This window comes from Pinus tabuliformis, chromosome Q (assembly GCF_031772625.1).
Source record: "Pinus tabuliformis cultivar Carrire ecotype Pingquan chromosome Q, CPIR1, whole genome shotgun sequence".
In the NCBI taxonomy this organism is placed as follows: domain Eukaryota; kingdom Viridiplantae; phylum Streptophyta; class Pinopsida; order Pinales; family Pinaceae; genus Pinus; species Pinus tabuliformis.
Genome location: NC_142296.1, coordinates 404,891,448 through 404,963,536, shown reverse-complemented (window position 1 = coordinate 404,963,536; position 72,089 = coordinate 404,891,448).

Genomic DNA, 72,089 nt, shown 5'->3' with positions numbered 1-72,089 from the left:
TTTTCAACTGATTGGACACATTTATGGCTTCCGTATAAGGGTGTAAATACCCATATTAAAGTAGAAAGTGAGCCTTATATGAAACATATTGTGACACAACTTGAGGGGCACAATGAGCCGGTAGGCTTTGCAAATGTAATTTTTAGAAATGGTTTTCCGGAAGTCACTCACGGATGTTATCTAGCACAACGTTGACCCATCCCATGAGATACACAGTTGGAACTCCTTCCTCGAAATCTAACTGGCGCAAATGACTTATATACAATAGATGTAAATAGTAGTAGTATAGGACATAGCTCTAGTATTTCTAACATTTGGATATTTTATTTCGATGGTTCGAAAACACAAGAGGGATTTGGATTTGGTTGAATTTTAATAGATCCGTGACAAAACAAACATCTAATCTCTTGCCGCTTGGAATTTGAGTGCACCAACAAAGTTGTTGAATATGAAGTACTCATTCTAGGTTTGAAGAAAGCCATCAACATTAAAGTTGAAGTGCTCAAAGAAATAGGTGACTCCAATACATTGTGTGTCACCTAACCTTAGAAATTATCAACAAGAGGTATGACATTTAATTTCACATTTCCAAGGTTTTAATATTATTTTTGTTCCTCGAATTCACAATGTCGTCACTGATACATTAGCAAATGTTGTTTCTAGGTTATCACCTTTAAGGGATAGTTTTTTCAATTGAGATTATTTATAGGCCATCCGTTCGTGATGACATTACTAAATTTCACATTTTCAATGACTGTTAATCAATGTTGTCATTGATGTCAATATGGAATTAGCCGAGGTGGCAAATATTCTTGAGATTCCTAATGAATATCATGAAACCCTAGAATCAGATGATAAGGTTGAAGACAATAGATGCCTGGTTCCATTTGATGATGTCATACTCTTGATGAATGACCACAATTGATGATGGCACTTGATGAGGTCTTGATAACATGGTTGGAGATCATTTGATGGCTGGAAGATTATTTTGAAGTTCTCCTAACGATGTTGCCCTATGAATGCACTAATATATGATGACAATGTTGATGTGTCATGCTACATGGATGTTGCAATCCTACATAATGACTCTATGATCCTATGATTGACATTAATAACAATGAAGAAGCCACGTTGTCCCTCCTCATGCTGTCCCAAACTTTTTATGCATAAAATTTAAGGATAGTCACAAAGAAAAATTATTTTGGACACCTTGGAGGAATCCTTTCAAAATGTATCCTAGACCATCTTAAAGTGTATTTTTTCCTCTTTCTAACGAACCTTTATTTTCCCCGAAACTCCCAATAGTTTGTGAGATATTGAATTTTTAAGTTAAGGAAATTATTCCTAGCAGATATCCGACCTACACTCTGTCATACAAGTCGAACTCACTTTAAATAGACATGTCCCTTTAGTTATAAATGAAATCTCTATAAATAGACGTCTAAACACTTCATTTTGATCAGCAATTCGGGCAATAATTTAGAGATACGAAGTATAGAAGAAGATAGAAGGCTGAGGACAACAAGAATACTATTGTTTAGGAGGGAAAAAAGGATAATTCTATTTTGGCATAAAATCTTGGTCGAAGTTGTCATAGTTTCCATGGTCGAAGTTGTTGTAGTTGTCATGGTCGAAGCTGCCATAGTTGTCGTAGTCAAAGCTGCTGTAGTTTCTGTGGTCGAAGTTGCCGTAGTTGTCATGGTCAAAACTACCGTAGTTGATGTGGTCAAAGCTACCGTAGTTGTTGTGGATGAAGCTGCCGTAGTTGTCATGGTCAAAGTTGTCGTAGTTTCTATGGTCGAAGATTTTGTAGTTGCCGTGGTCGAAGCTGTCATAGTTTCCATGGTTGAACATGTCATAGTTTCCTTGGTTGAAACTGTCATGGTCGAAGTTGTCATAGTTGTCGTGGTCGAAGCGTTAATTTATTGGGATTGGGAAAATAGAGCTTGTTGAAGCCTTCTATTGAGAACATAATAGGGTAGAGTTGGAGAACTTTGTGAAGCAACATATTGAATATTTGTGGAGATCATTGAATACCATGATGCATTGAAGCCATCATGAGGTGACCTTGGAGAATTTTGTTTGGGTGACATGAAGAGCAGTGGTGACACCTTCATGTGAAGAACAAGGTAGTCATTGATAATGTGATGTGGAGACTAAGTGAAGGCATAGTTGAAGATTAACAGGGCTCATTCAAGAAGAAAGTGGGAGACGTGAAGTTTAACCAAACATATCTTGATGAAGTAAAGCTAAGGGTTGGAGCCCAAGAGTTTGGAGCCTCAAAAGAGACAAGGTTGGTGCCTTGGAAGATAGGGTTGGATCCCTAGAGGTTGGAGACTCAAAGAGACAAGGTTGGTGCCTTGGAAGATAGGGTTAGAGCCCTAGAGGATAGGATTCCTCAAGAGACCAGGTTGGTGCCTGTACCAGAGACAAGGTTGGAGCCCTAGAGGTTGGTGCCTCAAAGTGACAAGGTTGGAGCCTTGGGAAGTCCAAGTCGATGCTTGGAAAAATATAGGTTTGAACCTGGGAGATTGAATATTGGTGTCTTTATCTAGGGTTGGAGCCCTACAGAAATATTGTACTTGATTTTTTGAGATTAATAAAATTATTTATTCTTATTGTTCATTTTGTGTTCTAATTGAAGAGGAATACTGATTCACCTCCCCTCTTAGTATTTCCAACAATTGGTATCAGAGCCAATACCTTCACTCAAAGCCTAACAACATGAAGGTTAATCACTTGGAACACAAATGGGGAAGTCAAGGAAGAAAGCCTCCAATCCTCCTAAAGATGTGTCCTCATCAACCATCAAAACTGAAGACAATCAATTTGAGAAGATTCCAGTATTCAATGGAAATTTTGAGATATGGAAGATAAGAATGAGGAATTTCCTAGTAACTCAAGGCATTGATGTATGGAAATCAGTGATTACTGATGACCTAGTGAATTAAGAATCCAAGGAGTACGATGCAAGAGCTATGAAGACAATCTTGAATGGGATACCAAATATAATCAAGGCTAATTTGGAAAAATGTTCATCAGCAAAAGGTTTATGGGACAAGCTTCATGATCTTCACTCCAAAGGAGCATTGATCACTAATAAAGAAGTTGATGTATTGCAAGAAGGAAATCCAAAGACCATCACGATAGTTGAAGATAAGAATGATGACCATAATACTAAGGGAGATCTAGTAGATGAAGAGGACGAAGATGATTTTGAAGAAAATATCCTTACCAAACTTATGTCTTCCATGGGAGATATTATCAATTTGAAAAAGGAAAACGAGGAACTTAAGAAGAAAGTTCTAGCTAGTAACCAAGACCAAACAAGAAAGGAAGTTGACCTTGTCAAGCTTGAAGTACAAGAAAGAGATGAAGAGCTTGCCAAGCTCAAGAAGGAATTGCATCAAAACAAAAGAAAGCATCATGAAGAAGTCATATCCATGAAAAATAATTTTGATAAGGCAAAGAAACGGGAAAACACTTTGTCAAGCCACCTTGAACAAAGGCACAAGAGCTTGAACAAACTTGAAGCAGAGATTGATCAATACAAGGTAGAGGTCTCCTCTCTTAAATCTCAACTAGAGGAAGCAAGAAAGCTGTCACAAGGAGCTAAGAAGACAATGGAAGCTTTGGAATTCATAGAAGGACACATTGATGAAGCAGAAAAGGAGAGAAATACCATGATATGCCAAGTAAAAGAAAAGGATGAAGAGATCCTCAAACTAAAATCAAACATCAAACTTCTCAAGCCCGAAACATGTAAAGCTACAAGGATCAAGGAAGAAATGGAAAGTAGTCTAGCAAAGGAAAATGAAGAAATCTTCAAAATGAAGTCATATATCATCTCCCTTAAAATAGAAGCAAATGAAGCAATACATATCAAGGAAGAGATTGAGAAACAATTATCCAAGAAGAATAATGACCATGAACAATTAGAAGAAGGGATTATCTCCCTCAAGAAAAAGGTTAAAGGAATGGACAAAATCTTGAAGAGGTCTCAAGCATTGGGTGACATGATCAATCATCAAAGGTCTCCATTTGATAAATCAGGTCTTGGCTATGAAGGTGAATCCTCAAGCAAGGGTGAACATACTTCAAAAAACAAGGACATGAGGAAGTCTGATGGAAATAATGATGCTCCCTGTTCCAGTAAAAGAAATGAGAAGAGTCAAGACAACAATGGAAGAAATCCAGCTCTGAGAAAACTTGCAGATGGTGTCAAGAATACAAAAGGCAATGAATATCATCAAATAATCCCAAGGAAAAAAGACTTCAGAAGTACATCAAGGAAATCTTCATCTCCTAGGCACCAAATTATATTTCTTGGTTATTGCTATTCTTGTACAAACTTTGGGCACATGGCAAGAGATTATAGGGCATATCACAAAGACATGTATAATGGTCCCCGTCAATCTCCTAGAAACAATTTTGCAAGAAGAAGTCATGATTTCTCATTCATGAACAAGATGGAGTGCTTCAATTGCCATAACATTGGTCATATGGAACATGATTGTAACTTAACTTGGGCCCCTACACAAGCTAGAACCATGCCAGAGAAGAAAGTTACACAAGTATGGAGAAGGAAGCAAATTGAATCCGAAAGTCTCTTAAACACTCCAACCAACAACACATGTTGTTGATTTGATGAAGTCATCCTTGATATTTCAAATATTTGATGGTGAGACTCTGCCAAAAGGAGACCATACAGTTAGGGGGAGTTTGTGATTCTTGAGCATTCTTGCAGAAGTTATCCATGAAAGGGCCCTATGAAATCCTTGATGAGTCACACATGGACAATCATTTTTTTGATAGATCATCTCTCGGAAGCAACTCCATTGAAGAACATGATCCCTTACTCATCTGATGGACTATTTTTGAGGATCTCTTCCATTTGATCACTAAGCAAGTAATATTTCTTGAGGTAGAGGAGTTCATGCAGACAGGAGGAGTTGGTTTATCACATGAAGAAATGTAGACACATCTATATTGGACCACATTGCCAGAAGGAAGAGCACCATGATAGGGTGAGTAACATACTTGTGAAGATCTACTATTCATGAAAAGAAGCAACTTGATAGTGGGAGTACTTGGGCACCCCATTTTCCATTGATGTTAAAGGGGGAGAGAATGTTGAAAGACAAGAATATTGCCATCAATGACAAAGGGGGAGATTGTTAATCAAAGTTGTCATTGATGTCAATATGGAATTGGCCGAGATGGGAAATATTCTTGAGATGCCTAATGAATATCATGAAACCCTAGAATGAGATGATAAGGTTGAAGACAATAGATTCCTGGTTCCATTTGATGATGTCATACTCTTCATGAATGACCACAATTGATGATGTAACTTGATGAGGTCTTGATAACATGGTTGAAGATCATTTGATGGTTGGAAGATTATTTTGGAGTTCTCCTAATGATGTTGCATTATGACTGCACTAGTATATGATGAAAATGTTGATGTGTCATGCTACATGGATGTTTCACTCCTACATAATGACTCTATGATCCTATGATGGGATTGATAACAATGAAGAAGCCAAAGAATGAAGAAGCCACACTGCCCCAAACATTCCTCATGCTATCCCAAAGTTTTTATGCATAAAATTTAAGGATATTTACAAAGAAAAATTACTTTGGACACCTTGGAGGCATCCTTTCAAAATGGATCCTAGACCATCATAAGGAGGATTTTTTCCTCTTTCTATCGAGCCTTTATTTTCCCCGAAACTCCCTATAGTTTGTGAGATATTGAATTTTTAATTTAAGGAAATTATTCTTAGTAGTGAGCCGACCTACACTCAGTCATACAAGTCAGACTCACTTTAAATATACATGTGCCTTCAGTTATAAATGAAATATCTATAAATAGGCATCTAAACACTTCATTTTGATCAGCAATTTGGGAAAGAATTCAGAGATATGAAGTACAGAAGAAGACAGAAGGCCAAGGAGAAAAAGCAGACTATTATTTAGGAAGAAAAAAAGGATAATTATGTTTGGGTATAAAATCTTGGCCAAAGCTACCATAGTTTCCATGGTCGAAGCTGCCGTAGTTGCCATGGTTGAAGCTACCATAGTTTCCGTGGTCGAAGCTGCCGTAGTTGCCATGGTTGAAGCTGCCATAGTTTCCGTGGTCGAAGTTGCTGTAGTTGTCATGATCGAAGCTGCCATGGTTTCCGTGGTCAAATATGTCGTAGTTGTCATGGTCGAAACTATTGTAGATGTCGTGGTCGAAGTTGTCGTAGTTGTCATGGTCGAAGTTGTCATGGTTGAAGATACCATAGTTTCTGTGGTCGACGCTGTTGTAGTTGTTGTGGTCGAATCTGTCGTAGTTGCCATAGTTTCTGTAGTTGAAGTTTTCGTAGTTGCCGTGGTCAAAGTTGTCGTAGTTGTCGTGGTCAAAGCTGCCATAGTTGTCGTGGTTGAACCTGTCATGGTTGAAGTTGTCATAGTTGTCGTGGTCGAAGTTTTGATTTATTGGGATTGGACAAATAGAGCTTGTTGAATCCCCCTCTTGAGAACAAAATAGGGTAGAGTTGGAGAACTTTGTGAAGCAACATATTGAATATTTGTGGAGCTCATTGAAGATCATGACGCATTGAAGCCATCATGAGGTGACCTTGGAGAATTTTGTTTGGGTGACATGAAGAGAAATGGTGACACCTTCATGTGAAGAAAAATGTAGTCATTGGTAATGTGACGTGGAGACTAAGTGAAGGAATAGTTGAATATTGACAAGGCTCGTTCAAGAAGACATTGGGAGACGTGAAGTATAACCAAACATATCTTCACGAAGTAAAGCTAAGGGTTAGAGCCCAAGAGGTTCGAGCCTCAAAAGAGACAAGGTTGGTGCCTTGGAAGATAGGGTTGGAGCCTCAAAGAGACAAGGTTGGTTGCCTTGGAAGATAGGGTTGGAGCCCTAGAGGATAGGAGTCCTCAAGAGACCAGGTTGGTGCATGTACCAGAGATAGGGTTGGAGCCCTGAAGGTTGGTGCCTAAAAGTGATAAGGTTGGAGCCGTGGAAAGTCCAAGTCGATGCTTGGAAAAATACAAGTTGGAGCCTAGGAGATTGAAGATTGGTGTCTTCATCTAGGGTTGGAGCCCTACAGAAATATTGTACTTGATTTATTGAGATTAATAAAAGTATTTATTCTTATTGTTCATTTTTTGTTCTAATTATAAGTGATCTAACTGGTAAAAGTAACAATTGAAAAGGAATACTGATTCACCCCACCCCCCCCCCCCCCCAGCTCCCCCCGAGTATTTCCAACAATGACGACCTGTAGATATTGGACTTTAAAGAAAACATTGATGTATTCAAGGATGCAGTTATCGATGAAGACGAGCATGAAAAAGCATTACAGGGGTCAGCACAAGAAATTAAAGGAAACCCCATGCCCAAGGGTGTGGTATCACTAGAAAAGTTGTATGACCTGTAAAATCAGTTTAGGGGGCTAGTCAATGCAAAGACTCATAGCTCCACACTTTTGCATGAACAAGTAAATCTTAGAATAGAAAAATATTTGAAGTATGTAAATCTCAGTGCTTGTTTCACACCTCAAGAGAGGCAAACTTTTATCCACCTCTTTAAGCAATATTGAGATGTATTCATGTGAATGTACAATGATCTTAAAAATTACGATACATGAATAATCCAGCATGTAATTCCCATAAAGGAAGGGGTTAAGCCTTTCCAACAGAAACTAAGAAAATTTCATCCTATGCTTGAACCCCTCATTTAGAAAGAATTAAGAAAATTATTGGATGCTCAGATCATATTTAAATTTCATCATTCAACATGGGTCTCTAATCTAGTTCCCATAATGAAGAAGTATGGGAAGATACACTTGTGAATTTATTTTCGCAATTTGAACCGCACCTCAGACAAGGATAATGTAACCACCTCCTCCCACATTTACCCACCTTCACTAGTTTACCCGTGGCAAATATGAGTTTAGGATCACTATGATAATACTCAAAATCCTATATTTCCTTAGGGAAATAGAGTAAACAACTTAAGACCTTACTGACTTCCCTCAGGTGTTACAGGACCTCCAAGAGCTATCCAACCCCTCCAAGTGTCCAACCCCTAAGCTAACTCTTGTTTTCACTGACATGGGATCTCAGTATCTCCCTTAACAAGGCCTCCAAGTGAATGTAAGCCTCTAGTCACTCTCATAATCCTTCTTCCCAGTGACTAAGGACTTTTCGAGTCATTTCTATGCCAGTGACCCTGAATTTTGAGCCACTTTTTCAGGGTTAGGACTCAGGCCTCTACCCAGAACTCAATGAAACTTCCAGAAATGATGATTAACATAGAAATAAAGCTTCTAAACCAAAAACTTGAGCAAGTAATTGACTTGACCCCTCCAAACCAGGACATACATTCCCTCCAACACATGGTAAACATGCAATCTACAGGTCATGAATGTATATCTAAACATAGGGATCTAAAACTTATATGAGGTTTAGCAAGAAGGACCAATGCATTCTCACAATAGCTGCCATAATGCCATTTAGGTCATGCATTCATTAACCAAACATTCATTACTTAAAATGTGATAAGAGGCATGCTTAGATTTGTCATATAACCATGCTTATAACTAGATAGATAACAATGATAGAACAACCATTAAAGCCACAAAATAAAAAGTATAATTGCTCATCAAAGATAAGATAAAACTAGCCCTCATTAACCATATGCAAAATCCAACCAAGTCAGGGACTTCCACGTACCACCCGACCATAGATTGGGCTGCACTGAATCTTTCTTTCAACCAATCACCCCTGTGCCATATTTTAAGCATGAATGTGGGATCTCATGGGATAAAACAATCCATAAAAAACCAAGGGAATCTAGAGGTTAAACCACCTCCACCCTCACCATAATGTGATCTCACCTAAATCGGTCCCAAGATTTCCTGTCTCCACCCACATGTTGAGGGATTCTTGGAGCAACCATCTCCACCGCTAACCCTTGGGATTTTCTTGAGACCACCTTACATGGATCCAAATCCTTATGGAAATCCAAAGCTCAACCAAGAAATAATCCCATCACACCATAACTATCTGGAAATGGCAAGCCAACGCTTAAACCATTGTTGAAACCTAACAAAACCCATGTCAATGACAACAAATGATCCAAATACACTCATGCACATACCATGCATGCCAAAACCAACTAGGAAATCATATGTGCAACCTATTACCTAAAAGTATTCATGTTGAAGTTGCTTGATCTAGCCTTTCCTTCCTTGATCCTTACTTTCCTTTTATTTCCTTGTCCTTCCTTTGCTTGCTTGGTTTCCTTCTCCTCTTGGTGCTCTTATCCTCTCTCAGACTAATTCCAAAACAAAATTGACAAAAAGGCTCGAAACTGATACACTAATGTCTTTTATTATTGATTCCTCTATTTTTTTCATTTTCCTTAATTTTCCTTCAATTTCCTCCTCACATGCAACTCGTGACCTTTCACCTCTGTTTCCTCCTATTTTCCTTTATTTTCGTAAATTAAGTACCAATAATGCTCTTTTCCTTTTCAAATCCTTTGCCATTGCCTTTGCTAATTTTCCCTTAGCCATAATACACAATAAGTGATGCCCACTAGGATGTTTTTCCCAACATTCAGCTTGGAATAAGTGTCCCATGAACTTGGTCTTATTTTGAATATATCAAATTTATTACAGAACATTTAACCCAGGGCTATTACAGACTCCTCCCCCTTATGGGAACACTATCCTCAGTGTTCTATAACACCTAATACCAACAAAATTGTTGAAAACCAAAACATATTTCCCATGAAGTTTTATAACCCAGCTCATTGTAGCATTTACAATGAACAAACAGCTCAAAAGAAAAACCATCATGACAAACATGACAACCTGACAACCGTACCGCTTATTAGAGCTTTATAACACAACTCATTATGGTATTTACAATAGAAACCATACATAAATATGTACAAATGCCAAAAAATCATTTACCTCCACCAAGAAAAAATGAAGGTTACATAACCCACATATAATTAGCCATCTCTCATCTAGCTTCATCGGGCCCAAAGTGCTTCCACTGCACTTTAACCTGCTCAATTGCTCTGTTCGGGAGCATGAGCTATTTCTGCTACAATATGCACTGAGGTTCTGGCTAGAATTATCCTGCTAGTGTTGGAAATAATACTGAGAGGGGGGTGAAGCAGTATTTACAAATCAATAACTTTTTCATTTCCATAATCTGATTTATATACACTACTTCAATGAAGGTAGCTCGCGTGTACATGCAACTGTATTTAAGGCAGCCAATGTATATGCAAAAAACTTATGATTTAGTTAATTCATCATATGTTGATCTTTAATCAATGCATCAGTACTTCATTAACCAAATAAAAAGTAACCATGTGCAGTAATAACATAACAAACCATGATACATAAGAAACACACATGAACACCAAGATTTAAGGTGGAAACCCAATGCGGGACAAAAACCACCTGCTGATGTCTTCTTTTAATATAAGAAAAACCTGTTTACAATCTTGTACTAGTGCAGACTCATACTAGTACGTAGGCACCCACCTGCAGAAGGCTACAACCTTCTCTCATTCTCAAGCTTCTACTGGAAGGGAGCTCCAACCCCCTGGCTCTTTTACTAGCCAATCCATTTACTATTACGTAGGCATTGGCCTATAGAAGGCTCCAACCTTCACTCGTTTTCCAGCTACTATTGGAAGGGAGCTCTAACCCCCTGGCTCTTATATAACCCAATATGTTTACCAGTATGTAGGAACTGGCCTACAGAAGGCTACGACCTTCTCTCTTCCTCCAGGGACCACGTTTCATAAATTTTCAGACTAGATACTCCTGGAACACAACACCACAATCTGAAGGCCTCGTTTCATCAAATTTTCATACTGGAACCATCAGCAACATTGAAGCTCAAAGTAAATCACTATTGTAATACAACCATCAAATACATCTGCATCAACCAATCACTTAAACTCAATCAATCTGAACATTCAGAACACTGTCACGCGAACACAATGCAGAACCCAGAACTCTGCATCAATCACCAGAACCAAATGCAACTTCAAACATCATTTTTCATACTGTATATGCTACTTCAATGTGCCGAACGTACATGTATACATGCTTTTATCGAAGCGAACCAGTATATAGATATGCAAATACTAACTTAAAAACTTCACAGCTATTCCAGACTTTAGTCATACCCAGATCAGAAGATTTACAGTGTAAATCACATGTTAGCATTCAGATCTAGACTATCCATGATCAAACCATATAGTAATAATTCATTTTAGGTCTCATGATCCTAATCCATCATTAGATCTCATCCCCCATCAACCGCTAAGGTTCATCCTTAGTTCAGATCAAGCAAAGCACCATAAACCCATAACATGCATGTTTTCTTTTTGATATCACTCTTCATAAGATATTCATTCTTGCACACATTGGCCTAATGATCTTCTCCTCCTTATACAGATTTAGGCCTTTCTCAATACCTTGGACCAAAACCACTTAGGACTAATACCTTGGACCAAATACCTTGGACCAATACCTCAGACCAAATACCTCGGACCAATAACTCAGACCAAATACCTTCGACAAAATACATCGGACCAATATCTTGGACCAAAACCTTGATTTTCCATCCTATACACGCTTTTCCTCTTGTGAGAGTGCGTGTATATGTATACGCTCTTTTTGTTTTGTTAACCTGCATGTATACGCTATTTGGAAAAAGTGAACCAGTGTATACTTCTTAAACCACTCTCTTTCTTCAATCTCTGGAGTTTGATCTGTAATCCTTTGCTGTTAAAATGTTGCACTGTGATTTATCATCTGTGTGAGTTTCCATCAAGGACAACACATGTATCATATTGTCAACAATCTCTCCCTTTGGACTTGATGGCAACAACAACACCAAGACACTATTCCCCTTTGACATCAAGGGAAAAGGGCAGACCAAGATATTCTCCCTCTTTGATATTCATTATGTTTTCCATGCTCCCCCTGAGTAAATGCTGAATTCTCTAATTAAGCTCCCTCTTTGTACATGTTGAGATGCACTAAACTATCCATGCTCCCCCTGAGCACATGCAGAGTCTGCAAAAATATTTTCTAAAAGAAAATCATGACTCTATAACTCAATTATGTGAGTATGACCTTCCTATCACCAATGACTCATACATACATTAATCTCCCAACCAGGTGGGGATACACGAGTTTTGACTCATCCACCCAACCAAGTGGGGATATACCAAATGTTTATACATGACTGAAATAGAAATTATTACATCATCCTTCCCATGCATAGTGGGGTTACAAATTAGGTCTTTTCATGACCTTTACATCAAATGATATACATGACATTTATAACAAGGACCAACAATCTAAACAAGACCATGATAGTCATCAACAACTATCATACACCATATATTATCTGCACCATCAGCATCTATCAATAGCATCAAGATCAACAACCTGTATATGTACATCATCAAAAGAGTCATCTGAATCAAAACACCTATGTGGATCAAGAAATATAAGCATCTTCATGTACCAAGGTCTTCTAATATAATGCCAACAATGAATTATTAGAAACATATGCTCCCCCTGAACCTGTGCCAACTGTTCATTGTCAGATCTGATCATTGCAAATATCAGTAAGAATCATCAAGGAATCATCATCAATCAGATATACATCAAGTTTTTAACAACTTATGAGCACCAACACATTTCCACATATCATCAGCAGATTGTAACCATCATCAAACATAGCACATAATTGAATCAACCATATCATACCCCTTTTCTTGAGTCTGTCCCATTGCTTTTTCCTCAAACCAACATATACGCGACTGTGCAACTTCGAACTCATGTATATACGTAACTTGTCTTCATGAAACTTGCGTATGAGATTTAGAACACTGAAGTTTCACACTTTCAGCTCCCCTTGAGTCTGTTATGTCTGTACACTGTGCTATGCCACATCTTTCTGACTGTACTTCCTTCTTCTTCCATATCTTCAAGTGTGATTATGTTTTATCCTTTTGGTATGCTGCCCAAAATTTTCTCCTGCATTCCTTTGCTATATGTCCAAACTTGTTACATGCATAACATCTTACATGTTTCATATTCCTTTTATAACAGTTAATGGATTTGTGACCAAACATATTGCAAGAAAAAAAATATCCCTTAAAGTACCTAGGAGTTGATGATCTTTCTATGTGATGGTCTTGAATCATTCTACTTCTGCATCTCGCTGCAACGTGTCCAAAATTGTGACATATAAAACATTAAACATTATTCATCATAGAAAATAACCAACTATCACTTCCATAGTTAGGAGTAAAATATTTTCTTTGAAGACTTTCTTTCCTTGTTTGTTGATGGGGTTGACCTCTCATCTCCTTGTTGAGCATTTCAGATTTTTCATTGGAGTTCCTTGCCTCATCTTGTGAGCTAGATTCACTTTCAACAGATTCATGAAAACCAAGACCAATTTTGATGGTAGGAGACCTTTGACTACTAATAATATTATCCAAAATCTTAGTACTGTCTTGAAATCGTAACAGTTTATACTTTTCTTCTAATTTACCTTTTAAGATATTTATCTCAACTTGATATTGCTGTTCCTTTTCTAGATATTGCTTCTTCAAGATTTCTTCAGCCTTTCTTCCTTCTTCCACCTGTTGCCTTAATTTGAGAATCTCATTTTCTTGTTCTTCATCTACTTGAGGTAGTTCCTCATTCTGGTTATTTGATTTTTCAATATCTTCTTTTATAGAGAGGATCTTAGCTTCAAGACTTTCATAGTAATTGGATCTATCTTTAAGTCTCTTGATTGTTGTACTCTTTTCATTTACTTCATTTCTTAATGATGTCACTTCATCCTGCAACTTTTGACATTGATATTCCTTTTCCTTGTACTGCTTCCTTACTTTATTTCCTTCCTCCAGCTGAGCTTTTAATCTAGTAACTTCTTCTTTGAAGGCACACTCCCTTTTGTTAAATAGATCTTGTTGATCTCTGATTTTATCTGCGAGTCTTTTAACTTCTGCCTCTATGTTTCTTTCATGATCACTTCCAATATCTTCAATATTGCATGAACAAAGAAAAGTATCACTAGAAGACCAAAAATCTATACCTGATACTTCATTTGCTTGTTCATCTTCAATCTAAGGTGATTATGAATCTGAATACTTGTTTCGACCTAACGGCCAATTGTCTCTCTTGTTGTCACTGTTCCTTTGAGATGTCTTCTTTTTCTAAGGCGCTTTTTTATTTAGTTTCTTTCCCATTGTTTATACGGATCTCCTTCAAGTAATCAAGCTTCTGCCAAAGAACCTGATTTGATACCAATTGTTGGAAATATTACTAGGGGGGGGGTAAATCAGTATTTACAAATCAATAAATTTTTCGTTTCCATAATTTGATTTATATATGCTACTTCTGAAGATAACCCGCGTGTACATGCAACTGTATTTAAGGCAACCAACGTATATCCAACAAACTTATGATTTAGTTAATTCATCATATGCTGATCTTTAAGCAGCACATCAGTACTTCATTAACCATATAAACAATAACCATGTGCAGTAATAACAGAACAAACAATGATACATAAGAAACACACATGAACACCAAGATTTAAGGTGGAAACCCAATGCGGGACAGAAATCACCTGCTGATGTCTTTTTTTAATATAAGAAAAACCTGTTTACAATCTTGTACTAGTGTAGACTCATAACAGTACGCAGGCACCCACTTGTAGAAGGCTACAACCTTCTCTCATTCTCTAGCTTCTACTGGAAGGGAGCTACAACCCCCTAGCTCTCGTACTAGTTAATATGTTTACTAGTCGGTAGGCGCCAACCTATAGAAGGCTCCAACCTTCACTCATTTTCCAACTGCTACTGTAAGGGAGCTCCAACCCCTTGGCTCTTGTACTATCCAATCCATTTACTAGTACGTAGGCGCCAGCCTATAGAAGGCTCCAACCTTCACTCATTTTCCAATTGCTACTGGAAAGGAGCTCTAACCCCCTGGCTCTTATACTGGCCGATATGTTTACCAATACATAGGTGCCAGCCTACAGAAGGATATGACCTTCTCTCTTCCTCCAGGGACCACGTTTCATAAATTTTCAGACTGGATACTCCTGGAACAAACACCACAATCTGAAGGCCTCGTTTCATCAAATTTTCATACTAGACCCATTAGCAACATTGAATCTCAAAATAAATCACTACTACAATACAACCATCAAATACATCTTCATCAACCAATCACTTAAACTCAATCATCAATATATGAATCAACTACAAATCAATGAATCACTGAAGAACCCATCATCACTAAAGCAAATCACAATCAATCAATCTGAACATTCATAACACTGTCACCAGAACACAATGCAGAACCCAGAACTCTGCATCAATCACCAGAACCAACTACAACTTCAAACATCATTTTTCATACTTTATATGCTACTTCGATGTGCTGAACCTGGATGTATAAGTGCTTTTATCAAAGCGAACCAGCGTATAGATATGCAAATACTAACTTAAAAACTTCACAGCTATTCCAGACTTCAATCATACCCATATCAGAACATTTAGAGTGTAAATCATGCGTTAGCATTCAGATCTAGACTATCCATGATCAAAACATATAATAATAATTCATTTTAGGTCTCATGATCTTGATCCATCATTAGATCTCATCCCCCATCAACCGCTAAGGTTCATCCTTAGTTCAGATCAAACAAAGCACCATAAACCCATAACATGCATATTTGCTTTTTGATCTCACTCTTCATAAGATATTCATTTCTTGCACACATTGGCCTAATGATCTTCTCCTCCTTATATAGATTTAGTCCTTTCTTAATACCTTGGACCAAAACCACTTAGGACCAATACCTTGGACCTAATACCTCGAAACAAATACCTCAGACCAATAACTCAGACCAAATACCTTGGACAAAATAGCTCGGACCAATACCTTGGACCAAAACCTTGATTTTCCATCTTGTACGCCCTTTTCCTCTTGCGAGAGTGCGTGTATACGTATACGCTCTTTTTGTTTTGTTAAACCGCATGTATATGCTGTTTGGACAAAGTGAACCAACGTATACTTCTTAAACCACTCTCTTTCTTCAATCTCTGGAGTCTGATCTGCAATCCTTTGCTGTTAACCTATTGCACTGTGAGTTGTCATCTGTGTGAGTTGCCATCAAGGACAACACCTGTATCATAATGCCAACAACTGGTTCTGCCTACAATGCCGACCAATCAATAACATGATTAACATCCTTTAAATATCTCTTAAGAAATGAAACATGGAAAAAATCATGTACTTTCACTGTTGAAGGCAATGCAAGTCTGTAGGCCACTGGTCTAATCCTTTCAAGGATCTCGAGAGGCATGCAATACTGTGGTGCCAACTTGGCACATGATCCAATCCTAAAAGAGATCTTATTGGGCTTGATGCGTAAATACACATGCTCCCCATCGTGAAACTCCTTAAATGCCTTGTGATGGTCTGCATAACTCTTCTGTCGATCCTGTGCTGCCTCTAGATTCTTCCTTATAACCTGCATTTTATGTTCCATTTATGCCAACATATCCGGTCCAATAAGTACCCTATTCACTGGATCACTTCAGTTGATGGGAGTATTACAACTCCACCCATAAAGTTCCCTAAATGGACTCATCCTCAATGACTCTTGATAACCATTGTTGTAAGAAAACTCGACCAATGGAAGGTACTCCTCCCATCTCCTCTACTGGTGCATGGAATACATCCTCAACATATCCTCCAAAATCCTGTTGACCCTCTCTATCTATCCATCTATTTGTAGATGATAAGATGTACTGAAAGCCAAATCTATTCCCGAACCTGCAAAAATCTCCTTCCAAAACTTGGAAGTGTACTTAGCATCCTTGTCTGACACAATATTCTTCAAAAAACCATGCAATCTCACGATTTCCCTGATGAAGACTTGTGCCACCTCACTAGTTGAATAAGTAGTCTTCACTGGAATGAAGTGACCTACCTTGCTCAACCTATCGACCACAACCATGATAGAATCATGTTGCCTCGATGTACTTGGAAGACCTATAATGAATTCCATGGAAATGACTTCCTATTTCCATTCTGGAATTGGAATAGGCTGAATTAACCCAACTGGATGCTTATATTATGATTTCACCTGCTGACAATCAAAACATCTAGCCACAAAATCTACCACTTCCTTCTTCAGATTTGACCAATAGTAGAACTTCTTCACTGTTTCCAACGTCTTCTAATATCTTGGGTGACCTAAATATGGCTTGACATGAAATTCCCTCAATATAAACTTCTTGAGGCCACTGTCATCTGGCACATAGATCTTGTCTCTAAATATCACCAAACCATTTGTCATGAGATGATAGTCCACATCATAATCAATTGTACCCTTTGTAACCTGTGCCTAAGCTCCCTATACCTCTCATCCTGTTGTCCTACATGTAAGATCTGATCCTGTAAATTTGTCCCATACGAGCTCACAGTTGCAACATGGTTCATCTTCACTCCCCTAATGAAAGCATATGCAACCCTATTCTCCTTACCCTTAATGTATCTCAGCTCGAAGTCAACTCACTGATCGTGGTCAACCACCTAGCCTGCCTGGCATTTAGATTCAGTTGTTCAAACAAATATCTCAAACCACTATGATCACTCATCAACACAAAACTCCTACAAGGAAGATAATGCCTCCACATATTCAAGGCATGAATAATAGCTGCCAACTCAAGATCATGTGTAATATAATTATGCTCGTGCTCATTCAGTTTCCTGGACTCATAACACACCAATTGTCCCTCCCGCATTAGGACTCCACCAAGTCCTCTTTTGAAAGTATCTGTGCACACCACAAATTCCTTATCCAAATCTTTAATCTTAAGAACTGTAGCACTTTCCGACAAGTATTTCAACTGCTCAAAACCGGTTTCACATTCCTCTATCCATTCAAATTTATTACCTTTTCTTTGCAATGATGTAATAGGATATGCAATGTGTGAGAAGTTCCTGATGAACCTCCTATAGTAACTTGCTAACCCCATGAATGATCTGACTTCATCCACATTTCTAGGAGCTTCCCACTCCATGATAGCTCTTATCTTTTCTGGATCCACTGCTATTGCTTCCTTGGAAACAACATGTCCCAAGTAATGTACCTTTGTTTGAAAAAGGTGACACTTGTTAAGCTTGGAATACAACTGATGCTCTCTTAGGAACCTCAACACTACTGCTAAATGTTCGACATGCTCTTCCTCATTCTTAGAATATATCAATATATCATCAATGAATAAAATAACAAACTTGTCTAGATAAGGATGCAATACACTATTCATCAAGCACATAAAAGTAGTTGGGGCATTAGTCAAACCAAAAGGAACCACAAAAAACTCATAATGCCCATACCTAGTCCTGAAAGCAGTCTTGTAGATGTCCTCTTCTTTGATGCGTACTTGATGGTATCTTGATATCAGGTCAATCTTCAAGAACATTGTTGCTCCCTTAAACTAATCCAAGGGATCAGTAACGTGCTCAAAATTCAAAGTGTTCAAAAGTGCTCAAAACTGGTGCCAAAGCATAGAGCTCGTTGACCTGAATCCAACACAACTTGAATCTCTCAAAACTGATATCGTATGCTCCCAGTATAGCATTTTGGTCGTTTTCCCAAATAGGTAAAATTTTTGCGGGTTGGGTATAGGACTGCTCACTGGGCATTCCATACGCTGACTGGGCAGGTTGATTGGAAAAATTGACTGTGTACCTTGAGCCAATGGTAGGTTGCCAAGTGGCCTCACCTTATTTGTCTGAATTGGTAGGCTTTTGATTGGTTGTGGAATTTTTAGGTGGACCAATGGATGGGTGCCACATGGCACCCTGGTATAGTGTAAAATTTGGGTTAAGGGCCAAACTGGCTTCCACAGGATTCAAATGGGTGACCTCATGAACACAATTCAAGCACCTTAACAGTCATAATAGTGAATAGATATATAAACTTTCAATGGAATGATGTTTGGGGAAGGGGCTGAAGCTAAGCCCCTGGCACCTGGTCACTACACAACGCATGAGACTGTCGGTGGAGCGACCAAGGGCTCGGGGCTTAGTCCCAACTCAAGTTCTAACCATTTGACATGACCAAAGGTGGGTTAGAGTGGAGCTTTGGGCAGACATGTGCAAAGAATTGGGGGCTGGCCCCAAGATTTATGATGCAGCAGAACCGTGGCCCGACGAACTAGGGGGCTATACCTATGGGGGCGGGTGGTTAGCCCCATCCCCCGAGCGCATGGCCCCATGTGGCCCTAATTTTCCTACAAAAGGTGTCATTGTGCATTTAAATGAACCAACAAATTGCACCTGAACCAACAGGAATCTTGCCGGCGCGAGGCGAAAATGGTGCTCGATGGTCCCTAGAATTACGAATTCATAGAACACTTAGCAGAGGAGTCTAGTTTGTAGAGAAGTTAGGAGCAAAACTTCTCTAGAGCATAACTTCTTCAGTTTTTGGCCAAATTGAGCCCAACAAGAGCCCAATTTAGGGGGTTTTATTGTTATGGAGCCATTGGAGACATTATTTTTACATTCTAAGCACTGTAAATCCATGCAAACACAAATTTGAGCAGAAATAGGCCCAACATTGGAAGCTAGACCAGGAGATGTAGCCCAGGAGCGGTGAACTCCTTTATCATTTTGATGTCTTGTGTTACTGTATATGGTATATTTCTCTCTGTTTTTATGCTTCAAATTGAGTTTTATGACCATTATTTTATGTGCTTTTGAAAAGTGATCCATTTCCTAAAAGACATAAAATTTTACTTGCATATTTTCTATCACCTTAAAATTTTTAAAACAAATCAATTTGGTATTGGAGCTCAAGGTTATTTTGAATGTTTGATTTTTTTTGTAAGTGTTTTCTGATGCTTACAAGGTTGAAGCTCAAAAGAGGAGAAGGAGAGCTTGTGGAGCCAAGGTCTCAAATTGTTTCAAGGAGAACACACATATCTCAAGCTTCACCAGTCAAGGCACATGAAGAAGGTCATGAAGGGATGTCTGAAGATGAGATAAATTTTAGAAAGCTTTCTTTGAAATGTTTGAAATGGTGAAAGTTCTTTATGAGGAGAGGAACTCAAGGTTGCAAGGAGAGAGATCAAAACCTCCAAAAGAAAATGGAGGAAATGGAGACTAACCTCCAAAAGAGTATGGAGGGGATGGTGAGAAACCACCACCTTCACCTCCATCCGCATCCTCATCCTCATCTTCTTCTACATCTACCCCTTCACAAACACATCCACATTCTCCAAAGGAACATGGTAAAACTCCTTTGTTAAATCTTGACATAAAGTTTGAATTGCATATGTACAATGGAGAGGTAAATTCTGAGAAATTAGACAATTAGGTTCGTCAGGTTGAAGTGTATTGCAAGATACAAAGACTCAAGGCTGATGCATCCAAACTTCATCTTGCTTCTCTTAGGTTGGAAAGTTCAGCACTCATTTTGTGGGAGGCCAAAACTCAAGAGGACATGAATAAAAGTGGTAAGGTTTTATCCTCTTGAAATGATTTTGTTGTTGCAATAAGAAGACAATTGTATCCATTAGCATACATGCAAAAAGCTATAATGGATTGGAAAAAATTTAGGCAAGCTAAGGGTCAAAGTGTGCAAAGCTATACTCAAGAATTTAGGAAAATAACTTTGATTTTGGGTATAGATTTATCCTCTCAAGGCACTCTACTAAAATACATTGGAGGTTTACATAGTTATTTGAGACACACAATTCTCATGTTTAACCCTACAAAGCTAGATGAAGTTTGCGTATAGACAACTCATTTAGAAGCAAGAGGGAAGAATGTTGCCTAAGGGGACAACACGAAGCCATTCAAGAGTGGAGACAAAGGAAAGGGGAAATTCAAAGGCAAAGGGAATAAGAATGCTTTAGTTAAGAAGGAGGGAGAAAAACTCACATGTAAAAATTGTTCAAAAGAAGGTCATGATGAAGACCACTATTGGAAACTTCATCCTGAGATGAGACCCAAAATGTTTAACAAAAAAGGGAAACAAAATACTGCTACAACTACACAACATGATTTAGGATTCGATTCCGGGGATGAAACAAATATCACAACCATGGGATTTAAAGGTAAGGACTCTATTGCAAGTACTAGATCTTATAGTAACCTTAATGAAATTCAACATGAAAAACAAAGAATAGAGCTTTTCCACATTAGAGTCGTTTTAAAACATACCAAGATAGATACTCTCTTTGATAGTGGATCACAAGAAAGCCTTATTTTAGAAGCAATTGTTAAGAAATTATACTTGGAAACCATTCCTCATCCTAAACCTTATCCTTTAGGATGGATATGTGACAATGCAAAATTGCATGTGACAAAAAGATGTAAATTGAAATTTTCCATCACTGCAAACTTTATAGATGAGGTAGAGCTTGATGTAATTCCACTTGACATTTGTGGTATTGTTTTGGGAATCCCATATCTATATGATAGGAGAGCCATATTTCATCGCCATGAGAACAAATATCATTTGTTTAAAAAGTGCATTGAATACATTTTTAGAGTAGATAGAAAGAAGTTGAATTTATCTCTTGTGAATGCTGGACAAATGAAGAGGCTTGTTAATGCTAGTTTGAATTTTTTACTCTTGAGGATAAAACCCAAAGAGAATTTTGAAAATGAAGCCTTCCAAGGATGTGATGCAAAATTAAAAATTGATTTGATTGAGGTTGTTAACACCTATAATAAGATGTTTCAGGAACCTGAAGGATTTCCTCCTAAAAGAGGAATCTAACATGAGATCCATATGCAGAAAGATTGTCCTCTTCCAAACATTGGCATGTACAAGATGTCAGTCATGGAGAATGCATAAATCAAGAAACAAATCCAAGTTTTTCTTGATAAAGGGTTCATCAAACCAAGAACATTGCCATGCTGGTCTCCAATTTTTTTAGTACCAAAGAAAGATGGTACATGGTGCATGTGTGTGGATTTCAGAGCCTTGAACAAGATCATAGTAAATAATTGTTACCCTCTTCCTCGAATTGATGATTTACTTGATTAGTTGAAAGATGTTTTCTATTTCACTAAGTTGAACTTGAGAAGTGGCTCTCATCAGATTAGGATTGTTGAAGGAGACATATGGAAGACAACCTTCAAAATAAATCAATATTTGTTTGAATGGTTGGTTATGCCATTTGGGCTTTGTAATGCTCCTGCAACATTCATGAGAGTTATGAATGATGTCTTAAGACCTTTTCTTGATGATTTTGTCATTGTCTACTTAGATGACATATCGATTTTTAGAAAGACTCGTGAAGAGCATGTCAAGCATGTTAGGCAAATATTAGATGTCTTAAAGAAATAAAATTTGTTTTTAAAGATGTCTAAATGTGAATTTGGAAAAACCTCGTTAGTATATTTGGGACATATTGTTGGAGGGGGTGAATTGAAGATAAATCCATCAAATGTTAAAGTAATTATGGATTGGCCTAAATCCAACAATGTAACAAAGGTTAGGAGATTTTTAGGAGCAACCCATTATTGGAGAGAGTTCATTTCTAACTTCTCATCAATTACAACTCCATTACATGCCTTGATAAGTGTGAAACAAGTTTTTTAGTGGGGAAGAAAGTAGCAAAAATCCTTCGATGCATTGAAAGAGAGAATCAATACAACACCAATACTTTCACTTCTTTATTTAAGAAAACCATTTGAGATACAAATTGATGCAAATGACTATGCTATGGGAGCAATATTGATGCAACACGGTAAGCCTATTTGTTACCATTCTGAAACTTTTAATGGTACAGTAGTTAACTATCCAACATATGACAAAGAATAGTGTGCTTTGGTGAAAAGTGTGAAAACATGGAAACATTATTTTACAGGAAAGGAAACTATCATTCACACTAATCATCAACCATTGCAATACTTGCAATCACAAACCAAGCTACAACAAACGATACATTTCAGATGGATGGGTTTCTTACAACAATTCCACTTGGTGATAAGGTATAAGAAAGGTATCTATAACAAAGTTGTTGATATGCTAAGACTAGACCAATTACTAGTGCATCAGTTATTCTTAAGCATAATTCTATCATGCATGAGAGCTATGTTGAACAATATTCTTTAGATGAATATTTTAAGGATGTATATGCAACTTTGTGTCAAGGCAACCAAGTAGAGGAATTAGATTACCATGTTCATGATAAACTGTTGTATCATCTTGGAAAGTTATGCATTCCATGAGGTGAAAGAGTCAACATCATAAGGGAAGCACATACTTCTCTTATTGTTGGCCATTTTGGTGTAGGCAAGATGATGGTACAATTACAGAGGCATTGTTATTGGCCTCGTATGAATGAAAGTGTGTCATGATATGTAAGAGGATGTTGTTTGTGTGCTACTAGTAAGCATAGAAATAGAAATTTAGGAATGTATACTCCACTTCCAGTTCCTTCCCATCCTTGGGAAAGTGTTTTTGTGGACTTTGTAGGAGGGCTACCTATGTATAGGAAAAATCATGATTATCTTTATGTTGTGGTGGATCATTTCAGCAAAATGTGTATTTTGATGCCTTGTAAGAAGCAGGTTACAGCTGAACATACTACATAAATGTTCTTTCAAAATGTATGGGTGCATTTTAGGTTGCTCACATCTATTATTTCTGATCGAGATTCTCAATTTGTCGGGAAATTTTGGTCAAGCTTATGGGGACTCATGGACACCAAGTTGAAAAAGAGCACAACATTCCATCCACAAACTGATGGTCAAACAGAAGTGGTGAACAAAACAGTAGTACATCTTCTTCGTGGTTATTGCAGCAAACATCCTAAGCTTTGGGATGAACACTTACACTACATTCAACATGCTTACAACCAGGCCAAGAATTCATCGACTCAAACATCTCCATTTGAGGCATGCTTTGGATACTTACCAAAATCTCCTTTAGATTTTATCTTTGGGAAAGATGTTTCTATTGATGGACATAGTGACATAGATAAGGCCAAGTGATTCATTGAACAAGTTCAATTGGTGCATCAGATGGTTCAAGAACAGTTGGAAAATAGTCAAGCCAAGTATAAGACAAGGCATGATAAACATTGTGTTGACCACAGGTTTCAGGTTGGAGAGGAAGTTTGGCTTTACATTAGCAAGGAGAAGCTTCAAGGTGAAGGTAAAATCTGAAACCAATCAAGTATGGACCTTTTAAGATTTTAGAAAATATTGGTAATAATGCCTTCCAGTTGGATTTTCCTCCATATATGCAAATTTATGTAATTGTTAATGTTAAGAATTTGAGATTATATGAGCCTCCTTTGATTGAGGATCAAGGACGCTGGATCAAGAGATGTAGCCCAGGAGAGGTGAACTCCTTTATCATTTTGATGTCTTGTGTTATTATATATGGTATATTTGTCTCCATTTTTATGATGCAAACTGAGTTTTAAAACCATTGTTTTATGTGATTTTGCAAAGTGTTCCATTTCCTAAAAGAAATACAATTTTACTTGCATATTTTATATCACCTTAAAAACTGTAAAACAGATCATAAATTGATCAAACAAGTCGTCAATCCTCGACATTGGGTACCTGTTCTTGATCGTCACCTCGTTAAGTTGCTTGTAATCAATTCACAACCTGATACTACCATCCTTCTTCTTCTTCACGCATTTCCTTCAGTTGCAACTTCAACTCTACTAACTCTAGTGTGCTCATCCTGTAAGGTGCCTTTGATGTTGGTATTGTTCCTGGTACCAACACAATAGAAAATTCCACTTCATTGTAGGGAGGAAACTATGAAATCTCTACTAGGAACACATCCTGAAACTATCGTAATACAGGGTGCCTCATGAAAATTTCTACATCCTTACCTTGTCACTAGAAATTTGAACTGTAAACATTAAACACTCTTTCCTGCAACTATGTTGTTGGGTGTATGTTATTTTATTTCCATGACTAATCACATGCATGGGGGGGTCACAGGGGGGCGATAGCCCCCCCTGTTAATTCCGATGGGCGCAGCGGGGGTGTCATAGGGGGGGTTTCAGGGGGGCGCAACACCCTGGGATTTTTTTTTTTGGACCCTGTATTAAGTGGCGGACTTACCTATGGTTTTGTGCATGAATTTCACACATGGTTTTGGGCATGATGGTTCTCTTCCCATGGTATTTTGTAGATCCGGTCAAGGGAACTACGACTATGTTCTAATCTAGGGTTAATGGATTGGGGTTTATGAATGCTTCAACATATATATATCTATATATATATATATATATATATATATATATATATATATATATCTATATCTATATCTATATATATATATATATATATATATATATATATATATATATATATATATATTGTAACATTGAAAGGAATATAATGAAAAATCAATCTGGTAGTCTCGGTTTTGGGATCCAGGGGAAATCTCTGTGTATCTATTGTATATTCTCATCATTGTTTATTTTCTATTTTTAGAATTTGTCTGCAGGTAATTTATGTACAGGGTTAAAACCTACATTTGGTATTAGAGTTGTTTCGGCTTCAAGGGGAAGCCTTTGTTGTTGAGGGGTTTTACTTGGGCCTATGGTAGACCTTGCTTAGTGGGAGATCGCGGGATCGATTCTTGCAATGAATGAAGATGGCGAGCATTGGAAAGATAGAGATCGATAAATTTAATGGTCAGAGTTTTGAGTTGTGGAAACTCAATATGGTGGATTTGCTAGTGGATAAAGATCAATGGATCGCAGTAGATCCGGGTGAAGATGGATCGAAAGGGAAAGAGAAAAATACGGTTGTGTATCTCAGATTCAGTATTGTTGAATGTATTAGGGGAAGCTACAATGAAGGATTTTTGGGACAAGTAAGGGACTTTTTACCAATCTAAGTCTCTGGTGAACAAACTGTTCCTACGAAAAAAGATGTATAACTTGAGGATGAAGGATGGAGACTTGGTGATATATCATTTGAACACCTTTAATACTGTGGTAAGCTAGTTGTTATTTGTTGATGTTAAAATTTCAGATGAATATAAGTGCATCAGTTTGTCATGTTCTCTACCAGATTTGTGGGATAGTCTATTTGTTGCAATAGGTAGCAATAAAACTATGTTGAAGTTTGATGAAAGAGTCTCATCCTTGTTGTCAGAGGAGATGAGACAAAAAAATATGGAGGGCAAGAATGGAGATGCCTTGTCTATATGTTGACGGTCCTTGAACATAAACAAAAATAAGTCCTTGAGTGGAAGATCCAAATCTAAAGGGAGATCTAAATCTCCAAGAAAACTTATAAAGGTGTGTTGGAAATGTGGAAAGGAAGGGCACTTCAAAATGGACTGTAGATCTAAACCTCATGAGAAAGGAAAGTGATCTTATAATGCTCCTTATTCAAAGGTAAAAACCACCTCAGATGAAGGTGGGGATGTGTACTTGGCTTCTCCTTCAAGTACACAAGTAGATCATGAGGCATGGTTGATAGACTCAGGTGCATCCTTTCACTTCACTCCCCATATGGAGTGGTTCTACGAGTATGAGAAATATGATGGTGGTGATTTCTACTTAGGCGATTATAGGAAGGCTAGAATCGTCAGATGTGGAAAATTCAAGGTGAAGTTGCAATGTGGAAGGATCGGAACACTTCTTGGTGTTCTACATATTCCTGCATTGTCTAGAAATCTGATCTATGTAAGCAAGATGAATGATGCATGTGTAAAAATAGTGTTCGAGAAATATATCTACAAGATGGTTCGGGGAGCACTGAAATTGATGCGGGAAGTTTGGATTGGAACTCTATACAAGCTTCTGGGTAGTATTGTTATTGATGGGTGCAATAGTTCTGTTGTCCCTAAAAGTGGAGCATAAAATCTAGTGGTCTCTGGAGAAAACACCATGCTATAATATCAAAGGCTTGGACATATTGGGGAGAAGGGCCTTCGAATACTTCATGGTAATGCTATTGTATAAGGTATGTCTAATTGTTCTTTTGATTTCAATTTATGTGAACATTGTGTATATGGGAAGTAGAATCGGGTGAGTTTCTCCTCTGGTGCTAAGAGTGTGAAAGGGATATTAGAGCTTGTGCACAGTGATGTGTTTGGACCTGTATCAGTTCCATCACTGGGTAAGTTTGTATACTATGTATCATATATAGATGACTTCTCAAGGAACACATGGATATATTGCCTTAGAAAGAAATGTGAAGTCTTTGACAGGTTTAAAGAATTTAAGGCTCTGGTGGAAAACCAAATAGAGAAGAAGATAAAGGTGTTGAGGATAAATAATGGTGGATATTTCTGCAAGAAGGAATTTGAAGCGTTTTGTAAGAAGTGTGGTATAGCATGGCATAAGACTACTCCATACACAACTCAACAAAATAGAGTTGTAGAAAGAATGAATAGGACGTTGATAGAAAAGGCAAGAAGCATGCTCAGTGGTTCCGGGTTAGGACAGGGATTTTGGGAAGAGGCTGTGGAGACTGTATGTTACCTAGTTAATATATCACCTTCATTAGTGTTGGAGGATAAGACTCCACATGGGGTATGGACTAGTAAGAAATCCTCTCTTTCACATTTGAGGGTATTTGGCTATGATGCATATGTACATGTTCCAAAGGAGAAAAGAACCAAGTTGGATAGTAAATATGAAAGGTGCATATTTATTGGGTATAAGGATGGTTTAAAAGGTTATAAGATTTGGAACCCAGAAACAAGGAAGGTTGTGTACAATTGAGATGTGGTGTTTAGAGAGATGAAATATGTTATTAAACATGAAGTCCTATAAAAGGAACCTGAGAAGATAGAGTTTGAGCTAAAGGAGGAAGAATCATACTCTACAACAGAACAAGAATCAGAAGATGAAGAGCCACAAACTCCAGCTGTGAGAAGATCAGTTTGAGAAAGAAGGAAGCCAGAAAGGTATAGTTCATCTACTTTTTGTTCAAATTTTCTTTATCTATTACTAATGATGATCCTAGAACTGTCAGGGAGGAAGTAGATTCAGAGGATGGAGAATTCTGGAAAGAGGCCATGATTGATGAAATGACATCTTTGGAAAAAAATGAGGCTTGGGATTTAGTGGAGTTGTCAGATGGAAGGAAACCCATTAGAAGAAAATCAATGTTTAAGAAGAAGATGAACACATAAGAAGGAAAGGTGGAGAAATACAAAGCTCGGTTGGTAGTAAAAGGTTATTCCTAGGTGTCAGGAATTGATTTTGGTGATATTTTTTCTCTTGTTACCAAGGTAGCTTCTATTAGATTACTTTTATTTGTTGTTGTTGTTTTTGATTTTGAGGTAGAATAGATGGATGTGAAGACATCATTTATTCATGAGGATTTGGAAGAAGAGATCTACATGAAGCAACCTAAAGGCTTTTTGGTGAAGGGAAAGAAAGAACTAGTATAGATGTTAAAAAAGTCTTTGTATGGGTTAAAATAGTCACCAAGGATGTGGTATCAGAAATTTGATACATTTATACAGGGACTTGGCTTCACCAGAAGCAAAGCGGATCACTATGTGTATTTTAAATTAATTGGTGATCATGTTATTTATCTGGTCTCATATGTGGATGATATGTTGTTGAATGGAAATAACGAAGAAATTATCCAGGATTTGAAGACCCAATTGTCCTCCAAATTCGACATGAAGGATCTTGGTGCTGCAAAGTATATTTTGGGCATGAAAATTAAATGAGATTGGGAAAAGAGGAAGCTTTGGTTAAACTAGATGAAGTATGTCAAGACAATATTGTAGAGGTCTAATATGTAGGATAGTAAACCGGTGAAGGCTCCTATTCCTGTAGGTGTAAAGTTATCTGTTGAACAGTGTCCCAGGGCATAAGAAGAGGAAGAGGACATGTCTCGTGTTCCATACGCAAGTGCATTCAGTAGCCTAATGTATGAAATGGTTCATACTAGACCAAACATTGCACATGTAGTTGGAGTATTGAGCAGGGTTATGTCAAAGGCAAGGAAGGAGCATTGAACATCAGTGAAGCAGGTTTTCAGGTATTTTCATGGCACTATTGATTATGGTTTATGCTACCAAGGAAGACCAATATTGGATAGAGTTTTGGACATTCATGGCTTTGTTTATGCAGACTGGGTTGGAGATCTGGATCAAAGAAGATCTACAAGTGGGTATTTGTTTAACCTATTTGGACGTGCATTCAATTGGATGAGCAAGAGACAGTCTGTAGTGGAACCTTCAACTACCGAGGAAAAATACATGGCATCCACTCATGAAAGCAAGGAAGCATCTTGGCTGCAAAAATTGTGTTCAAGTATGGGGTTAGTACAATGAGCGATAAGGATAGACTGACAAACAAAGTGAAATTTTCTTGGCAAAGTACCCTTCTTATCATTCAAAGACAAAGAAAATTGATGTTCAGTATCACTTTGTGAGGGATATGGTTGAGGACAAAAAGGTGTTGCTAGAAAAGGTGGACACTTTGAAGAATGTTGCAGATGCATTGATGAAGTCTCTGAGCACTGAGAAGTTTTCTTGGTGTAGAGAAAAAATGTGCATTGTAGGGATGGACCAATGACTAAGCTCTCTTGTGACTCCCTGTGTGGAAAAGAAAACAACAAGTGAGAGAATGTTGGGTGTATGTTATATTCTTTTCGCGACTAGTCGCATACGTGGGTGGTGGTGAGGGGTCACGGGGGGGGTGATAGCACCCCCCCTGTTTAATGCACTAGGCGTAGTAGGGGGTCACTTCCCCCCCATGTCGGGGGGTTTTAGGGGGTGGTAGCCCTCCTGTAAAAGGTCCGGGGAAATGCCCTGAGATTTTTTTTTTGACCCTATATTAAGTGGGCGGACCTACCTATGGTTTTGTGCATGAGTTTCGCACATGGTTTTGGGTATGATGGTTTTCTACCCATAGTATTTTGTAGATTCGGTTAAGGACTACGATTATGTTCTAATCCAGGGTTAATGGATTTGTGTTTATGAATGGTTCATCATGTATATATATGTATTGTAAAATTGAAAGGAATATAATAAAAAATCAATCTAACAGTCTCGGTTTTTAGATCCAGGGGAAATCTCTATGTATTTGTTTTATATTCTCGTCATTGTTTATTTTTTATTTTTAGAATTCGCCTGTAGGTAATTTATGTACACGGTTAAAACCTACAAATTCTTATTCTACATAGATGTGACCATCATAACTGATGTAGGCTTCCTCTTTCCCTACAAGATTCTCTTTTCCCCATTATCATTCAGGCACCCAATGGCCTTGTCTTAACCATCTACTTTGGTCTTGTAAAGGTACAACCAATCCATATCCAAAATAATACTATATGATCCAAATGAAAGTACATTCAAATGTGTTGTTGTAGGCATACCATTCAGCTCAAATGCACAAGTTCTTACCCAGTGCTGAACTCTCTTCTTAGTACCTATAACTAATTGCACCAACCAAGACTCTGCATGCACTTATGTTCTCAAGGAACACTTATCCACTAGGTCAGGATTAACATAACTATAATTATATATAGGATCAATCAAAATAGAAACAACTCGACCAAAGAGCTTACCTTCCATCTCAATAATGGAGTCCTGGTGATCTACCTGCTTGTTGTCCACAACTACATAATTCCAAGGAATGTTATGACCAACATACCCAGCTTCCTATGTCTCCTGAGTGCTATAGATCTGAGGACTACCACGCTGGTAGAATGGAAAATCCTTCTTGCGATGATCTTTGCCACATATCCAACACTGCAACGGTCCCCTACCATCACCTCTATTTTGTTTCTCTTCAAGTTGTGAACCATGTCCCTTCTCAACTGCATTGAACTTCTTGTAAGGAGAAACATTTTCTTTCTCACTTGCATCCTAAGGTCTTCCCCGATTCGGTGGCAACTTCCCTCTAACTTTCTCATTTCCCTCCAAATCATGCTTAGGCTCAACTTTGCAATTTGACTGCTCATAACAATTCTTGAACTTCCGAATGGATTCCTCCTACGATCATGGCTCATCAAACTCAATCCAGTCTCTGTATTCTATTGGAAACCCACTGATGAACCTTTGAATCTTCATCTTCTCATCCTTGAGATAAGGAACATACCTCAACAACTACAGGAACCTGCTAGTATACTCATAATCTGTCATAAAACCCATCTACAACTCATAAGAATCTTTAGTTCTATCATCATAATATCTCTCTGATAGGCACTTCTTCTTTAAGAGTCTCTCGAAGTCATCCCAAATCAACTCTTCTTCTCGAATATCCTTGACATTGTTCACATCTTCCCACCAAATGTCTGCTTTCCTTTTAATACTAAAGGTGGCTATTTTGGCTTTCATGTTCTTTGAGTAGTTATGCAATCTAAAGAATTTCTTCATCCCAAGAAACCATGTCTCTACATCTTCTGACTTATTCATCTCTCCATCAAATGTAAGAAGTTTGAATTTCTTGAACTCCTAAGGAAAGTACTTACTCCTCATATAAGGATGATGACGGTGACGATGGTGATAATGTCTCCTATATGAGGAACTAGAATGATGCCCATACATACCAGTCCTCTTGTCAGGCGTATCCAGTGATTTTCTGCCTCTGACTGTATCCCCTTTATCCAACCTATATCCTGACCGAGACATGCTACCATATGCTCCATTATCTTTCTCTTCCTTCTCTTAATTGATTCTCAACTATACATGTCTCCACAAATATGACAAGCTTTGAAGAATCACTACATTGACTTCTAAGCCTCAACCAACTTGTTATTATCTGTGTTGCAACTTCTAATCTCTGCCCTCAAACTCCTCAATGTATTTTCTACAATAGGAGAATACTCATCTCCTTACTGCCCAACTAATCTATGGGGAGAGTCATGGTAACTGTAGTCTACCATTTTTCTTGTCATGTATGATTATCTTATTCCTGCAAGTAGACCATGTAAGATAAACCAAATAGATACCGAAATCAAAACCATACCTCATTAATGTTTAGGGGAGGCTTATCTCATCTGCAAAATCAGTCCAAATTAGAATGATACCTATATAATCATAATCATATCAATATAACAACATCATGCATGACCATACCAATTGTATACCATGACCCCATGAATGAAAACCATAACCTTGACAACATTATATTTTATCCAATCTGATACCACCCTTTAATTGCCTCCTCCCACATTTACCCACCTTCACTGATTTTCTGGAGGTAAATATGAGCTGAGGGTCACTATGGTAATAGTAAACCTCCTATATGACCTTAAGGAAATGGAGTCGACAACTTAAGACCTTACTAACTTCCCTCAGGTGTTACAGGACCTCCATGAGCTACCCAATCTCTCCAAGTGTCCAACCCCTAAGCTAACTCTCTTTTTCACTGATATGGGATCTTAGTTGCTCCCTTGACAAGGCTTCCAAGTGACTATAAGCCTCCAATCACTACCATAGGCCTTCTTCCCAGTGACTATGGACTTTCCCAGTCATTTCTATGCCAACGACCCTAAATTCTGAGCCATTTTTTCAGGGCTAGGAAGCAAGCCTCTGCCCAAAACTTAATGAAACTTCAAAAAATGATTAATAACATAGAAAAAAAGCTTCTAAACAAAAAAATGAACAAGGACTTGACCTTACCCCTCCCAACCAGGACATACATTTCTTCAAACACATGGTAGACATGCAATCTACAGGTCATGAATGCATATCTGAACATAGGGATCTGAAACTTATCTAAGGTTTAACAAGAAGGACCAATGCCTTCTCACAATAGCTACCATAATTCCATTTAGGTCATGGATTCATTTACCAAACATTCGTTACTTAAAATGTGATAAGAGCCATACTTAGATCTGTCATATAACCATGCTTATAAACAACATATACCTAGATAGATAACAATGATAGAACAAAACAATGTAAACTTTGAAACGAGAACTATAAACTAAAAATGGGAACTCTGGCAAAAAAACCCCGAAAAAACATCAAAAACAGTGCTAAAAACGAAAAGTGTGTATACTGGAACGATCTTTTTTTTTTTTTAGGGTCAATTTTGAACATGTTTTAAAAATGGCAGTGAAAACGAAATTTTCGTGCAAAAAACACCCTGAAAATGAAAAGTGTTGATACTGGAACGATGATTTTTTTCTTTTAGGGTCAATTCTCAACATTTTAAAAAAATGCTAGTAAAACCGAATTTTTATGTTATAAAAAACAACTGTTTATGAGGAAAAGAAACACACTAATGTTTTTGGTAGAATAACATTTTTCTTTCCTAAGTATAAATTCAACATGTTTTAGTAATGACCATAAAGATAAAATAATGGGATCTGAAATACATTAAAATTCTATTAGTTTTCATCCATGTTGTTAAACATATAATAACATCACACTAAAGATTGCTAAAATTCTAATTGTTTTCAACCATAACATTAAAGATACAAAAAAAATTTGGAATTTTTTCAACCATAAAATTAAAAAACCATGACATTATGAACAAATTACATGACTAAATTAATCAAAATGTCATTATTTGTATATTGAATGAAACATACGTTATATCTCTAATTTAATGTTTCATTGTAGATATTCTAAACAATAAAAATCATCTTAATTAAGACATATAATCCAACAACATAAAAATGACTCATAACTTCTGATTTAACACCATATGGAAATCAAAATTTTTATTTCAAGATACGATGCAAAAATCAGTTATATAAACTGTCTTCGACAATTATTCAAAATCACTCATATTTTCTTGCACACCATCAGAATTCACATCTTCAGATGAATGACTGGATACAGACGAAGATGTTCCATATTCTTCTCTTTCATCAACTAGTGCCCCATCTGATTCCACATGCATGCCCACCATTTCGGGTTTCAAAATTCTTCTGGATCTACGACTGGTTTCAACAGATTCCCATCTCAACATTGTTCCTTATGGTAACAAGCTTTTCATAATCTCTATCGTCTTGAAGTGAAGAGTTCCTATCTTTGTTAAATTGAAGTCATAAACAAGTATGTCAACATCCTCCAATTTTAAGAGGTCTATGCGGCGGCGATTTATATTTGTACCCTTTCTTTTTCTCCTTCTGGAATCACCTAGCCACCCTCACGGGCCGGTGGGCCGCTGGGGTAGGGCGGAGGGATGCGGACAACCTCTACCCCAATAGCCTATAGGGGTGGTGGGGTGATTCCCGGAATCACCCCACCACCCTCGCGGGCTGTTGGGCCACCGAGGTTATTGTTATTGTCAAGCTTCAAGGGGAAAAAAATTCAAGGATGCAGCTTACATGGTAAGACGTTTAAAAAGTATATTTGATTAATGTTAAAATATTCATTTATGTACAAGTTAATTGAACTTTTACTATTTCATGTTACAGGCAAAAGTCAAATCTTCTTAACCGTGAAGATCAACTATTTATAAATGATTGTGAGTTCATCCATATTAATAGTTGGGCAAAATATGATAGCTATATGTCTATGATTTTTAATCGGATAGATGGAAAGAGTCATAGCCAAATACTGACTTATGATGTTGTTGTGAGAAAAATAACATATAAAGACAAAGAAGCAAAAGGAGAGATAGTTAACATTTATCAAAAACCACAGTTATTGATTAACTATCTTATAGACATATGTTCAAATGAAGGAGATTGGGTTTTGGATTTATTTTCTGGCTCAGGTAAGTTTTATTATATGGAATTGAATTTCAATATGTTATTTCTTAATTTATATGTCATTGTACTATTTTACTTCATTATTTCTTTTGCGCTTGATAATTAGGTACAACACTAGCATGTTTCCATCAAAAAGGAAGAAATTGCATTGCCATTGAAAAAGATCCAATACAGTGCAATTTTATTCAACAAAGAATTAATGCTCTTCAATTTCTTCCAGATGCAATGCAAGAAATTGGGTTGAAGAAATGGGACTTTAGTGAATCACGTGTGGCAAAAAAGGCAAAGGAACCCCAACCACCATTACACGGAATGATTGGAAAGGCATACATTGGGAGATTTGAAGACAACAAAGATCCATAGAAGAGGAAAATGAGCAAAATGAAGTAAAAAATATTGTGGAAGAAGACAATGATGAAACTCTAGAGGACAAAGAGTTTGGATTATGTGACATTATTGATTAAATTTAAGTTATGCTTGGAAATCAAGCTCATTTTTTGTAACTATTAATTAGTTATACTTGTAATGTTTTGACTTTGACATTTTATGAGAAGAATAAGAACTCAATTAAGGTTGTTATGCGTTCAATATTTGTATTATGTGATTTTCGCATTAATTTTTATGTTAATCATTATTTTTTTGGAAAAGATAGTGATTATTATTATTTTTTTGACATGAAATTCAAAAAATAAAAATAAAATAAAACTATTATTTAACCATTTTTAGTTAAAATTTTCCTATAAAAATTGTGATTTTGACATGTCATTTCTAGCAAAAAAAAATTACAAAAAATTATCAAAACGTGTAGTTTTTTAGTTATATTTATGTTAAAAATGGTTATTTTTATGTCAATTGTTAAAAATTATTGTTTTTTAGAGACAATTTTTTCATGTGGATTGAAAAATTAATTAACGATGTATAAATATGTAGAATATCGAAAATTCAAAATATCAACCTTCTTTAAATATGCAAAACAATAAAAACCTCACTACAAAAAAAATTAAAATTAAAATAAAAACAATAAAATATGAAGAAGAAGACCACTTAAAAAATTATTAAATTTAGAAAATAATTATTTACATTTCATATATTAGAAAATTTAAAGTCAAAAAATAGGTCTTTTAAAAAAAGGCCCTAACGCAGAATTACCACTTTTTTAAATCAACATGAAAATCACTACCATTCTAAAACGCAATGTACATAAAAAAAATTTAAAGTGCCAAAAACTATGCTCTAAAAAAAACATGTGTGTTCTGCATCACCCCTTTTTAAAATCGGGTCACTTTTTTTCTATCTCTACAAAACGGGTAACAGTATCAGTTCCCGTTTCAAAGTTTAAATTGTTACAACCATTAAAGAAACATAATAACAAGTATAATTACTCATCAAATACAAGATAAACTTAGCTCTTATTAACCATATGCAAAAACCAACCAAGTCAAAGACTTCCACATACCACCCAACCATAGAGTGGGCTGAACTGGATCTTTCTTTCAGCTAATCATCATTGTGCCATATTCCAATCATGAATGTAGGATCTCATGGGATAAATAAATCCATAAACAATTAAGGGCATCTAATGTTCAAACCATCTCCACCCTTACCATATCATGATCTCACCTAAACCAGTCCAGAGATCACAAAAACATACCGATATTAGATGCCTCAAAATTCCTTCACCATCCCTTGAGGAAATTTCCTATCTCCACCCACCTGTTGAGGGTTTCCTGGAGAAAACCATATCCACCCCCAACCTTTGGGATTTTCCTGAGACCACCTCACCCGGATCTAAAACCTTCTAGTAATCCAAATCTCAACGAATAAAGAATCCCATCACATCATGACTATTTGGAAATGGCAAGGCAAGGCTAAAAGCATTGTCGAAACTCGACAAAACCCATGCCAATGACAACAAATGAACCAAATACACACATGCACATGCCAGAACTAGCTAGGAAATCCTACATGCAACCTATTACCTGCAAGTATTCCTCTTGAAGCTGCTTGATCCAACCTTTCCTTGCTTGATCCTTTCTTTGCTTTTATTTCCTTGTCCTTCCTTTGCCTGCTGGCTTTCCTTCTCCTCTTGGTGTTCTTCTCATCTCTCAGACTAATTCCAAAACAAAACTGATAAAAAGGCCCCAAACTAATGCTTTTATGTCTTTCATTATTGATGCCTGTAATTTCTTCATTTTCCTTCAATTTCCTCCTCACATGCAACCTATGACCTTTCACCTCCCTTTTCTCCTATTTTCCTTTATTTTCATAAATAAAGTACCAATAATGCATTTTTTCCTTTTCAAATCCCTTTTCATTGCCTTTGCCAATTTCCCCTTAGCCATAATACATAACAAGTGATTTCCACTAGGATGTTTTGCCCAAAATTCATCTTGGAATAAGTGTCCCATGAACTTGGTCTTATTTTTCCTTTATTAACTTTATTACATGAAATTTTAACCCCAAGGCTATTATATATAATTACCTAGTGTTATTTATGGAACAAATTTTGCAAACAATATCGAGGTCAGAAATATTCTCCTTGATGGACGGTTTTTCTCATTACAACCATATTCTGGTGGCAGAACTTGATAGACATAAGACCAGTTTTAGGACAAAGTGGGGTAATTTTTCCTTTAAAAGAATTCCTTTTGGACTTATCAATGAAAAAGCTACTTTCTAATGTGCTATGGACATCAAATTTCAAGATTTTATTGGAAAAATAATTGTGGTTTAATTGGATGATGTGATAATGTTTTCGAAGAAGAGATCTGATAACTTGCCTCATCTACGGAAAATTTTCAATCGATGTCACAAATACTGGATATCTTTGAATACTAAAAAGAGAATTTTCATATTGTCTAAGGGAAATCTCTTGGGCCATATCATCTCAAAGAGTGAGATTAAAGCGGACCCACAATGGGCCAAAGCTATCACTCATATTCCCTTTCCAGTAAGCAAGAAAGTTATGCAATCTTTCTTAGGGAAAATCAATTTCCTTTGTAAGTTCATCTCAGACTACACATAGATAGTAAAACCATTATGGAAGATGATCAAGAAGGATGCAATCTACAAATGGGATAAAAGTGAAAAGGATGCTTTTGCCTATATTAAGAAAGCAATCGTTGAAGCTCCAACACTATATAGTTTAGATTTCAACAAATATTTTCTGTTGTATACCTTCACTTCAGATACTTCACTTGTAACTGTTTTCACACAAAGGGATGATTAAGGTAACAAGCGACCTATTTCATTCATGAGTGTTGGCTTGCAAGGCCCTGAATTAAACTATCCTACCATTAATAAGTAAGCTTACATAGTGTATAAGGTAGCAAAACACTTTGGGCCATACCTTTTGAAAAACCATGCTATCATCTTTGTGCCTCGCCCAATGGTTAGATCGTTGTTTGTTCAACAAGAGTTGGGTGAAAGAGGGGCGAACTGGATAACAAGATTGCAAGAATAAGATCTTGAGTTCAAGCCAATTCACATGATAAAAGGCCATGACCTATGCCATCTAGTAATAGAAGCAGTCGATACACCAGAAGATGAATCTTCTAGATGGGAGCGGGAAATTGAGATGTACAACTGTAGAGCTATAAAAAGGGTCTCTTTCACCTCTAATTACCTCACATTAATATGTCAATCCGGGAATGTTTGGTTATTTCAAAGAGTGACTCAATCCGAGGCTATTTGTCAGAGTAATGCAAGTAGTACAGCGTCCTACAAAATACAAGAGTAAACTGATGCTTGTCTATAACTAAGTTCCTTCAAATGACTAAAGCACACACTCTCAAAATATCAGTCAAGGGTCCGACAGCAGTAGTCCATCCCTTTGGAAACTGATGGAAAAGGAAACTAGAGCATGGATCACGGGTCTGGGAGCAAGGCAGTAAATGCAGAGGCTCACTACAGCCACAGATCGTCTCTCACACCAAATGCAAGTAAATGAAACGACAGATAGAAATTAAACAGTAAATCTAGAAAGGAACAGCAATGCTTAAAATGGAACAACAATTCTGAAATGGAACAGCAATCACTATAACTAAACCTCGTGAGTAACAATCAAACTTTATCCTATCAACTCAAAAGCTCTTATCATAATCAAAACTCCAATCTTTCATTCTCCAAGCAAATCACACAATCCACTAAAGGAACAACAATAACTCTCAATTATGGAATAGCATGTGAAAGTCATACACACATAACACTCTAAGGAAGTAATCTGATTAATACCAATCATCAACAGGAATTACAACTGTGTTTCCAAATGGAACAATATGAATTCTGAATCATAAAGAACACACCTTTTAGATAATTACCTTAACACACATACTTAGCATAGAAGCTTCATAACACAAGGATAACACTGTTCAGTTGAATCTAATAAGAATTCATTCACTCTGAAAGTATTGATAATATAATGCAGAGTCAATGGAAAGAACATTAATGAAAGAATCTTAGCAGAGTATGTGATGTAACTTATAAAGCATATTAGATTACCAACTAGTGATGATAAGCAAACCACGCAGAAATCAAATCGTAGTGATACAGAAGCAAGTGTCATTCGGGGCCGGGCCCTTAGCCTCAAGGGTACACCGCTTTAAGCTAATCTAGATGCGAAGATGAGATAATCACCAAGTTTATATTAATGCATAAAACAGAAAGTACAATGAGCCAAGTTCAACGAGACTCGATGATCAAAGTTAAGTCTTTAACAAAAAGTTACATAAAAGCCTCTCCCCAGACTAACAGTCCCATCCCTTTATATAAGGATAACGACGGAGATGTCTAAGTGATAAGATAAATAAAGCAGCGATCTCTCAGGATCGAAGATCCTGAGGGATTCGCAAAACTGTTAATCCATAATCACTTCTTTCTCTTCCGCCGAGCTGGTGCCTTTTCCTCCTTTTCCGGACCGATTTGCTTCAGCTTGCTTTGCCTCGTCTGCACTTGGTCCTTCGTCAAAGGGATAGCAGTTACCCTGTTCTTATCTTCTTCTTTGGAACAACAGCTCCTCGTTTCTACCCTTTCCTGCACAGGAGAATGACAATTATCAGCGGTTAAGTCTTTACATACTAATTCCACGTATTCTACCACAATTCTCTATTGTTTTCCTCATTCATGATGTAAAAGATTCATAAATCCTACTGAAAAGCCACTAAAATGATCATTAAAAACATACCTTTTTAGTACTCCACACACCCCCCTGCTTACCCTGTTTCATGCCCTCATGAAAACGTTGTAGTTGATATGCAAAGCAGTGAGAGAGTAGGCTGGAGAAGGAATCTCATGTGGAGGCCTATAGCCATGGTGAGTGACTAGGTAGTCAAAGAACTGGCTTGTTTGACCCTCAGGCATCTCATATAGGGCTTGATATCCGGGTGCAGGATGCCAGATAATTGGACTACAGAATCTATATCCTAACCAGGATGGTCCTGCCCTCAAGATGGTTTCGCCATAGAGGTTCAAACGATTGGCAGCTAACTGAAAATTCTCATACTTAAATGGCTCCCTGAGCTGGATGTTTGGATTAGAGGTTCGGTACCGGAATTTGGCTGCATCAATGGCGAGGTCTTTGATAGAAAGAAAATATTCTAAACTTTGTCGAACGAGTGCCTCGTGCATGGGTCCTAATGTTTCAATGACACCTGGAGTTCCCATAAGGTTTCTATGTGCTCTCCATAGCCGTGCTGGGTCCCTAGGCTCAGCCCTTACCCACAAGTCTAGGTCATTTTCCTGTCTCTAGAAAGTGTTATAGGCTTTGAGCCATTTAATTTGATTGACCCCAAATGAAATGAATGCTTGCAATTGAATGTCCCCAACAAAAGGGCCAGGGTTCAACTCAGTTTCCTGATCTAGCACGAGGTTATGCAAATAGAATTCACATAGCAATCTCTGGACCTTCACTCCATAATGTTTACAACAATCTATAAAGTCATTGACAGTATTAATTTGTATCGGGACACCTGCTTTAACAGCCTTTATCTTTAATTACAAGTATCGTTCCAATAAAAACAAAGCATAGTTTTTGGCAGGGGCCCTACATGCTAAAACGTCATTGTATAAAGAACACAAGGTATCCATCTATTTGATGACAGTATCTAGCCTACGGGTTACCTTTGCAACTTTCTCCTGTTCCTTTTGCCACCCTTCAAAGGCCTGGCTTTCAGATTGATTGACATTCCGTAGTTGCTGTTGGAGTTCTTCATACTTCTCACGAGGGACTATCTGCTCTCTAAGCCTCTCCATCTCTTGCTAAGCCTCTTTCAATCCTTTGTGCAGGGTCCTTGTCTTTGGATCTCTTTTCCATGCATCAGTGGAGGCCGGGAGTTTTACCTGAACTTTCTTATTTCGTTGCTTTGAGTTCAGAACCCTTATCACCCCTGAGGGTGGTGCCTCTGTTTGAATCTCCTTGTTGTCTTTTTCTTTTTTAACACGAATACCGGCTGGCAGCTGTTCCTTTTCAAATGGAACAACAGTCTGTCCCTCAGCTTCATTTGGGACAGCAGCTGAACTTTCAGCTTCATTTGGAACAGCAGCTGGGCCTTCAGCTTGATTTGGAATGTCAGCTGGGCCTTCGGCTTCATTTGGAACAGCAGCTGGGCCTTCAGCTTGAATTGGAACAACAGTTGGATTTTGGGCAGGGTTTTGATCAACAAAGCGATTTTTAGTCCTCCGCCGTTTTATCCTGCGGTTTCTTACTGCAGTGGTCATCTTTTTCTTACTGGCGGTCTTCCTTGTCCTCTGCCTTGCTTTCAGAATCCTGATCTGCTGGTGGAGCTGGGCTATTATGCTCAATAGCCTCTGCTGTTCCTTTCGTAATTCTCTAATTTCCAATGTTTTATTAGAAGGAACAGTAGGCTTTTTGCTGCGTTCTGGGCCGTGACTAGTCCCTTGATCTTTCTCCTGGGGTACTTCTTCACTGTTTTGTGCTGGCTGTTCCGGGGTAAGAACCCTAGCTGATTCCGTGGCTTCGCTTTCTATTCTCACTTCTTCTGGATTTTCTTTTGGTGCCGTGGGAACAGATTGTTCCCTCCCAGTATCTCCTATCTCTTTTTCATCATGAACGGGCAGATTTCCTTCCTCTGCCTCTTCTACATGTGGTTTTTCAGGTGCATTTTCTTCCTGGGTTTGTCGCGGAGGTATGGTGGAGTGGAAGGTTGGCCATACTCACCCATATTGGCCAAGATTGCAGCCAATTCCTCTTCTCCCACTGGGTCTTGTGGTGGGCTACCTACCTGCTGTCCCATTTCCTCCTCCTGCCTGGATTGTCTATCTTCTTCCTCAGGATGCTCAATTTCCATTTCAGGGTTCTCGGCTTCTATGTCAGGATGTTCAACTTCTGTCTCAGGGGGTTCAACTTCTGCCTCAGGGGGCTCGGCTACTTCATCGTTTTCTTCTTCGGATCGCTTAGCCTTCTTGGCCTCCCCTTCCTTTTCTCCTTCAACTTGTTCTTCTTCTATCTCTGGTCGTGTGGGTTGTTCATCCTCAATTACCACTGGCTGGCTAGTGCTTTCCTAGAGTTTTTCCAGCCTTCCTCTTATCCGGGCTAACCAGACTGTTTTTCTGCGTTTCTCTGGCTGTTCCGATGTCTCAATGTCACGTTTCCATTTTGCTGACCCCTGGCAGGTTTCTGGTCGTTCGGATGTGCTTGCAACAAGTTTTTGTTTTCTTAATTCTCTGCGTTTTTTCGGACGTTCTGGTGTGCTTAGAGTATGTTTACGTTTTGAGGAAGGTGCTGTCGCTCTCCCCTCAATTATTGCAATTAATTCTTTCTAGCTGCTTTGCTGCTGGGTGAGACTATGACTAACTATTAGTCGGATTAATCCATGGTGGCTGACAACTGATTCTACATGCTGTGCCTTTTTCAGGCTTCGTGCGGCGTCATGGAGTAAAGAATTCAAAAGTGCAGGAAGGTTTACAGAGCATTTCTATTTTAAAATAGCTAAGATTTTAAGGTGTCGTGGCCTTACCACGTCTTTTCTCCCCTCGCAGGTGATGTAGCTTTGCACTGTTCTCACTAGTTCTGCCCAGGGTTCTCCTAGCGTTGCTGGCAGGACTCCCTTCCCTTTAACTGTTAAGCTCTGGCCTTCGTCCTGGAAAATTTCCATGATCTTCTGGAGTCTTTCCTTCTTCAATGTCCATATAGGTCCGGTGGCTGGTAGTCCTGAGACTTCGACAATTATATCGTCGGTGACTGCTATTTGCTTCCCCCGCACCATGGAGTGATCCTCCTGCAGATTCTGCAGAAATTCCATTGCTACTGTTTCATTGGACTCCTTCAGGCGACTGAGATAAGTCAGCCACCCTGCTCTTTCCAGGATCTCCCGAGCAGTAGTGGAGACTGTCAACTTTTGTGGTTCGCTTCGAACTGCCCTGCCTCCCATGGTTTCACTGTGGATTCATAATGGAACAGCAGCTGCTTGTGCTGTTTGAAACACAGAGAGAGTAGTGATCGTCAGTTTTGGAAAAAAACACAGAGTATGCAACAGAAATGAGTTATGAACAACAACTTGTATAGAAAAAATAGAAATGTCATGCCGTTAAACCGTGCCATTTCCTGGTATGCTATCTTTCTCGAATAGTGAGCTGACACATAACCTGGGGAATCATGAGGTGAACCTCCCCCCCGCAATGCGATAGGTTTCCCCAGCCGTCAAAGAAAGGAGCGGCACCCCGATCTATAACCAAGTCATAAAGGAACAACGTATGAAAATATGCCATGTTTAGAAAAACAACGGTTTGCCGAAATCGAGGCGTAAAGTTAGATCGCATATTACGTAAGAGGCTGCTGTGATATGATGCGAGGCCAGGGATAGGACGTCTGTCGTACTTGCCAAATCTCAAGTGGTCATTGTCACCTCCTTTGCCATGATTGGTGTAATAAATGTCCATGCGGTATATAAGTCGGGAGATAATGTATGATTAGTGCCTAGGATATAAGAAACAAAAGAGTATTAGTATCCTACCTATTGGTGTAATTAATGTGACCTCGATACCATTAACAGTGCTCTGCTGCCGACAGGTGTCCATAACCTTGGCAGAGTTGTTTATTTCACCTACGGAACCATGATCCTTTATGTGCATATTAAGGAATGCGATGTCAAAGTGTAGGCCATTATGCTGGCTTGGTAACCAGGTAGCCATAATGCCATTCACGAGGAGGGGGTGAAAAGTGGGCAGGCCGGCTCGTGATGAGACCTCCTGTTCCAAGATTTTTTCTTTTACTATACCTTTTGGACCATATCCCTGGTGTGGTGGCGATAGTGGGAATGCCACTTCGCTTCCATCCTCATGATCATGGTAGGCTGGCTCTTGATGAGACCCCCTATCCTGCATTTGACAATTTATAATTCATTTGCTTTTTCTTTCTCTTTTTTGATAAGGCACTATTCCTTATATATCCACAAAGGGTGGTTCAACACTCCTTAAGAGTAGGAATGGTGGAAGAAGTCTTATCATCTCAATAGGAGGATATAAACCCTTTGCTCTTATTCCTGAACAAAATCAAAGAAAAGAAATGGCATGATAAAAGATAACCAATCAGGGCAGGATTAGTAAGACAATGATAGCAAAAAGATAAGTACATCCTTCCTTCTGTCATTTTACCAATACATAGCCTTATAAAGATAGCGATTTATAATTGCCTGATTTTAGTGTGTTGTGATTTGGATTCATTGCATAAGTGCATCGCTTGTCTCTAAAAGACTTTGAAAGAATAGGGGCAAGAAGCATCCTTACTTGGACCAGCAAGAGGTTAGCTATGTCATAAAGAGAGAAGAAGTATCCTAGATGAATAAAGGAGCATAAGTTCAAAAAGTGCAAATGCCATTCCTTTTGGGAAAGAAACAGCGGAACACAGCAATGTCGTTCCTTTTGAAAAAGGAACAGCAAAAATCAAAATGTGTCGTTCCTTTTGAAAAGGAACAACAAAAAATCAAAATGTGTTGTTCCTTTTGAAAAGGAACAACAGAAAATCAAAACGTGTTGTTCCTTTTGAAAAGGAACAACAGAAAATCAAAACGTGCTGTTCCTTTTGAAAAGGAACAGCAGAAAATCAAAACGTGCTGTTCCTTTTGAAAAGGAACAGCAGAAAATCAAAATGTGCTGTTCCTTTTGAAAAGGAACAGCAGAAAATCAACAAGTGTTGTTCCTTTTGAAAAGGAACAGCAGAAAATCAAAATGTGTTGTTCCTTTTGAAAAGGAACAACAGAAAATCAACAAGTGTTGTTCCTTTTGAAAAGGAACAGCAGAAAATCAACAAGTGCTGTTCCTTTTGAAAAGGAACAGCAGAAAATCAAAATGTGTTGTTCCTTTTGAAAAGGAACAACAGAAAATCAAAATGTGTTGTTCCTTTTGAAAAGGAACAACATAAAATCAAAATGTGCTGTTCCTTTTCAAAAGGAACAGTAGAAAATCAACAAGTGTTGTTCCTTTTGAAAAGGAACAGTAGAAAATCAAAATGTGTTGTTCCTTTTGAAAAAAAACAGCAGAAAATCAACAAGTGCTGTTCCTTTTGAAAAGGAACAACAGAAAATCAACAAGTGTTGTTCCTTTTGAAAAGGAACAGCAAAAACATGCAAATGCCATTCGTTTCAGGAACGGCAGAAAAATTGAAATCTATGTATGCACAACAAGTTTGAAAAAAAAAAGAAGAGATTATGTACAAATTGTGAAAAGAAATGATTTGCTTAATGAATTACGGGTGAGGAAGATTTCTCTTCCTCTCCTAAGATCTCCATATCAGCATCTCTGCGTAGCTATTGGCAGAAGGATTCCCGAGTGAGTGGTTTACGATAGATACGAACCCGGTGGCCATTCACTTTGAAGGTATATCTAGAACCGTCAATGGTAATTAAAGTGATGGTCCCATTGTCATGTACCTTCTGGATTTCGTATGGTTCTAACCAACGAGTCTGGAGTTTCCCAGGGAAATCCTGAAACCGAGAGTCATATAATAGGGCCCAATCTCCTTCATGAAAGACTTTGTTTTTGATAAGGGCATCATGCCATTTAGCTCGCTGCTGTTGAATCAAGGTTATATTTTGTAGTGCGGAGAGCCTGATTTCGTCCAATTCATTGATCTGTTGTAGTCGATTAATCTGTGCCTCAGTTAAATCTAAGCCGACTTCCTGTGCTGTTCGTAATGTTTGGATTTCAAATTCTATAGGGAAAATGGGTTGTTTTCCAAACACTAATTGATAAGGTGAGTAACCAGTGGTGCTTCTCCATGTTGTTCTATAGGCCCAAAGTGCTTCAGGTAGTTAGGCAGCCCAATCATGCCTATGTGAGGCAATGGTTTTTGTTAGGATCGATTCTATTATCTTATTGTTGCTTTCTACTTGTCCGTTCGCCTGTGGGTGATATGGAGTAGTAATTTTGTGCTGGACATGATAATTGTTAAGTGTTGCTACTAATCTATGGCCAGCAAATTGTGGTCCTCCGTCTGTGATTATTTCCCTTGGAAGGCCATAACGTACAAATAGATGGAAGAGGAACTGTATAACAGAGTCCTCTGTGGCCCTTGGCAATGCTTCTGCTTCAACCCACTTGGTGACATATTCTGTTGCCACCAAGATATATGTTCTCTGATTTGATGAGGGGTTGATGGGTCCAATGAAATCAAGAGCCCATCGCTCAAATGGTTCGATGACTAACTGAGGTTTAAGGGGCATTGCATCAGCTTGACCAGGATGTCCCGCTCACTAGCAGCTGTCACAGGCTTGGACAAATTTCTTTGCATCTCTAAAAATCGTGGGCCAATAATATCCTGTCTGTAATACTTTGTGTCTCGTTCTACGCTCAGCAAAGTGTCCCCCACATGGTCCGTCGTGACAGGCTTTTAGGACGTTAAAGATTTCATCTTCTCGAACACATCTCCTAATATGCATGTCTGCCCCTGTATGAAACAGATAGCCCCCAATCCAGGAAAATCGAGTACTTTTCTGAACAATCTGTTTTCGCTCATTAGGGGTTAAGTGTTTTGGTAGTTTACCTACTGCAAGGTAATTGGCAACATCGGCATACCAGGGTGTTCGAACGGCAACAAAAAACATATGTTTTTCCGGAAATTGATCTTCAACTGCTGCTGCATCAACTGGCTTTGGCATTCTTGAAAGAAAATCGGCTACAGGGTTCTCTTTGCCAAGCCGGTCCTTGATTGTGATATCGAATTCCTGCAATAAAATCAACCATCTAGTTATTCTGGCATTTGTGACAGGCTTATTTGCTAAGTATTTTATGGCGGAATGATCTGTATACAAAATAACAGGATAGCCTGTAATATAATGTCTAAATTTATTAACAACATGTATTACAGCTAGGAATTCCTTTTCAGTAACAGTGCAATTTAATTCAGCAGGGGATAAATTTTTGCTGATATAATAGATAGCATATGGTTTTTTGTCTTCTTCCTGCCCAAGGACTGCGCCAATGGCTGTATCTGAGGCATCAACTGATATTTGAAATGGCAGGTCCCAGTTTGGTCTCGCAGGACTGGGGCTGTAGATACAAGCTTTTTTAAATCCTTGAAAGCACGTTCACATTTGTCTGTCCAAAGAAAATCAACGTTACCAGTTAGTGCATATAAAGGTGCAGCAATATGTGAATAATGTTCTATAAATCGTCTATAATATCCAGAAAATCCAAGAAAGCTGCTCTGTTTGAGTAGTAGGAGTGGGAATAAGCAAAAGTATTTGGATTTTGGCCGGGTCTACCTGAATGCCAGCTGCTGAAATATAGTGTCCTAGAATAAGTCCTTCAGTCATCATCATGTAACATTTCTCGTGACTTAAGCAGAGCCTGGTATCTATACAGCGTTGTAGGACTTTTTCTAGGGTATTTAGTGCTGGATCAAAATCATCTCCATAGGGTGTAAAGTCATCCATATACACTTCAAGTCCATCATTTATTAAATCTGCAAAAATGCTAAGGATAGCCCTTTGGAATGTGGCAGGAGCATTACATAGGCCAAATGGTAGGACTCGGTAGGCAAATGTCCCCCAAGGACAAGTAAAAGTTGTTTTGTCCTGGTCTTCAGGGGCAATCTGAATCTGATTGTATCCACTGAAGCCATCCAGGAAGGAAAATAATTTTTTCCCTGCCAAAGTATCTAGCACTTGGTCTATGAATGGAAGTGGAAAATGGTCTTTTTGTGTTGCTTTATTGAGTTCCCTGTAATCCACACAAATTCTCCATTTCCCATTCTTTTTTGGTACAACCACAAGTGGAGAGACCCATTTACTGTCAGAAATAGGATAAATAAAATTAACATCTAACAGTTTCTGAAGTTCCTCTTTAACCACATCTTTTAAATGAGGATTGAGTCTTCTCTACGGTTGACGGACAGGTCTAGCATCTTTTTCTATATAAATGTGGTGTGTGCACAAATGTGGGTCGATTCCTTTCATATCAGGGTAATCCCATGCAAATGCCTGTTGATATTTTCTTAATACATGGATGAGCTTAGTTTCTTGTTCAGATGTGAGGTTGGCATTGATATTTAAAGTTTTTCCCGGTTCAATTTCCACAATTTTACTATTTGCGACAGAAGTAACACGTATTGTTTGATCATGTGTGTTTTTCAGAGGATCTTCCTCTAATTCATTATCAAATGCTGCTTCTATCATGTGACATTGTGTGCAGGATTCAGCTTCAGTTTGACTGATGAAATTATTAATGGCATCATCTTCTGTTTGATCTTTAAAATCAAGTGCCTCTTGCAACATCAATGGAGATCTAATGTTGTCAGTAAGGTATGATACATGATACTTGTTAGTTTTAATTATTGTGAGACTTGGCTGCGCTGGAGGGTATAGAACCAAATTCTTAATATCGGGTCCTCTAGTTATGGTCATATTTCCTTGCCGGCAACCAATGTAAGCATCGGCGGTGGCAAGCCAAAGCCTTCCTAGGATTAGCGGGTGTCCATCAAGTCGGGTTTTTGGATTAATTATCAGGAAATCGGTTGGATATTCCCAGGAGTCTACAGAGACCATGACATCGTGTAGAGTACCTTCCGGTCTAATCACAGATCGGTCAGCTAATTCTAACAAAGTAGAGGTAGGTTCTACAGATGTAATGCCGAGTTTTTGACAGGTGGTGGTTGTTAAAATGTTGATTGCAGCTCCTAGATCAACTAAGGCATTAGACAAGGTCTGACTGTAAATTTGAACAGTTACAATTGGATTTCCTGGGTCTTCATATTTGATGGGTGTTTCTTTCCCAGATAAGAGATCAGATAAAGTACCGACTACTTGGACTCTTGGATTAGTTGTTATATTCCTCCTTGGTTTCTTTATGCACATTTCTTTAATAGTTTTTGCATATATAGGAATGTCTTGAATGGCTTAGAGGAACGGGATTTTTATGTACAAATTTTGTAATTCCCCTAGAATGTCAAAGTCAGGGTACTGTAAAGGTCGAGGTATGACTAATCGTTCTGGGAATGGGGGAGAGGATGTGGTTGCTTGATTATGAGACTGCTGATTATTTACATCCTCTCGTTGCAATTGATGTTCTCTTACTAATTGATCTTCATTATGAACTGTTTTATCTCCCTCATTTTGAATGATACGTCCAGATCGTAATTGAAGATCATTACACTCCCGCAGATTAGGTCCTATTTTTGGTGATTCAATGATTTGAAGAGATTGGACCGGTCTGCTATTTGGATTGGGGTTGGGTTGGGCTGGGAGTTGCGGTCTCAAATTAGACTGGGGATTTTGTTGTAGAGCTGGCAGAGTAGGTTGAGGGAGCGGAATAGTTCCTACTGGTTGTTGCATCGGTCTTTGCCAGTTTGTCTGCCAGGATGAACCTTGTGAAGTAGGGGGAGTCCATTGCGGAGGATATGGGCTATTTTGCCAATATGGTGAATTATAAGGGAAATTCGGCCAACTAGATTGATTTGGATGATTCAGCCATGGGTTTGAAGAAGGAAACGGTGGTGGTGACCAATTCGGGAATGGGGGTGGGGACTGATTTTGCCACATATTATATTGTTGAGCGTTATATTGTGGAGGTTGAAAAGAAGAGGTTGGGTCTGAAAACATACCAGATTGTTTTTGCTGCCACTGACGGCGCTGGTTGATCAAGTACACTGATTCTGGTTCTTCCTCTGCTTCCTTATATACTGCCTTTAATCCAGGAAGTGAGGGGCAGCTTTCTGTAAGATGATCGTTTGTACAGATGGCACATGTTTGGACTGTATCCAGTGGACACTCCTTATGGCTATGTTTTTTTCTACATCGGGGGCAGAAGATTGCCAAATTCTGTTTTGCCTCCATCTGCTTTTGCTTGGCCTGCATAATATCAAGTTGTGTAGTTAGTGTCCCTAGAATATCAGTTTTAAAATTTTCTAATAAATTTCCAATCTGCACATGCGTTACTCCTTCTGTTACTATCTTATTGTCTCTTGCAAACCGATCATATTCTGCCGGTTTTATTCTTGTGCTGCCTCTCGAACTCCTGATGCATAAATCAATAATGTCAGCAAAATTCTCTTGATAAATATCCCCTTTTCCCATAATGTTTAATGTTTCGATCCACTGTTCCTTCATGCCCCTTATCAATGCAGTTTTTAACACATTATCAGGTAAAGGTAGTGATGCATAAGGAGATCTTTGTAAATTATATTGAAAACGTTCCACATATTCCTCTAATGTTTCGTTTGGTTTGGCTGTCATTTGAAATATTTCATCTTTCAATTCTCTAGACCTACAATAATCCTGATATTTTTTAAGAAGGATTCTTTCATCTGATCCCAATTTTTGATGACCCCACCACCTAGTCCCATAAACCATCTTAGAGCAGCCCCTTTTAATGTTGAGGGGAATAATTTCAATTTCTGGGGATCAGTGGTGTAATCATATCCCCTACACAACACATCGAATTCGAATAAAAATGCATCCGGATCTTCTGATGTAATACCATGAAAGGTTGGGATATGTTGAAGAGGGATAGCTTTCATGGGTGCATTTGCTGCAGAATCCACTATAGGATATTGTAATGTAGAGGTTTGAGTATTTGGCTGATTCTGAGCCATAGGATCAAATATGTGCCAATAACATTCTGGGATATCTAGGAGGGTATTCCTAGGTTGGGAGGGAACGATTTTAGCAGGGATAGTTTTAATGGCACTTCCTTTATCTGGGATAAGAGGAATACCTGATGTTTGAGGAGATTGAATTCCTTCAACAATGATTTTCACAGCACTCCCCTTATCTGGGCTGTTTAATGGCTGATATGTTCCAATGGGAGATTTTGGTTCCTCTGTTTCCCCTGTTTCTCCTTCTCCTTCACAAAATTTACTGAAAGTCCCTTCCTGCAATAGTTCTGGAGTAGAATTTTCAATTTCCTGAAAGTCCTGCTCTTCAGTTTGACTATGCACCTCAGCAAAGGCTACAGATGGTGATCCTGTGGCCTGAAGGGAACTAGTAGGCTGCTTAGAAATAGTTTTCCTGAAACCTACTGATGGCTGAGATTCTGTTTTCTTATAGATTTCGTCTATGAAAGTTGTTTGGCCAAGGGTCACCGGCCCCTTAGCTTTTTCAGGTTTAGATGGAAGCTTGATATTCTTTTCTGGTTTTTTCTACTTAGTCATGCACTCAAATAAACTGCTAAATTCTATTCAATCAAAGCAAAAGCAAATCTGTTAGGAAAGCGAACAATGGAGCAGGGCTTTTACATGCTCCATACACAGGTTCTTACCTTTCGTTTTTAAAATCCAACTCTTTCCTAGCAGGTTCGTACAGCACTCTGAAGAAACAAATGGCTACACTCTTTCCCCGGCAACGGCGCCAAAATGTAGAGCTATAAAAAGGGTCTCTTTCACCTCTAATTACCTCACATTAATATGTCAATCCGGGAACGTTTGGTTATTTCAAAGAGTGACTCAATCCAAGGCTATTTGTCAGAGTAATGCAAGTAGTACAGCGTCCTACAAAATACAAGAGTAAACTGATGCTTGTCTATAACTAAGTTCCTTCAAATGACTAAAGCACACACTCTCACAATATCAGTCAAGGGTCCGACAGCAGTAGTCCATCCCTTTGGAAACTGATGGAAAAGGAAACTAGAGCATGGATCACGGGTCTGGGAGCAAGGCAGTAAATGCAAAGGCTCACTACAGCCACAGATCATCTCTCACGCCAAATGCAAGTAAATGAAACGGCAGATAGAAATTAAACAGTAAATCTAGAAAGGAACAACAATGCTTAAAATGGAACAACAATTCTGAAATGGAACAACAATCACTATAACTAAACCTCGCGAGTAACAATCAAACTTTATCCTATCAACTCAAAAGCTCTTATCATAATCAAAACTCCAATCTTTCATTCTCCAAGAAAATCACGCAATCCACTAAAGGAACAGCAATAACTCTCAATTATGGAATAGCATGTGAAAGTCATACACACATAACACTCTAAGGAAGTAATCTGATTAATACCAATCATCAACAGGAATTACAACTGTGTTTCCAAATGGAACAGCATGAATTCTGAATCATAAAGAACACACCTTTTAGATAATTACCTTAACACACATACTTAGCATAGAAGCTTCATAACACAAGGATAACACTGTTCAGTTGAATCTAATAAGAATTCATTCACTCTGAAAGTATTGATAATATAATGCAGAGTCAATGGAAAGAACATTAATGAACGAATCTTAGCAGAGCATGTGATGTAACTTATAAAGCATATCAGATTACCAACTAGTGACGATAAGCAAACCACGCAGAAATCAAATCGTAGTGATACAGAAGCAAGTGTCCTCCAGGGCCGGGCCCTTAGCCTCAAGGGTACACCGCTTTAAGCTAATCCAGACGCGAAGATGAGATAATCACCAAGTTTATATTAATGCATAAAACAGAAAGTACAATGAGCCAAGTTCAACGAGACTCGATGATCAAAGTTAAGTCTTTAACAAAAAGTTACATAAAAGCCTCTCCCCAGACTAACAGTGTCGTCCCTTTATATAAGGATAACAGCGGAGATGTCTAAGTGATAAGATAAATAAAGCAGCGATCCCTCAGGATCGAAGATCCTGAGGGATTCGCAAAACTGTTAATCCCTAATTACTTCTTTCTCTTCCACCAAGCTGGTGCCTTTTCCTCCTTTTCCGGACCGGTTTGCTTCAGCTTGCTTTGCCTCGTCTGCACTCGGTCCTTCGTCAAAGGGACAGCAGTTACCCTGTTCTTATCTTCTTCTTTGGAACAACAGCTCCTCGTTTCTACCCTTTCCTTCATAGGAGAATGACAATTATCAGCGGATAAGTCTTTACATACTAATTCCACGTATTCTACCACAATTCTCTATTGTTTTCCTCATTCATGATGTAAAAGATTCATAAGTCCTACTGAAAAGCCACTAAATTATCATTAAAAACATACCTTTTTAGTACTCCACAACAACATCAAACAAACTACCCCCACTATCACATCCACCTCTTGGTACACATATGTATGAGAATATATTGAGCATGATACTTTTCCCTCACACTTATTGGCGAGATAGAAGAGGGCTACTTGACTTAAAGCTCCATCATATTAGTTTGTACATGGAGTTAGTTTCAGGAAGCACCATAATGGGGTCCTACTTAGATGCTTGGAAGCACCTAATTCAAAAGGGGTATTATGTGATCTTCACGACAAACCAATTGGTGGACATTATGCGGGTGACACTACTACACACAAAGTTATGTGGGTTGGTTACTATTGGCCCACACTTTTAAAATATTCTCACACTTATGTCTGCAAATGTCTAGTTTGTCATAAATACACTGGCCAATATAGAAATTCAGTTTCCCGATTGTAGCCTATTGTTATAGAAGAACATTTCCAACAATGGGGATTGGATGTCATTGGTGAAATATTTCCACACTCATCGAAGCAACACCGTTATATTCTCATTGCTATAGACTACTTTACACGGTGGACTAAAGTGGTTCCTCTCAAACAAGTGAATGATCAGGAAGTCATCAATTTCCTTAGACAAAATATCATTACCAGGTTTGACGTTCCTACATCACTTGTTTTCGATAATGCAACTTATTTCTCATTACTTAAACTTTATGATTTTGCATTAGAAAATGACATTGTTTTGAAACATTCATTTAACTATTATCCACAGGATAACATTTTTGCTGGGTCAACTAATGAAAATCTAGTCTACATGATTAAGAAAATTGTTTACTTTGAATAAAGGAATTGGCATAATGCTTTGGTGATTTCTCTATGGGCTGATTGTGTTACACTTAAACCCTCTTTGAAAACTTCCCCTTACTTTCTAATGTATGGAAAAGAATCCATCCTACCTCCAAAAATATACCTACCATCCCTTCAACTTTCTCAAGAGTCGCAGGGTAATCCGTGGCTTGTGGTTGAAAGTAGGATAGATACTCTTTCGAAGTTACAAGAAGAAAGGAGGAAAGTAAAAGAAAAAAATTCCATTCATCAGAGTTGTATCAAGCGTTGGTTTGATAAGAAATATACGGGGAGTAAGGAGTTCAGTGTGGGATATAGTGTTTAAGTGGGATAAATCCCAAGAAGAGAAAGGGAAGCACATTAAATTCCAGTTCCTATGGATAAAAAAAAAATCGTTCATGACAAGCTTGGCCACCACAACTAGGGAAAATGTTAAGAAACCCCCCAAATTTATATGTATAATAAATGGGAAAATCCCCATGGTATATTGAAAAAAGTATAGCCTATTTTTTCATTGATATAATATACATATATAATTTTTTGGCAAATCCTTCACTAAATTGTAAAATTTTGTTAAATCTTGGCAATTTTTTTACTAGGTTATATGGTGTTGCAAATTCTTAGCTAATATTCTAAAAAAATAGAAAACATTGTAAAATATTGGTAATTCCTTGATAATGTATAAAAATATATATAATAATAAGAAAATTATTTAGTTAAATTATAATATACTAATTTTCCATGTTTTGGAAAAGAAAAATCACGAGTAATGTTGCTCTAGGCTCTTATTATACACTATTGCAAATATTTTTGCATGTTTTTATCATGTCTTATGACAAAGGTATTATCACATCCCAAGGGGAAGCTAGTTGGAAAGGCACCCTCAAAGGCGTGTGATGTTGAACTAAAGAAATTATTTTTCTCAAACTTGTTCTTGATGCATCTAGATAACTCAATCATATTTAATGTAAATCATATTTTGTAGGCTTCACATGAAAATAAGGTCTACGAATAGCTATATCAAAATCATGAATATTTACATCAATTTTTTTGTTTTCTCATACATCACTTTTCTAAAAGGTAGATACTTCTCCAATGCCTCGAGTTCAAATAAACCAACAATTTTAAATTATGGTGCTTCCTCGTCATATGAAGGTTTTTCACCTAATTTTTGGATCATAACTATTGTAGTATTTGTTGCACTTTATTCTACAGTTGACAAATCTAATAATGTTGAATTGGTAAACAATTATTTGAAATTGCACAAAATGAAAAATGAAAATGAATAGAAGATAAATATGTATTGAAACTTAATTTCCTACACGATGAAAAAACAAAGAAGGTAATAACACAAACTCACTAAAAGAATAAAGTTGGCGAGTTAAAAAATATAACACAAATATAAACAATAGTCTTTGCATGTTCATTACTTCAACAAATATGTCACAAAACAATCATCAACAAGGGATTTTTCACTTCAAGAATGGTAGTGCACTAAACAGTCAATCGTTCTCATCTAACAACATGTGATGCTTTTTTTTGTATTGGAATCTACATATAATTGCATTTAATGAATGATAGTCTCATGATAACATGACTCCTATGATGAACACATTGGATCCTAGTTCACTAGAGAATTTTTCTCTGTAGGAATTTACATGGTAAGTTCCTCAGATAGAACACCAAAGGATACCGCTCACAAATAGATCACAGATCAATACACTAGTACTATTGACGTGTTAAAACCCTCAAAGAGGGAAACAGTCCACGGCCTGAGCCAACTTGGCCACTTCAAGAAATTTATTAATAAAAGAATGAAAATTTACATAAGCTTCTCTCATGAACAGTCACCCTACAAATGATCCTCCATGCTCTTTAAATAAAGATTATGGACCAATCAGGTGTTAAGCCATGGATCAAGTGTTGGTAATACTGAGGAGAGAATGAACCGTCGGATCAATTCATGTCTAGAACATATTGTGACCATCAGATTGTAAGTTACAAATGTACATAGAAAAGAAACACACTTTACCTAACTCTAAACTAGACCAAGTTATACTTAACTATTTCCTATGTGTCGGAATATCCTAACATCCACCCTTAAGAAGAACTTGGGATAGGATTGAAGGATGTACAAATATGACACAATAGGAGAAGGAAGGAGGCATTAGAACCTATCCCCCCTTAGTGACAACTTCCTGAACTCCAACCATAAATCGATGTTTAGTAAACTTTGCCTCTGTGAGAGCCTTTGTAAAGATGTCTGTAACTTGATCATTGGTGGAACAATATTTCACTTTAAGAACATGGTCATGAATGAGCTTTCTGATGAAGTGCATGTGTAGTTCAATGTGTTTTCTGTGCTGATGTTGGACTAGATCTTTGCATAGTTGAATGGCACTTTGATTATCACACCAAAGTGTAGTTGGATGTTGCTGATAAAAGCCAAACTCTGATAGGATCTGACGAAGCCACAAGGCTTCCTTACTAGCTTCTATGGTGCTACGATACTCTACTTCTACTGAAGAAAGAGAAATGGCACTTTGTTTCTTGCAAGCCCATGTATTAGGTCCAGAACCAAGAGTGAAGACATAACCTGCAGTAGACTTCTAATCATCAGGGTCACCAGCCCAATCGGAATCAGTGAAACCAACCAATATAGGAGATGCTTCTGCACTATAATGAATCCCAAACTGAATTATACCTCGAACATAATGAAGTATTCTTTTAGCTTCTTTCCAATGAATTTCATGTGGGTTTTGCATAAACTGAGAAATAATGCCAACAACAAAGGAAAGGTCAGGACGAGTATGGGTTAGATACAAAATTTTTCCTACAAGCTGACGGTATAAGGTAGCATCAACTTCATGGGAAGTACAGGTGATTGAAAGTTTGGCTCCAGAGTGAAAGGGAGAAGGGGCTGGCTTATAGTCTTCCATGTGAAAGTGGCGTAGAAGATCATAGGCATACTTGGAATGGGAAAGGGAAATAGCTTCCTTCGATTGCAAGACTTGAAGACCAAGAAAATAATGCAAGTGTCCTAAGTCTGTCATTTCAAACTGCCTTTTAAGGTTGGACTTCACATGGTTTATAAGTTTGGGATCACTACCAGTAAGGATAAGATCATCAACATAAAGAACAAGAATGATAAGAGACTTACCCACTTTCTTGGTGTAGAAAGTTTTGTCAGAATGACACCAAGAAAAGCTAGTATCTAAAAGAAAGCTATTCATTTTGGCATACCAAGCCCGAGGGGCTTGCTTGAGACCATAAAGGGATTTCTTAAGCCGACATACAAGGCTATAGTCTATTTTTATAAAGCAAGTAGGTTGTTCCATATAGATTTCTTCATGCAAGTCCCCATGCAAGAAGGCAGATTTAACATCCATCTGATGGACTTCCCATTTGAAAGAGGCAGTAAGGGAAAGAACAAGGTAGATAGAGTTCATTTTGGAAACAGAGGAGAAGGTTTCAGTATAGTCAATGCTTCAACTCATGAAAAACCCTTAGCAACAAGACAAGCTTTATGTTTATCAACTTTTCCATCTGGTCCATACTTGGTTCTGTAAGCCCATTTGCATCTAACAAGTTTTCATCCCTTTGGAAGAGGAATAAGATCCCATGTATCATTTTCCAATAATGAACGATATTCTTCATTCATAGCTGTGTCCCAACATGGATGGACTGAATCTTCTGAAAAGGTGTCATGATCATAATTCGCTGAAGCTTGAGCCAGTAAAGAAGAGGCTATATCAAATTGAGAACGTGTACATCGTTGATATGTAAGCTGAGGACCCATTTTGTAAGCTGAGGAGCTGAAGGAGGATCCTGAGAAGGTGGGGGGGATTTTCATCCTCACTGTTATCATTTGAAGAATAAATATTTTTAGAAGTAGAAGCGATAGAGAGAGGTGGCACATCTGCTGAAATAGGCTCGTAGATCGATATATTTTCAGCAAACTTTACATCTCTTCTAATGATAACATTTTTGGACTTAAGTGGAATATGTCTATATCCTTTGATATCTTCAAAATATCCAACAAAAATACATTTTTCACTCTTAGGTTCTAAAGCTTTATGTTTCTCATCTGGAATATGGGCCCATGCTTCACTTCCAAAAATAAAAAAGTGACTTACATCTGGTTTAATTGAGCTCCAAGCTTCTTCTCGAGTGATATTCTTTAAAACTTTAGTAGGAGTGTGATTTACTATGTAATTTGCAGAGTTAATTTCTTCTGCCCAAAAATTAAGACTAAGTCCTTTAGATTGAAGCATACATGATATAGGATGATCTCGTCAGATTAGTTACACAAGTTTAGTTTCATCGTCAGTATTCAGGTTCGATGTCGTCAGCTTTGACAGTGATGTTTATGGTTCAGGTTATCTGATAATGTATATGGTTTTCATGGTGTTCGGCAAATATGGTTTGATACCTCGTTGTTGATATGTGATTTTCATTAGTTTCGCCAGGATTTGGTCGTTGACATGGGTTTTCGTCCACCTTCACAGGATTTGGTTGTCAACAAGGTTTTTCATCATGTGATGTTGTCGAAAACGTCATTTTTTGTCGAAGAGGTGTACATGGGTACTTATCAACAAAATCCATGTATTGAAATGACAAAACCCTAACCTAAGATCTAAAACCCTAATACATTAATCCTAAAGTCTAAACCATAACCTAAAGCATTAAGCCATTACCCTAAGTCCTAAACCCTATCAAACCATGTTACATTACTATGTAATAAAAACCATGTATTAAAAATGCTTTAAAAATACATAACCCTAAGTTGAAAACCCTCTCGGGCTATGACATTACAAAAAAAACCATTTTAAAAACATTGTAATACATATATCAGTCCTAACTACGTGTATGGAGACCACGACGGAGATAGAAGTTCATGTGAACAAGCCTATGGAAACTGCAACGGAAATGTCAAAGCTAACCGTGTGGAGAAATCACATTACTGCGTGTTATGTGATAAAAGGGTAAGCCGCGAAGGTTATGTAAAACAATTTACTGCAGCAGCTTAGACCGCAAGTCAGAACCGTGTCATGTGTGCAGATGAGAGTAGCAGTCGGAGGTCAACATTCATCGCACTGTTAGTTAACCGTGGCATGAAAACTACACCATAGTTGTCACATATAAAACCGTCGAAGCACCGCAAGCCAGAACCACAGGGGATCAACGTAGAGGTGGCAGCTTGCGGTTAGACCGTGGCAGTCACATTCTGGCTGTCTCTCGTCTGCCCAGTTAACAAACTGTTGACGGTTGCGCCTTATCCAAAGTGCTATTTTGGGTTTTTTTGTTGTGTTTTGGCATTAAAACTAATTCAATGACCATGCAACCTAAGCCTAAGGTGGAAAATCATAACTAGACCGAGCCTTTTGTAACCAAAATTAGAAGAAATTCATTCCTAAACTTGGATGAGGAAGTTCAAATGCATCTAGGAGGTTATAAAGGCAGTTTTGTTCATGAAGAGGACATTAGAGTGGTTTTGAGTTTTGTATGTAGGTTCTGGAGGATATAGGTTGTTTTGTTTTCAGTATAACAGGAGCTTCCAGAGTCAGAATTGGGAACCGTGACAGGCGTTGGAAAGATGCTTCAGAGAGATGTCTTATGATAGTGACGAGAAGTTTCTAAATGCACATTGAGTTTGGTCAAATTTTTGTGTAATCGACCTCTTCGGTATCAATCCTAATAAAGCAGTTGCCCATCTTGAAAGCGGATCTGGAGACGTAGTCCATCAGGGAAGAACTTCGTAATCAATATTGCTATCTGGTATCAATGTGTATTTGTTGTTTTCACTTCTGTTTTGCATCTTTCTTATGTTTTCTCATCTGTCGTAAAGTATTATTCTCAAGTTGTTCTCATGGTTTCAATACTTTAAGTTAACATTCATTTCACTGTTGACATAATCAATTCTACTTCAGTTTTAACATATGATCATTTCAGATAAACAAAATTAGCCATTTCTTTTAAGGTTTGATTCTTCCTTTTAGCTACACCATTTTGTTGTGGAGTATATGGAACAATATGTTTCATTTGAATTCCATTCTCAGTACAAAAGTTGATGAATTTGTTGTTAACATATTCGCCGTCATGATCAGATCTTAGCTTAAGAATTTGATGTCCATATTGTTTCTCAACAAAGGCCTTAAAAGCCAAGAAAATGTTAAATACTTCACTCTTGAGTTTTAAGAAGTATACCCAAATGCGTCTGGAGAAATCATCAATGAAAGTTAAGAAATACTTGTAGCCAGAGAATAAAACAACTAGAAATGGGCCACATAAATCACTATGCACAAGCTATAAAGGGGTTGAGGCATGCCAAGAGGCACATTTTTCAAAACTATCCCGATGATGTTTTCCGAGTACACATCCGAAACAAACACCATCTCTGCAAGATACCATAGGAAGACCTATCACCATATTTTATTTACATAGATTTTGAAGGTAGCGATAGTTTAAGTGACCAAATCGCTCATGCCAAAGTTTTCTCACTTCATCATTATGAGCAACAAATACCAAGGGAAGCGTTGATGACCTAAATTTGTTAAACTTATACAACCTTGTAGAATCATCAACAATGCTAGTAGCTAAAATCTATTTAGGATCTCTTAGGTCCTTAATTACAACATCGTGAGGTGAAAATTCAACGGTTTTACCTTCACCTGAATGAGCTATCTGATATACAGATAGAAGGTTGTAGGATAAGGGTGGAACACATAGTACATAATTAAAATGACCATTGTCTAGATGAATGGTTCCAGTCCCTACAACACTAAGAGATCTATCATCACCAACATATATATTTTTGGCGTTACAATCATTTAAAGAAGAAAACATAGCTTTGTTTTTGGCCATGTGATAAGAAGCTCCAGAATCAATGAGCCACTCATGAGAATGAGAAGAAGAAGATACAATTAGTGCATAACTAGACAGAGATGCTTGACAACCACATGCAGAAAGTGTTGTTCCTGAAGATGAAGTTGAAGTTGAAGAGTGCTCCAAATGGATGTTATGCTTCTTCATTGCTACTTCTAAGGCTTCTATCTTCTTAAAGAATTTGGATTCGAAGTGGCCATCTCGATTACAAAAGTTGCAATGTCTATCAGTCTTCTTCCCTTTGCTTTTATTTGCCTTATCATTTTATTGAATTGATTTTTCATTTTGAGAATGAAATTGCTTAGGACCCTTGTTTGGTTTAGGACCATTCTTTTTAGGATACTGCTTCTTAGGATTCTTTGAATTTGGTTGTTGCTGGGTGGCTAAGGCTTTCTTAGAAGAGTTTCCAAGATTAAGAAGACCAAGATGTAAGAGTTTTTCTTGTTCTCTTATTAAAGAATCACAAAAGGAATCAAAAGAGGGGGACTTGTAGTCTTGTCCTTGAGAAATAAAGGCTTCTCTAGTAGAATGGAAGGTGGAAACAAATATAGATTAGGTTGGTCCCAACTTAGTAAGAATGGAATAGATAAGGCTACCATCTTATTTATTAACCTTAACACCTTCCAAGAGAAGTCTAAGGGTCTTGAACTTGGACAAAAAATATTCAATGGAAGAAAAATTATTGGGGTCCAACGTAAGTAACTCATTTTCGAGTTGATGGGATCTAATTTCGTTTTTAATTCCAAAACTTTAGTTAGCTATTTCATTGTTTCATTAGGGGTATCAAGTTCTACGATATGGAATCTAAGGTTTGGAGAAATAGACATCCCTATTAATCCACGTGCTTGATCTTGCCTATTTTCCCATTTGGCTGCCTTATCTTCATCCTTAGGTTTAGTTTTTTGCCTTGAGGCTATTCCATAAAGACATTTACTTCTAAGTAAATCCACAATGTAGAACCACCATAGGAAGTAGTTGGCGCTGTCAAGAATAACTTGGCATGGAATTTCCATTATAACAGAAAATGAAGTTTTAAATGCCGAAACTATGTGTTCCAATGGAAATATCTCGAAAAATTAGGCCAATTAAAAACAATGGCTCTAAAAACAGCTTCTGGATAAAGAAGTTATGGCTTTTTGAAGAAAAGTTGTTGAAGATGCCGACGAAGTGCACGAATGTGCGAAAGTGAATGATAATGTTATATTTCAAAAACAATCCTCCCCCTTTCCAAACATAATCTAATTAGCTCACTTTAAAAAAATATTTTATGTGACCCACTTTTATAAATAAGTGAAAGTCACTTTTACAATGGTACTTTATGAGCTACTCACTAAATTGTAACTTAAATAAAAGATAAAGAGACTTTAGAATTATAAGTGACTCACTTTTTATAATGGGTGAGAACACCTTTACATAAAGTAACTTTAAAACATAAGATACATGTGCTTTTTGAAAAAGTAACTCAACAAAAAAAAAGACTTGAACTCAAGACTTCTATTCTCATAAAGTAACTTTGGATCAAGTGAGCTAGTTTAAAAGGTTAGTAATTTTTGGAAAATAGGAAGGGTTTTTTTTTTTCGTCACTAAAACTTTGGGGTGCGTGCTTACTTGAAAAATCTCTTTTTTTCCTACAAAACAAAAAACCACACAACCCAACATGGACATACAAAAAAACCAAACCTTATGGCTTGAAGTTAGCTTTCGCCAGAAACTAAATATTTTCCTCAATGTTTTTTATTTTCCAAGATCACACTAAGGCGCGGCGGAAAAGAGCATACACATGAGAAAAATCCTTCCTTTATGTTTTTGATTTGCCCAGATCACACAGAGTCACAGGGCAAAGAGCATACGCAGAAATGAAAGGTATAGATCCGGTAATAAAAAAAACAGAGAGCTAAATAAACCGAAATAAACAGAGAGATGAATAACTAAAACTACAAATAAAGACTATATACCTCCACATCTTAAAAATGATGTAGCTAGGGCTACCAAAACCCTTTTCGTGTGAAACGAAAGGGGTTTCTCACTAGAACAAATGCTCCTAACACAATAGAGTGGTCCTCTCTGCCCAAGAGTGGTCAGAAACAATAGATCTAGGAAACGACAGTCGTATGCAGTTGTATCGGCTTCCGATTTCGATCACCAATGGATGCGACCCTCAAATAGCTCTGATACCATGTAGAAATTTACAGGGTAAGTTCCTCAGATAGAACACCAAAGGACACCACTCACAAACAGATCACAAATCAATACACTAATATTCTTGACGTGGTTAAAACCCTCAAAGAGGGAAACAGTCCACAGGCTGAGCCAACACGGCCACTTCAAGCAATTTATCAATAAAAGAATGAAAATTTACATAATCTTATCTCATGAACGGTCACCCTACAAATGACCCTCCATGCTCTTTAAATGTATATCATGGACCAATCAAGTGTTAAGCCATGGATCAAGTGTTAGTAATACCTAGGAGAGAATGAACCGTCAAATCACTTCATGTCTAGAACATATCGTGACCGTCAAATTGTAAGTTACAAATGTACATAGTAAAGAAACACACTTTACCTAACTCTACACTAGACCAAGTTATACTTAATTATTTCCTATGTGTCAGAATATTCTAACATTCTCTTCAGTTAACTAAGCAAGCCTCATTTCCCTTTCTTAACAAACAATAAGTCTTTTCAAAGAAAATATAAAATAAACATAGTAGATTCTAAAAGGTGAAGATTCTTTTGTGACACCACAAAGTGAAAGGAAAACAAAAACTTTCCTTAAATAATCAAATATATAAAGAAAATAATTTATCTTTTATGGCTCAAATTTCTCGTAATGTCTACATTATTCTTTATATGATTTAAAGATCTTTTCCATTCCTTGGAACCCATTTTCTTCTTTCATGGTTAACTCCTTTCCATTACCTTTATATTCTCTTTTCATTACTAAACTCACTTCATATTTTATTTCTTTATTTTTCCTTGATGATGGGTGGAGTGTCCACTCGAATATTGGGCATTTCAAATATTGACACAGTTTATTCCAAAAAAAATATCAACAATGGTTGAAAATGTTGATGATGAAGTGTCTTATGATAGAAAACCTTGTGAAAAGGATAAATATGATATGATTCTTGTCAATAGGTTTATTAAGGGTTCATGTGAGTTTCCATGAGACATAAACTGATCAAGTAACGTCGGGAATGCTGAAGGAAACTATCCAAGTGTGAAAATTAATCATGCCAACATATATGACTTGAAATGATTGGAGTAAGGATTCCTTTTGGCCTACTTTATATATTGCTTTATTTGTTTATGATGGAATGCTTGTATGATAATGATACATAGGTGGGATATAATGAAGGAAGAAGCTTTTCGTATGGCAAGATTGTTATAATCCTTTTGATTCAACCATGAATTAGTATCTTGTGATTGAGTCATGTGACAATGAGTGAATGGGTAAAATAATCATGTTATGAATTTGTATAACACATGAAAGTGAATGCCAATAGAGCTAATGTGTGAGACCATATTTTTGATGGATATGGAAGGATATAATATTGCACAAGTGTCCAATTGTCTCCCTAATTATATTGGTGTTGTAGACTTTAACCTTCTTGCAAATAGTGAGGAGCACATATAGAGGAGAGGGTTCCTAAGGTAATATAGAGTAGAGAAGGGAAGTTCCTTATAGTATTCCTAAGGTATAGATGGGAGGTGACTAGGTGATGTGTTGAGGTGTTGAGTAGACCTTCCAACTAATGATGGTGGAATACATGGTATAGAAATGTAATATTTTGATATCAAGCGATAAATATAGATTGAGTAGATGTGATCATGAGTATTGGCACATTGGTTTATTGGAATAAATATTTAATTTCATCTTGTAATGGTAGGTATGTTAAGTAACCCATGTACATTCAATCATAGTTCCATTTCATTGAGTATGATTAACAACTAAAAATGATTGAATAATTAGTTTGTTAATATTATTCTGAAAACACCTCATGGATGGTAGTAAATATTGAAAGAAGGATTATATGCATAGATACTCACTTTTATTTGGTTGATTGAAAAGTTTAGGTTGTAGGTAGAATGGTCTCAAATATGAAAATGAGTGTAATTATGTAAGAAATATTAGGTGCTACAACACACAAGAGCCAAACACTATGAGAAGGAATCTCATACTTATGAAATATGATATTATTTATGAATTAGACTTGGAATTTATAAGTTGTATTATTATGAATATATCTATGGTAACTATATGTGTATGATACATGGTAGATGATGGCTATTGAAGATGGAAACCCTCGAAGAAAGGCCATTGTTAGGACAAAGGAACCCTATGATTGCCACATGTTATATACTACTAGTGGATGTCTAGTAGTAAGTTAGTGCTCTCCTTACACAAGAAATCCATGACAAGATGGATCACCTAAGGGATTATTTAATAGAGAAGGGGACATCTAATCCTAGAGGGTGAGTGTATCAAGGAGGAGGAAACTTAAAATTTCATTTGGGATGGTGGCTAGAATCTTGTGGGTGAGCTAGAAAGGATAATGAAATTAATTATTTCCTATGGAAGCCATTTTATGGGATATATGCATATCCATAGAGATAAGTATTAAATAAAAAATACATACATATATTTGAATAGATTCTTACATCATGGAATTGAGAAATATTGTGCATAAGATAAGTGTTTCTTGATAATTTCTATAATATGTATGCTTACTTGATTACTAATGTAGGCATATGTTGGAATGTTGAATTTTGGTGGTGTACCAAGATAGTGAATAGGATGGAACTGCAAATAAAACTAAAGAATGAGGAAATGTTGTGTTGTTGATGAGAAGCGAATATTTATGATTGTGTTATTAGAAGGGGCATATGATAGAATATCATAGTATTGAATCCCATTCATTAACTATACTTAATTATGATTAAATGTTCAATTTTGTTTAGCATGTATATTTTAATTACCATGCTTTATCTTAGGTAACTCTATTATTTTATTAAAATCAAGAAATAATAGAGCTACTTAAGATAGGAGCACATAAAAAATGGGTTATGATAGTAGGAGATGGGAAAGGTGAGAGGGTACTAGAGGGTTCTACATGCTGAACAATCCTTAGTTTTCCATTTTTCCAAACTTTACTTTGTTTCCTTCATCACCATTTTCCTTACTAAAAATCTAGAAACCTTAACTACCAATCATGGAACACATGTGGTGGTTGTGGATATGTACACCTTCCACAACTATGAAATCAAGGTGATAAGTTCCTTCATAACGGGAATTCTGAGAGGAGTGGTAAAACTTAGATTTTCTCACATTTTATTTGAAAAAATCATGTCCCCACAATAAGGGGGAAAATGAGGTCTCATGGGGTGTTTGGGACAAGGTGTTTTTTTTATTCATTCATTCATCATTATACCTCCCACACATGTGGTTGATGGGGAGGGAACAAAATCACGATTGGATGTAGGAAAGTGATTGTAGAGAGGAAATTATTCATGTAGTCTTAGAGGCATGTATGTGAATACTTGTAGGGAAGAAAGAATGATTCACTATTGGTCACTATTGGACTAAGACATGCAACATAGTAAAATACAATGATCACCTAAATGACATAATTAATTTTGGTTCTAAGGTGAATGGTGGAGGTCATTTCACATTCACATGAATGGTGTGTGACCATTATGAACTCATGCAAAGAATATTGAAGAGAGATACATGGGGCTAGACACAATAGAGAAGGAAAATCATATGGAAAAGAAGTAGGTTATAAGAGAGAAATAAATAGAGGGAGAGGTAAATTCATTCTCCCTTGGTTGATTCTAACATCCATGAAAGTAGTTTTATAGGTATTTATTCATACTAGGAGGTTGATCAAGGAATGATAAAGACCATTTTGAATTCACGTGATGAGAACTACAAAAATATGTATAGATTATGAAAATAGATAAGGAAGAGATTCAAATGGTTAGAAGCTAATTCCTTAGAAAAGAAGGAAATTCTAGAGAGGGAGAACATAGAGAGATTAAAAAATTGGGTTGGAAATGTTAGAAAATTATATATTACGTAGCAATGGAACACATAAAATATATTGCAGAAATATAAACACATAAAACACATAAAACTAGAGAGACACAGATACACGTGGTTCACCCAATTTGGGCTACGTCCACAGAGAAACAACCAATCCTTCCTTTTATATTATCCAGCAAAATGAAGAGATACGACCTACAACAGATCCGTTGTAATTCCCTCTTCGCTCTCACACAACCTCCTCTTTCTTTCTCGTTTAGAATACATATCTACATAAACGCAATACAATTCCCTCATATATAGCGAGGGGTTGCCTTCTAGGGCAAAAAACCCTAAATTAAACATAACTTCTAATGTCAGATATCTGCCTAATGAACGACCCAGATTGACTACAAAATTAAAACATTTTACAAGGCAATTTTACATCTATTTTTAGCTTCAGGGGCGCTGCCCCCGATCCCCCACCAAGGGGGGGCTCCAAATAATTGTCGTTGCCCCCCCCGCGGCCCCCCCTGGCGGCACACATTTACGGGCGGTGTCACCGCCACATTATGAACTGGGGTCCAATGCGGCGATACCTCTGAATAAAGAAGATAATCAGGCTCCACATCGAATAGGAAAGGGATCCAGGAAAGATATCAAGCTATGTGATGGAGAAGCCATGGATAGAATCTAAGGAGGAAAGCATAGTGTGGGTTGAATGACCAAGCAATGAAGCCTTTAAAACTTGAAAATGGTTAAGAACTAAGTAAATGTTGTTGGAGTTAATGGATAGTATATAGACCCTCTATGCACACATAAAGGGAGAGCTCAAACACTTTTGGGGAATATTGACTAGATAAGGAAGGTATTCTTCTTTTTATATGTCAGGAAATAAATGTGTCACCAAAATAGTTTTGTTGTTCCAAGAAAAAAAATTAGTGGTGGGACAATGGGATAGGTAATTTTTTGTCCTACGATAGAACGATTTCCATAAAAATGTTCTAATTTTTCTTAGTGGTATCATAGCCTCAATTGGGGTGGCATAATATAAAAAGAATAAGTGCAATAGAGTGTATTGTTGGGTAGAACATTTATCTACCTAAGTTAATGTTGGCCTTCAACTTTCAAATAGATAAGTTTTTCCTTTAGTTTGTTTGTTCAATTGATTAATACAATGCACTTTGCTGGAGTATTTTAGTATTTGAATGTTGAATGTTGAATATTGCTATAGGTTTACTATTTATTCATAATGGGAAATTAATGTTATATGTGTAAATGTAATTCTTGTAAATGGAATTTTATATGATGGTACATCATTTTTACTAAGTATCATTATCTCTATTTATTTTTGGATGTGAGTGTGATAGTAAACATCCATAACATTATAGCTTGTGATGAACATGTTATGTGAATCAATATTATGGCTATAGGATACCATTAAGGAATAATGAACTGTGGATGGAACATATGCTTTCTTTTATAATGTTATGCATGAAACTAGAGGTATATATTCAGCCTCATCTACTTAATCATACTCATTTACCTTGTAATATTTTTTGATTAAAATAAGAACTCACTTGTTATGCACCAAACTAGAGGTAAAACAAATATAGACAATTTCCAATAATTGTTTTGATTAAAATTAATTTAACAAAAATTTAGATATAGAATATAATTGTGTAAGGGAAAATTCCAAAAGACATAGTTCCTCTATACCAAAGGGTTTTGAAAAACAGGCTTTCCATGAAGGTTTTTCTTTCTCCAAGTGCTTCTTGAGCATTTGAGATAAAAATATGTATGTGTAATGCCTCAAATTCTTATTGAGAGTGATCACAATTATTTTTTTGTTTGCGTGTATGGATCAACTCTTTAATTGGAAACTTAACTGCAGTACTTGGAACTAATAACAAATTTGTGCACACATAATCAAATTAGTGTACACGTACATGTTTGTGTTGGTTTAGATTGGATTTCAATCTTGGAGAGAGAGTATATAGGATTTTTTCATGGGATCAAGACAATCTTGTAGCTCCAAGGAAAACCTCTTTTACAGTGAAAATTTTGACTAAAAAATTTGCACACAACAGATCTGGAAACCTAATAGATTTGTAATATATATATATATATATATATATATATATATATATATATATATATATATATATATATCTATGCAGACCGTCAATAATTTTTCATTGTTTAAATTACATTTTTGAATGTAAAAAATGAGTTCGATGTCTTCAAAAATTACTTGAGAACTTGGATTTTGTAAATAACATAGCTTAAACTTGCAATTCTAACACATCTTTGCTTGATTTCAAACAAATTTGTCCAAAAACAATTCTTAAATAATGGCCACAATGGGACTGCTTAAAATGTTTTAGCCATTTAACAAAAAAAAAAAAAAAAATCAATTGTTGTATGTAATGAATATATAGGTGTTTTTAATCATATATAATATATACACATTTAAATATTTTTCTTGAAATGTTTTTTCTATAGAATATATTTTCTACATTTAAATGAGTTTACTGTTATTAATATATTTTTGAATACATTTGAATATTAATTAACCTTCCATATTAAAATATTTTATTTATTAGTCACATTGAATATTTTATTATTAATTACATATTTTTAAATGTTGCATTTTAATTTTATATTAATAATTAAATAAAATACATATCTCCTAGAACATTTTTTCTTTTAATTACTTCCCTTACAAAATTGAAATATTTTATTATGATCAACATTAAATAATTAGTCATTTACACTATGTCCATATACATATGCATGAAGTTGAGATTGAAATAAATTATTCGACGTGCATATTTAAAAACATTATTTGAGTCATATACTAAAATATTTTTAAAAATCTTTTTGAGTGAGGTACTCAAATATTTTTAGAAAGTATAAGAATTATACAATTTGTGGTACTCAAAAGTATAACATTTTATTTATTATTTTTAGTTACTTTATTTCTCTATAAAATTGATATAAGATTATGGTAGTTCATATGGACATTGAAATATTTTATTTATGGTTGACAGTAAGAGTATAACATGTATATTCATTTTTTTTATAGCCCACATTTTTTATTTACAGTGAAAATTTTGACTAAAAAATTTGCATACAAGTGATTTAATCCCTCTAGAAACCTTACACACACACACACACCATGTGTAATTTTTCATTGTTTAAATTATATTTTGGAATGGTTAAAATGGATTCAATGTCTTCAAAATTTATAGTGAAAAGAATGACTAAAACATTTGCATAGAACAGATTTAATCCCTCTATAAACCTAATAGATTTGTAACTAATACACACACACACACACACACACACACACCTCTTCATGGCTACCATATATATGAATAGGATGTTAATGATTGTTGATGTCTATGGGCATTGAGTAAATAAAAATTGCACTGCATATACGCATATAAAATCGCTCAAAATATCTCGTCCATGTTCATCTTGCTAATGAAATTTATTGAAGTAAATAGTTTCAAATTTATTATTCATTTTCTTAAATTCTCATTTTAATATAACCTTTTTCGTTTCAATCTTGAAAGTTTGGATGATAGTATTTGTTTTGATAATACATATATTTTAAATATATCTGGTTATTTTTTTTAACAAGATGTCTTTGCACATCCATTCAGTTGTGTTCCAACTGAATTTTTCAAACGACCAACACCTTACTATTGCAAGAATAACAACAACTACTTTATCAATTCCTATTAGAAATGCAATCGATAAAATTTAAACAGTTTTAGCTAAATTTGATTTTTAATAGGGTGTCTTCCAGCACAAGGTTGTCTGGTAGAGTGTTTCAAACTGTGAGCACCTTGGTATTCAAATAGTAACAACTACTTTATCATTTCTTCATAGAAACGTAATTTACATAGAGTGTACATTGAAGATAAAGGGTAAATAAAAAAATAAACATTGGAATTTGGGTTGTATTGATTTTGGAACGTAAGGGATTGCTTTTTTAGATTTTTAAAATTTTCACAGACGATGGGTGGAAGCTAAAAAGCAAGAATCAAACATCAATTATTTTAACAGGATTGAAAATTCAAAAAATCTATTATCTAAATAATATTTTAAAATGACAAGTATATATGAGAAAATTAATACTTATATATACCAAAAATCCATTAAAACACAGACTTATATGTACTACAATACGTTGATTATTGACTTACTAATTCAAATTTCACTACTTTGGAAACAACCTTGTACCACTATTCTCAACCTTGACTTCTTAATTCAAATTTTACAACTTTGCGAACAACCCTTGTATATGATTATGACTAAAGATGAAAACTTGGAAGATGGCAAGAGCAGTATTCAATCGTTAAATAGACATGACAATAAGAGACATGATTTTTTAAACAAAAATGAATTATTCTTTTATGACCATTTGTTCCAAAAAATGAGGGTCATTTTCTTGAAATTAATCCCAATACCATGAAATATGGTTGAATGAAAGAAAAAAACATTTTTTACACCGAATGGGGAGGATGAAATAACTATCATAAATTCCTATTCTTGAAAATTAGGGCGAATGGAAAGTTGTAACTCCTAATTTCAAGGACTAAATTTAAATTTTTTATCCTATCCCTTAAAATAAGGTGGGCTAATATCCATACCTAAGTTTTTAATAAAATAAATTTGAGGCTGTTTGTAATAATGTACTATGATACAAAATATTCGCCCAATAAAAATTTCAAACCCCTTAATTTCTCCCAAAGGTGGAAATTTTCCCCTAAAATTTTCCATGCACCACACTTATCATCTCCAATATTTGGATGGGAAGATGGACTCTTTTCTTGTCAATGGCCAATATTTGAAAAAATATTTTCAATAGAAATCTAGGGTTGTGCCCTAGCCTATGTACATATTCCTTCATCTTTCTTTGTTTTCTTGTCATGTTTAGTCTTTTCCGTTGTCTTTTCATTCCTGTGAATAAACCTTGTGTGGAAGTGTTTTGTTCGGTTCCAATGCTTGTGGAAAAATTGAAAAGGGCCTTGTGACACTACAACATTTGGCTAATATTTAGTCCTCTTCTTCGTCTTGGTCCATATCTTTTGGTTGATGATGTTTTGATGGAAAACATGATCCTTGTGTAATAAGAACCTTATTTAGAACCATAATACATGTATATATTCTAGGGACCTCATTCCCACACTCAGTTTTTTATGTTT